This window comes from Nicotiana tomentosiformis, chromosome 10 (genome assembly GCF_000390325.3).
Source record: "Nicotiana tomentosiformis chromosome 10, ASM39032v3, whole genome shotgun sequence".
Classification (NCBI taxonomy): Eukaryota; Viridiplantae; Streptophyta; class Magnoliopsida; order Solanales; family Solanaceae; genus Nicotiana; species Nicotiana tomentosiformis.
This window is the reverse complement of record NC_090821.1, coordinates 37,042,386-37,114,474: the sequence shown is the minus strand read 5'-3', so window position 1 is coordinate 37,114,474 and position 72,089 is coordinate 37,042,386. Positions and strand designations below refer to the sequence as shown.

General features: G+C 38.2%; 5 protein-coding genes across 5 annotated transcripts; 1 reads left to right on the top strand and 4 right to left on the bottom strand.

The window, feature by feature from the left end:
• Positions 1 to 1,159: 1,159 nt before the first annotated feature.
• Positions 1,160 to 1,902, bottom strand: LOC104088313 (cold and drought-regulated protein CORA-like). Its single transcript, XM_009592968.4, has one exon. It carries the CDS (start codon positions 1,822 to 1,824, stop codon positions 1,357 to 1,359), a length of 468 nt encoding a protein of 155 aa, XP_009591263.1. The 5' UTR covers positions 1,825 to 1,902; the 3' UTR covers positions 1,160 to 1,356.
• A 22,155-nt stretch (positions 1,903 to 24,057) lies between these two features.
• On the bottom strand, positions 24,058 to 33,334 carry LOC138900021 (uncharacterized). The gene is made up of 2 exons (XM_070186721.1): positions 33,194 to 33,334; positions 24,058 to 24,531 (listed from the first exon to the last, which is right to left on the bottom strand). The coding sequence occupies exons 1-2, from the start codon at positions 33,332 to 33,334 to the stop codon at positions 24,058 to 24,060; spliced, it is 615 nt and encodes a 204-aa protein (XP_070042822.1).
• Positions 33,335 to 41,885: 8,551 nt separating this feature from the next.
• On the bottom strand, positions 41,886 to 43,067 carry LOC138900020 (uncharacterized). The gene is made up of 2 exons (XM_070186719.1): positions 42,974 to 43,067; positions 41,886 to 42,196 (listed from the first exon to the last, which is right to left on the bottom strand). Exons 1-2 carry the CDS (start codon positions 43,065 to 43,067, stop codon positions 41,886 to 41,888), a joined length of 405 nt encoding a protein of 134 aa, XP_070042820.1.
• A 507-nt stretch (positions 43,068 to 43,574) lies between these two features.
• Positions 43,575 to 44,337, bottom strand: LOC138900019 (uncharacterized). Its single transcript, XM_070186718.1, has 2 exons — positions 44,140 to 44,337; positions 43,575 to 43,913 (listed from the first exon to the last, which is right to left on the bottom strand). Exons 1-2 carry the CDS (start codon positions 44,335 to 44,337, stop codon positions 43,575 to 43,577), a joined length of 537 nt encoding a protein of 178 aa, XP_070042819.1.
• A 20,926-nt stretch (positions 44,338 to 65,263) lies between these two features.
• On the top strand, positions 65,264 to 65,677 carry LOC138900018 (uncharacterized). The gene has a single exon (XM_070186717.1). It carries the CDS (start codon positions 65,264 to 65,266, stop codon positions 65,675 to 65,677), a length of 414 nt encoding a protein of 137 aa, XP_070042818.1.
• The last annotated feature ends 6,412 nt before the right edge of the window (positions 65,678 to 72,089 follow it).

The window sequence follows — 72,089 nt, the reverse complement described above, 5'->3', positions numbered from 1 at the left end:
TCGTTACCTAAAAGGCACGATCGACTTTGGGTTATTTTATTCTTCTTCTAATGAATTTAACCTTATGAGATTTTGTGATAGTGATTATGCAGGAGATATTGATGATAGAAAAAGCACAACTGGCTTTGTGTTTTTCTTGGGTGATTCTGTTATTTCTTGGAGTTCAAAGAAACAGTCCATAGTTATTCTCTCGACTTATGAAGCCGAATATATTACAGCAACATCATGTACTTGTCATGATATTTTGCTAAGAAGATTATTGAAGGAGCTCAATTTGCCACAAATTGAAGCTACAATGATTTGTATTGATAACAAATCTGCACAGGCACTCGCCAAGAATCCGGTATCTCATGATCGAAGCAAGCATATAGATACAAGATATCACTTCATCAGAGAGTGCATTGCCAAGAAGGAAGTCAAGCTCAAATATGTGAAGTCTCATGATCAGGCTGCAGATATCTTTACAAAACCTCTTAAGTTTGACGATTTTCAGAGATTGAGATCAAGTCTTGGAATGAAAAAAAAAAAATCAAAATTAAGGGAGAGATTTGTGTGGCTCATATTAAAGAAAAACAAAGAAGAAAATGGTACGTGCCTAATTTTGTTGACAACTTTATTGAAGAAAATGGGAGGTGCCTAACTTTGTTGACAACTTTGTTGAAGAAAATGGGAGGTGCCTAACTTTGTTGAAAAATTATACGACTAAATCAATAATAAGACATCTTCTTTGTAGTAGTTGAATGACATCTCTTACTATAAATAGAGGCCTCCATTCTTCATTTCAATCACACCAAAATAAGAGAGAAGCAATAGAAGTTAGAGAGAGTAATCCATAGATTGTAGTCTGTGAGATAAATAGTCAGTGTGCGTAATATTGTAGTGAAGTATTTTAAATAAAGAGTATTATTTCTTTCAAGATTGTAGTAGTCTCTTGACTACTAAGTTGTAATATTATAGTGGTTATATTGCTCTGCTCGGGTATTGTATTTTACCCATTAAAAGAGTTGGTGTCGTTGTTACTCTCTTATGTTATTATTATTTATCGTGGATATTAATCCTGGGCGGGATTATTATTTTTCCCAACAATATATACACACGCTAAAAAGCTAGTACTCATGGTGTATTTTCACTCATGAAATGTCGATTCTTTTAAGTAAAATCACACAAAATCATTTTGTAATTATTCATCATTTTAGTAATGATAAAGCAGATACATAGATAATCAAGCAAAGCAGCAGACTGTTTAGGACATTACTTATTTAGGTAGTAGTCTTTACGCTATATATATAGCCAAAGCCACTACCAAAACACACACATACTTTCACCATACATGATAGCATCAAATTTATCGTAAATTTATTCCTCCAAATCCTTAAGAGCCCAGTTGAACTTCTGGCTCTGGCTGTAGTGACTAGGGTGGCTGCCACCATAACCATGACCATGGTAATTCGTCGACCCCATGCCCATGGCCGAAGACATATGGGCAGATTGCTGCATTCCACTACCATAGCCACCATCACTATGGACCATACTGGTGCTACTTGAAAAGTTGGTGGAGTCATGGGGCATATGTGCCCCATGATGTCCATGACTACCATAGTATCCGCCATGGCCATGGTCATGACCGCCATAGTGTCCGCCATGGTGTTGGCCACCATGACCCATCATCATGTGATTGTGAGTGGACTGACCATATGGCATGGTGGAATAGCCCGAAGGCCTTGTCATTTGCATAGAGCCGCCATGGCTACTATCGGAATAGTAGTTTTGCTCGTGAGCGTAGGATTGGTGCTTGTTTAGCCCAAGTTGAGTTTGGAGAACCATCTTGAATATTGATGCTACTCCTAAAGATGTGAAGTTTTGAGTTTTTGCTCGGTGAGAATGTAATCTTCACTGAGCTATATTTATAGAGTTTTGGGCATATCATGACTAGAGGAATGTATATTATATGCAGAGTCGAAACTAGAATTTAAAACTTGTGGGTTCGAGATTCTAATTCGTTTATAATAGTCGGTTCTAAATTAACAATTTATACATATTCAATAAAACTTTAATATATGGTTTGGACCAAAGTTATTAAGTTTGGCCGAAACTGCAAGCTCTATGCTAGCTCTTTATTATATGGAGTAATAGACTAGAGGATTCTAATAAGATAAGGAAGGCATCTCATTCCCATTTCTGAAATAGAAAGTTATAAAATGGAGCATTTTTCAGGGTCGTCGTCTTTTGTTCTTATGCATTAAAACAAGCACCAAGCTTTATTCCCCAATACCAACTTGACATGCATGGAATCTCTCTTTTGCTACGTACTCATCATTGGTAAATCCCAGGAGTCAGGAATAGCAAAATACTTTGCGTGGTGCATTTTAAGCGAGTTGTTACGAAGTGAAGCAAAATCACTACGCTTAATGGAGGACTTTCCAATCTTACTGTTAATGTGATTTGACTTAGTGGCATCAAGACGATGGAGTTTATTTCTCGTAAGGTTACTGATCTACTGGAAATCGGATAGGAAAGTCCTTTTACTTTATTTTGTAACTAAAAGGTCCTCAATATTTTCTTTCTAACTGAAAAGTCACTCTATGCTTTTAGGGGATACTAATCTAGTGTACGTGCGATGCACATGTATTTTGCGTTTATTATTAAAAAGTCCTACATAATATAAAATAAGAATGAATTATGTGAAATAACAATTGATGTTGAGATATATGCAATAATATTTTGAATAAAAAATAAATACTTTACGTTAAGACAAGATGAATTCAAAGTAATTGAATGTTTTCTAAATCTTCACGTACGAAAGGTGTCACGACCCGAAATTCCCTCATTCGGACCGTGATGGCGCCTAACATTTCACTTACTAGGCAAGCCAACGTTACAATAATATTAACCAATTTTTAAATAATTTTTAAATTATTAATAATCAAGGAAACAAAAGCGGAAGCAAAGTTTGAAATATAGTGAAATAATTCATAAAAATAATGGTGTCTAAAAACCATCCCAGAATTTGGTGTCACAAGTGTACGAGCTTCTAGAATAAATACAAATAAAGGTCTGAATAAAATAAAGCTGTCTGAAAATAAACACACAGCTAAAGTAAAATAGACGGGGACTTCAGAACTGCGGACGCCATGCAGTTATACCTCAAGTCTCCTCTGGTAGCTGAAATCCGAGCAAGTCTACGGTACGCCGCTGGGACCTACTCCGAAATCTGTACAAGAAGTGCAGAGTGTAGTATCAGTATAACCAACCCCATGTACTGGTAAGTGCTGGGCCTAACCTCGACGAAGTAGTGACGAGGCTAAGGCGGGTCACTTACATTACCTGTACGCAATATTAGTAACAACAACAATAATAGAAATAAATGAGGTAACTCATTTATAATAATTGAAGCCAACTCAACAGTCATAACCAATTATCATTTCCATCAATTTTGTTGCAGCGTGCAACCCGCTCTCACAGTATATTCACATTCAATTTTATTGCAGCGTGCAACCCGCTCTCACAATATATTCACATTCAGTTCTGTTGCGGCGTGCAACCCGCTCCTCCAATATATTTATTTTAATCAAGTCTGTTATATATTTATTTCAATCAAGTATATATAGACTTTTTAATAAGTCGGTTGCGGCGTGCAATCCAATCCCCAAATATTGACTTTTAATAAGTCTGTTGCGGCGTGCAACCCGATCCTCTAATATGGACTTTTTAATAAGTTTGTTGCGGCGTGCAACCCGATCCTCCAATATGGACTTTTTAATCGGTTTGTTGCGGCGTACAACCCGATCCACCAATATGGACTTTTTAATAAATCTGTTACGGCGTGCAACCCGATCTTTCAATATGTCCATTTACCAATTCTTATAAAAGAAATTCCCCCAATAAATGCAACAATTAATATAAAATTATAAGACAACAAGCATACAATAAATATGATTTAATTATGAAACAAACAATGACAAATAGCAAATTATTATGGAAATCAGAAAGAAAATAGGCAGTTTAATATTTAATATGCTAAATGTCAAATAACAATTAAAACACATAATTCAAATAGCATGTAACCATTAATGAAGGAATTCAAGAATTAATATTTGACAAAGAGTAGGAGAGAAATAATTATTATAATAATTAATTTATGATTTAAAATAATTTATGATTTTTCAAGTAAGCAGGCAAACAATTAATTTGACGACGTATAGACACTCGTCACCTCCCTTATACGTCGTTCACATGCATTTCACATAATAAATAATTTAAGGGTTCTATTCCCTCAAGTCAAGGTTAACCACGACACTTACCTCGCTTTGTAAATTCCAATCAATTATTCAACTACAGCTTTTTCTTTTAAATTTGCCTCCGAAAGCTTCAAATCTATTCACAAACAATTCGATATATTCAATATTAATCATAGGAATTAATTCCAAATGAATATACAAATTTTTCGGATAAAAATCCGAAATTTATTTAAATATTCGACAATGGGACCCACATCTCAAATTCCGATAAAACTCACGAAATTTGAATACCCGTTCCGATACGAGCTCAACCATACAAAAATTGTCCAATTCCGATATCAAATGGACCTTCAAATCTAAATTTCTCATTTTTGGAAGATTTTAGAAAAAAATCTGATTTTTCTTCCATATATTTACGGATTTATGATATAAACGAGTATGGAATCATGAAATATAATCAATATAGGATAAGGAACACTTGCCCCAATGTTTTCCGTGAAAATCGCCCAAACATTCGCCTTAACCGAGCTCAAAATGACCAAAATGAGTAAAAATATCGGACTCTTCAATATATACACTGCCCAGGCATTTCTGCACCTGCGGTACCTGGGCTCGCACATACGAGCTCGCATCTACGAGAAAAATTTCGCATCTGCGAAATGGGGCTGCCAGGCGAGGCCTGCGGAGGAAAAATGCGCACCTGAGCTGCTTTCGCTTCTGCAATTATTTGGCTCGATTCTGCGGACGCGTGGGTGCGTGCAGGTTTTCGCACCTGCGGACTTTTGCCCAACCACGCCCGGGCGCATCTGCGATCGAAGCCTCGCTTCTGCGAGCTCGCACCTGCGAGAAAAATCCGCAGGTGCGATTACAGTAGAAGGAAAAATATAGATTTTTGCTTAAGTCTAGTTCTTGATCCGATTTCAATCCGTATCACTCTCGGGGTACTCGGGACCCCGTACGAATATACCAACAAGTCCAATAACTTAATACGGACTTACTCGTGATCTCGTATCACGCCAAACAACGCTGAAATTACAATTCACACACCGATTCAAACTTTGAGTTTTAAACTTTCAATTTGCAAATCTCGTACCAAAACATATTAAATGAATCCGGAATGACTTCAAATTTGGCACATAAGTCATAAATGACATAACGGAGTTGTTCAAATTTTAAGAATCGGATTCCGACTCCGATATCAAAAAGTCAACCCCTTGGTCAAACTTGAAAATCTTTAGCCTTTAAATTGCTAGTTCTGTTAAATGGTCATAACTTGAGTTAGGGACCTCCAAATTAAATTCTGGGCATATGCCCAAGTCCCAAATCACGATACGGAGCTACCGGAACTGTCAAAATACTGATTCGGATCTGTATGCTAAAAATGTTGACCAAAGTCAACTCACTTGAGTTTTAAAGCTCTATTTCACATTTTAATTCATTTTTCACATGAGAACTTTTCGAAAAATTTTACGGACTACGCACGCAAGTCGAGGAATAATAAATGGTATTTTTTGAGGTCTTAGAACACATAATTACTTATTAAATTTAAAGATGACATTTTGGGTCATCACAAAATGAGTTAGTTATTTAGTAGTAATTATAATTATACATATTTTATTGTATAGAATAACGATATGTTATGTTGTTGCTTCTGGCCTAATTTATTATATTTAAGTTTTAATTTTCTTGAAGCATGGGCAAATATTTGCCACAATTATCTTGTTACTTTATTTGGCTATTCCTTTTTTGGAGGAAAATGTTTGTGTGCTATTTTTTTTAGTGAATTGCTCATATATAGGTCAGGTGACTAAATCATATTATTTTATCTCTTTTTATATATTTTTCCTTTCTTATATAATTTATTATTATTTAAAGTTTGCTCTTTGAGCTTCCATATAATACATTGTTATTTCAATTTTAACAAATTAAAGTTAATGAATTTCTTAATGACCACAAAGTTTGGACTCCTCAATAGCTTTGGTATTCATTCTAAACTAAACCTAGACAAATTATAAAATAAATTATAGATTAAATAAGAAAAAGCTAAACAAATTACTGTAAAACAAATCAAAAATAAACATACACGTATAAACAAATCAAAAATACAAAGAAAACTAATTGTAATGACAATTTAATCTTATTTGCCCACTGACATTAGATTTGGTCTAAACCAAATATAAATAAATTATTTAAAAAGTCAATATAGAAACACATTGACTGAACAATCCTCACCTAGACTTTTACAAAGAAACATGCAAGTAACAAGTTTTAAATTTGTTTCTTCTAATTTTTTGTCAATTCTATCTGCCATCCCCAAAAGAGAGTAAACTTATGGCATTGAGATTCTAATTTCACCTTTCCAAATGAGAAGAAAATTACTCTTCAAACTAATGTCAAGTTAAAATCAGAACATAAGTAGAATAAGTTCACTCCTTTTAGGAATACAAAAAGACAAATGAAAATTTAAAAAAATTACCCGTGAGTATAACATACAAACTGATTTTGATGGTCATATCTTTTGCTACCAAAATCAAATTTTTATGGCACTTGATTGTGCATTCTTTCATAGCAAAAACTATCTTTTTGTGACCTTGAATAAATATGTACAAAATAACGGACAAATACTGACAGTAATCTATAAAATAACATATAGTTTTTAATTTTCATGAATTAAGAAATATGATAAACTAAAGAAGAACAACAATAATTTAATCAAAACAATGGATGCTCAAAATCATATTTAAAGTAAGTGGTATATAATTTTAAAAACTATATATATTATTTTAGTCCTAAACTTCTACATGTTTTACTATTGTTATTTGCAATGGGAAGATATTGCTTTACCGATATTAGAGAACCAATTTAACCTTATTTAAATTAAATAAGAGATACTTTAATCTTCATAAATTGTTAGAATTTTATAGTTAATTAAAGAAACTATATTCACTTTTGTCGTTATTTATGTTGCAGTAAATTAGAATTGTTCAATTTTCCATGTTTGCCTAATTAACGTTGGGTAATTTTTTAAGTTTTCTATTTCTCTTTTTGTTAGAATAAGAATATCTTTTAATTGATTTTAAAAGCCTAATTTAAATAAGGAAAAATTTAATAAACTAAATTTTATTTGATTTTAATGTCCTAAATATTTGGAGAAGCGCTAAATGACAAGATTATCCGATGTAAAATCATGTTTTAAAGGGTAAAAAAGGCGAACGATATTTCGCTAAGGGCCTTCGTGCTTTTAATATAGTACTAGTTTTAGAGTACGCCTGTTGCGCGTGAACCTCGTCTGAAAAAACAATAGTTTTAACAAAATCTCATAAGCATTATCTTAAAGTTTTGAGTTATATAATAAAAGATAACAAAAAAATAATATAAAATCATGAGAATGATGATTGTCGATTTTATTTAACTATCTCAATAAAGGAAGAAGCTCTGTCCCTATAGAAGCTCTGTCAAAACATAATTATTAATTATAATTATGATTTTATCTTACATGAATTTATTATGAATTAGCAAGTTTTATGCTAGATGGCTACCTACCGTAATTGTCCTCCTTTATGCTAGCTTGGGACAGCCAATGTAAGCGATCTCACAGAGGAGGAGTTAGGAATGAGACATAATTGTTGTTGTTGTTGACATAAAATGCATTTATATATATATATATATATATTATATCAAATTCTTTTAATGCAAATGTATGATCCATAAATCACATTCCAGCAAAATTATGGTAGAATTTAATTTGTTTAATAGATCTAAATATTAGGAAAAAAAATTAAGTATTAATTTAAATTTTTAACATAGATTTATTTGTTGAAGGAATAATTTAGTTTTTTAAATGTATAAAATTGGATATGTCAACCAATTTCAACTCTATGGGCAATGAACTTCACATAATTACTCCATAAAGTTTTATGTTGTTAGGTACTTTAAATATTATTACTTTTTATTAGATTTATTCTAAAACGTTAATAGTATTTCTCTACTTTCAGAATATATATTTATTTTAAAAATTGACACATAGTAGATAACCAAATCAATAGTTTTCAAAAGTAATTCCACGTGCCCAAAAGACAAATAAAATACCCGTCGATTTTCAATAAATAAAATTGTTGGCATTATTTCTATTTTTAATTTTATAAATGTCGAGTTGTGTCTTGAGATAGAAACATAGTCATATTTATAAAATAAATTATATGTCTATAATTTTACGTGAGGGGATTAAATTTTAAAAAGTTAAAGATCACTTTTTCTATATGGAAGAAACATATTGATAACAGTAATGGTATGCTAATAGTTAGTTCTCCTAAATTGAAATAAGTAAGGTATTTATATAAGTTAAATCACTTTTTCTTATGGAAGAAACATATTGATAACGGTAATGACACGCTAATAGTTAGTTCTCCTAAATTGAAAGAAGTAATGTATTTATATAAGTTAAATTTTTCTTGACTTGAAATTCCTAAATATTAGGAGCTTTTATATAGTCCAAATATGGAATGATATAATATCCAAAAATTTATCTAATTTTATGTCCTAAATATTAGGAAAATGAGTAAATGATAATTTTGTCTAATGTAAAATTAAAATTTAAAAGATAAAAAAGACGAACGACATTTCGCTAAGAGCGTTCGTGCTTTTAATATAATATAGATATAGATAGATAGATTTGGTAATTGTCTTTTTCACACAACTATTTAAAAAATTAAAAGCACCCACTAAAACCATTTACTGACCCGCTCCATGACCCAACCAGCTAGACCTTTCATTTTAAAAAAAAAAAAAAACATAACAGAAATCACACTTCATAAAACAAATAACCGAATGAACACTGCAGAAATATTCCTTTAACATAAGTCAAATTGGACAATATATAAATATTTCACATAACTATACTATATATTGCTAGAGATATTATATATTTTTTAGCACAAAAACTAATATATCAGAATTAGCGGAAAAAGAAAGCTTACCTTCTATAACATATCCATAAGAAACGTAACCCCGTCAAAATAAATCTCTCTTTTTTATCAACTACATCCGTTTCACTTGAGATGAGTTAGTTTGTGTAACGATCCGATCGATCGTTTTGAGTATTACAACCTCGTTTTTCCATTTACTGCTCAAATTGTTATTTACGATTGTTATTTGACTTGCCGGGGTAATTGGTTCGGGTCCGGTGAGGTTTTGGAATGATTTGGAACACTTAGTTCCAAGGTTTTGAATTTAAGTTGAAAGGTTGACTTATGTGTAACGACCCCGGAGAATTTTTGCTAAGGAAATTAAGGTTTTGTGGTGCCGAGGTAGATCAATTAGTACAAAGATTATAAAAATTTCTCGTAGCGAGCTTGCGAGCCGCGGCTCGCACCTTTTGGGTTGAACAATGCACTGAGGAGTTAAATTATCTGTTGATATCCGTACATTCTCTACGTGTTAGGGAAAAATCGAGCTGCGACTCGTATTAAAAATCATGCTTCGACATATGTTGTTGTTATTGGTACCCACTGGGGTCATTTCTATGGTTGAATTATATGTTTAAATTGTAATTTCACACTCAGTCATGTTTATTCATTTCATATCATATCTCAGTCTCTGTTGCTATTTATTAAAACATCATATTATAAATTTTGGGCTGATTATCATGATTTCTGAGAGCCCGGCAGATTGGAGAGGTTGAGGACTGAGTGAGGCCGAGGGCCTAATTGTGAGGATATTTATGCATCGGGCTGCACGCCGCAACATATTTTTATTGATTTATGCCATGATTGGCGTGATATAGCGCTTGGGCTGAAGGAGCCCTTCCGGAGTCTGTACACACCCCAATGAGTGTAGGTACCTACTGAGTGCGAGTGCCGAGTGCCGAGTGCTGAGTGACTGTGAGGAAAGAGTGACTGTGATGAATGAGTGATTGTAAGGAAAGAGTGACTGTGAGGTTGGAGTGAATGTGATGACTGAGTGACTATTACTCTGAGAGGATGCATTGATTTCATTATTTCCTGTATTTCAGCTGTCATATATCACTATTTTTAAAAATTTCGGAAAAATATTATTTTCTCTTTCAGTCAAATTTGATATGAAATTACTATGAATTTCTAAATGTTGAACTTGAGAGCATGCCTACCCTTTTATGTAGAAAAGTAATGTATTTGGACTTAGATGTGAAGCTCGTCACTACCTTCAGTTCTTATTTATTATTGTTACTTACTGAGTTGGTTGTACTCATACTACACCCTGTACTTCGTGTGTATATCCAGGTAATTCCGGATTCGGTGGGTGTTGATTCTTTCGCACAGTTAATTTTTTGGAGATTCAGAGGTAGCTGCCGTATTTCGCAGACCTTGTCTCTCCTTCCCTATCTCCTTATTTACTGTATTTGGTCTTAAACTATTATAGATCGTGTTTTTCCTAGACTTGTAATGTATAGATGATCATGTACTCAATGACACCGGGTTTTGGGAGTAAATTTTAATCAGTATTAGTGGAATTTTTTCCCCTTAAATTAATTATTATGTTTTCAATATTTAAAAGAAATTATGGGTTTTTGATGTAGTCGGCTTATCTAGTATCGGGATAGGCGCCATCACGACAGGTGTGATTTTTGGGTCGTGAGAAGTTTGACTCGACACAGATTTAAGAAAAAAAAGAAGAAGATTTTTGAAACTTGTGGTCTTAAAAGTTTAAGTGGTAAAAACTTTGTGGGGCCATGACATTTGTGTGGTTATAAAAGCTTCTCATTAAAGGTAAAATGAGAAAAATAAATAGTTTAAAGTTAAATTATTTCCAAATTTAGAAATGCGTCATTTATTTTGGAACAGACTAAAAAGGAAAGTCGTCTAATTTGAAACGGATGGAGTAGTTTCCTTGAAAACGGCACCGTAACGGTTGGAAAGAATCATTTACCGTTGGAAAGAATCATTTACTTTCCTTTAGACTTACTTTCTTATTTTATTTTATATTGGAAAAATTCTATTTTGTCCTATTCTTTTCTAGTGTCTTTATTTCTTATATTCTTTTCATATTGTCAAAATTCTTCTTTTCTCTTTCCTTTTTAGAATTCAAGTTTGGCTATTCATATATTATTTTAACATGTTATAGATTTGGTTGGTGATGATTATGTATTTTTAAATAATGGTTTTGCGATAAACCATATACCATATATTAGTGGTATATATCAAATATATTACATTTATATAAAGTTATAAACTTTATGTATGATATATTTTCTTTACATGTATTATACTATATATATTTGGTCTAGTATATGTAAGAACAGTAAATATAATAGAATATTTATATTATGCAAAACTGACACAATATAATATGTTGGTAATGTTAAAGGTATATTTAGTATTTTTGGCTACGCGATATAGAATAAAATGACACGGTATAAACAAAATAAAAAAAGAGAAAGGTCTAGCGTGTCGAGTCATACAGCAGATCGGTAAATAATTTTAGTTGGCGCTTTTAATTTTTTAAATAGTTGGGTTGAAAAAAAAAAAGAGAAATATTCTCTAAAAGCATAGAATGATTTTTCGTTTATAAAGGGCAAAATTGAGTGATATTTTAGTTACAAAACTAAGTAAAGTGATTTCATAACCCATTTTCATTAGCTCAGTCATCTTCCGAGAAATTAACACCAAGATGATGTTGAGAAAATGACTCTCTATGGCCATGAAAATTTTATTAGCTCATATTTTTCTCCTTGAACCTGAAATAGACTTTAGACCCAATTTATTGACAAATTATAGTCACTATTCCCAATGCACTTCTCCCCTTTTCAGTCGCCTACTCCTCCCTCTCTCTCTTTCTTTTCTCATTTTCTATCTACTAGTGACTTCCATCTTTCCTTCTCTTCTTATCTTTTCCCTTCACTCCCTCTTTTTTTTTCTTTTTTCTTTTCTTCTCCTATAGCGACACCAACATACATCTTTTTTAAACTTCTCTTTTTTTTCTTTGAGATCTCCTCCACCTTTACTTAGATGCAAAAATATCTACTTTCTTTGAGTAATTTCCGGCAAAAGCCTGGCGGTGGTTGTCGCTTTCTGTCCACTTTCAGATATAATATTGCACGATATTTTTTTGGATGAATTTTGCAAGAAGATGAAAAATGGAGAAAATAAAATAGCCACAGCCGGGGAAAAGCTTTTTTCCGGCCAAGTTCACTGTACTCCATTACCGTCAGTGCTCTTTTATTTATACATTGTGTAATTAGTGTATAATAATAGTATAATATGGTGTATAATCAGTGTGTATACATTTTACACTAACGATACATTTATTATACATATATTATACACGTATTTTACAAAACTGGGCGTGACAAATTACAATGGCTACATTGAGTGTTGACAATATTGTATATAATGTGTATATTATGTATACACATTTATATGAAAGGTGTATCTATACTTATATAATACATATACACTTTTTATACAAATTCAATGTTGATATAATTTTGTATATATTTTATATATAAAGTATATAATAGTATATATACATTTATTATATATGTATTATAGAAAATTGAGCGTGAAAGATTACAGTGACTACATTGAGTGTTGAGAATATTGTATATAATGTGTATATATTATGTATGCACATTTATATGAAAGGTGTATCTACACTTATATAATAAATATACATTTTTTATACAAATTCAATGTTCATATAATTTTGTATAATAAATATATAATATATATATGCAGTGCACATAGAATTTATAATTATATATAAAGTAAATAATTAATATATCTTCCGTATATAAAGCGTATAATTTTTCTCTCATAAATAATCAATCTTTCTTTCTTTTTCTCTTTTAGATCTTATTTCTTTAAGTCCAATTTGTCTGTTTATACTGCCTTTTATTTTTTCTTCTTCTTACTCTTTTGCCCCCTCTCTTTTAGTCCTTAATTCTTTAGGTTTGGTGGTAGAATTGGGTGGATGAGGCTGGTCCAAGAGTGCGTGAGTCTGCTTTTTTGATGATCTATCATTTTTGGGATGTGGGTAGGGCGGTACGGTGGCAGCAGTGTATGGAGGTGGTAGCGGTGCCATGACGGTAGCGGCGGCAGTGCAATAGCGGCAAGGCAATAATGGAGCTTTTTTGTGTGGATGTCTGATAGATGGTGGAAAAGAAAAGGTAGATGTGGTGGGGTTGGTGAAATTTGGGCTGGCCATTCTAATATCTTTTAGGCTACTAAATGTATCTGAAAATTTATGGCTACCAAATGATATAAGTTTGCAGCGAGTAGCTACAAATGAATTTTGCTCGATGATGTTAGAGTGCCCCACTTATGTGTCCACCTTTTCTAACAATGGATATGGGCTCTACACTGATGTCTTCACTTTGAGTTTTATATGTATATATTTCTAAAAGTTTTTTAAAATGAAAAAGTTATAAGTACGCTTAAATTTGCCTATCTACACACATTATTTTGCGAGGGTGCAACTACTCCTTGAAATATTTAGAACTGGAATAAATCCATTTTTTAAAATATTATTGGAGTGGTGAAATACACACACCTAAATTAACGTATATTTCCCACTTAAATCATTTCTGCTTGTTTCCCCTTCTTATTCTTTCTGTCTTTGTCCGTCCTTCCTCCACCATCTTCTTCAAACCCCAACTTAAAATATTCGGTCAAACCATCATAGCTCAATGACATAACCGACCATCTCCAATTTTTTTCGACAATTGTTTAAAAAAAATTAAATTTTGCAAACTGATCTCTTAAATTCCTCGGCATTTATACGCTTTCTTCAACAGTTTCAGACCCCCATTTGTGTTGTCGTGTAATGACCCGGGCCGGTCGTTTTGAGAATTTAAGTCCCGTTCGGTGGCATAAGGCCCTGAGAAGCTTCGTATTATGTGCATTGACTTGCGTGCGTAGTTAAATTCAGTTACCGGATGATTCGGAGTAATTTGGGACACTTAGTCCCTAAAACGGAAGCTTAAATCTTAGAATTCTGATCGTAGTTGGAACCATATGAAGACGACTCAGGAATGGAGTTCTGGCGATTCCGTTAGCTCCATTGGGTGATTTTGGACTTAGGGGCATGTCCGGACGGTGAATTTGAGGTCTGTAGCTGATTTAGGCTTGAAATGGCGAAAGTCGAATTTTCGAAAATTTTGACCGAAAGTGGACTTTTTAATATCGGGGCCGGATTCCGATTCCGAAAGTTAGAGTAGGTCCGTAAGATTGAATATGACTTGTGTGCAAAATTTAGGGTTAATCGGATGTGATTTAGTAGGTTTCGGGATTAGTTGTAGAAATTAGAAGTTTCAAGTTCATCAAGTTTGAATCGGAGGGTGAATTGTCTTTTTAGCATTGTTTGGTGTGATTCGAGGACTCAACTAAGTTTGTATAGTTTTTTAGGACTGGTTGATATGTTTGGTTGAGGTACCGGGGGCCTCGGGTGTGTTCGGGTGCATAGTGGAGGAAATATTGGACATATGCAATTGCTGAAGCTTTGCTGGTTTCTGGTGCTTCGCACCTGCGGTGGGGAAACCGCAGGTGCGGGATCGTACATGCGGAGTGAAGGGCGCATGTGCGCTTTTGGTCAAGAAGGTCTGTGAGCGCAGATGCGAGAAGGGAGCCACATCTGCGTATCCGCAGATGCAGAGTGATGGTCGCAGGAGCGCTATGGGCGGGCTGGGGGGGAGGCTCGCAGATGCAGACAAGAATCCGCAGGCGCGCACTCGTAGGTGCGGCCTTGTGCTCACAGAAGCGGACCAGAGGACTTAAGTCATTTCCGCACATGTGATGGAATTTCCGCAGGTGCGGCGTCACAGGTACGACTGGAAGTCCGCAGGTGCGAGACCACTGGGCAGAAAAGGGGAAATTCCGAGGGTTTGATCTCATTTCACTTTGGGGCTTTGAGAGCTCGGTTTTGGGAGCTTCCTTGTGGGGTTTTCAAGCAAATCGATTGGTTAAGTGTTCTTCGCCTAGAATTTATTATATATCAGGATTTTATCCTTATTTTTATTATTTAATTTGTATTTTGAGTTGAGGGAAATGGAGGTTTTTAAAGAAAAAATTCCAAAATGAAATATCATGATTTGAGGGACGAAATGGTATCGGAATTTGATAATTTTAGTATAGTTGAACTCGTATCGAAATGAGTGTTCGGGTTTTGTAAAATTTGTCGGGTTTCGAGGTACGGGCCCGGGGGTCAATTTTTAAATTTTGATAAAGATTGAGGCTTTATGATCCGGAATAGTTTCTTATGAGTTTTATTTGTGCTTTGAAGTTATTTTGGTTAGATTTGAGCCGCCCGGAGGTCATTTCACCCGAGAAGTTCATTTTAGAGTATTGGTCTGTCTTCTTTGAGGTAAGTATCTTGCCTAACTTCGTGTCGGGGAACTACCCTTTAGGATTTGAGTCTTCTATGCTAATTGTAGTCCGTGTACGCGAGGTGACGAGTACGTGCCCGGACTTATTTGTGGAAAAATTAGCCTTTTAGGGATTCTTAGGTCCTTGTATTCATTATATATGCAGTTGTTCTCGTTATGATTACGTTTCTCAATTTCCACTTTCACTTTTACCTGCTTTAATTGGAATTAATTGCTTCATGATCCACTCTTGTTGTTCATTTGATTCACATGTGCCTTAACTGAAATTGTTATCTCTTCTATTGCCATGTTGTCTTTTCCCTAACTGCTTATCTTTATTTGAAGTTATAATTATCTATTTTGTAATTGTTCATCCTTAATTGAGACAATGATTATCCGTATACTACTTATCCTTAATTGAAGTCGTCGTATCTCTTTCTTAATTGCCCAACATTAAAAGGAGTTCGATATCCTATATTTTAGTTGACTTCTCCTTATTTGGAATTATTCGCCTTGTGTTAGCTCCCTCATTGTCAAACTGTACATCATGGACCGTTGTTACATAAATTTTCTTTTCTTATTGAGCTGTTCTTATTATGACTAGCATTCTCTATTGTGGCTACTCCTTGTGGATTAGTTCCTCCGTTTCTTTGAGTTCTGAAATTTCTGAGTTGACTTATTTGTCGTACCCTTATATTATTGTCATTGTTGCTGTTGTACTTATTGCGGCGATGCACGAGGTTTCTGCCGTGCGGTTGTTGTTATTGTGATGCACAAGGTTTCCACCGTGCGATTATTGTTATGGGGTTGCACGAGGTTTCTGTCGTACTATTGTTACTATTGATATTTGCACATGCGATATGACAAGGTGAGATATATATATGTGTGGGTTGCGCATGTGGCGAGACAAGGTGTGAACATTATTATGCACGTGTGGCGAGACAAAACGGGCATTTATTTTACTATTGCACACGTGGCGAGACAAGGTGGGTTGTGTCAGGGATTGATTTGTGATGACTTGTGATGGACTGGGGGCATTCTTGTTGTTGATGTTTATGTAGTGGTACCCTTACCTGTGTAAGCTGTATCTTGTGGAAAGTTGTGTGAAAACATTCTACGTGCTATCCATTTCTATTCCTGTACTTACTAGCTGGCATGAACTATGTTAGGACACTTGCACAAGCATACACGTAGTTGAGCACTCTTATCGGTTAAGAAGTTTTCTTGATATTGTTGAGTATAGATAGGCACCATTGTTTACTTGCCTTCTATGTGAGAATGGCTCTATTTGGCACGTGAGTCGTCAGTGCGGTTATGAAGTGTAATGAGGGCACAAGATGCCAAGTGTTAGGGTTCAAGTATTGGAACCCGTGAGTTGTGAATAGTATGAGGTTCGGTACCTCGTGGGGTTTATTGACTAAAACCCGGTGTGAAAGTTGTCGTGTTGTTGAGTTGTTACTTGTCCTTTCTTTATTTGTGATTATCGGACTTAGGCTGTATTTCCGTTCATTCTTCTATGTCATTATTATGGTGTTCCGCTGGTAGTTGTTATTTTCCTTCCTTATTGAAATTACCGTATTAATTGCCATTTCGTGTAGTCTTTATGTAGATATCATACTCTGTTGTTTCTATACTTATACTTGTTCAGGTTATTTAGTCCAGTAGGTGTCTTGACTGTTCCTCGTCACTAATCCACTGAGGTTAGTCTTGATACTTGCTGGGTACCGCTGTGGTATACTCATACTACACTTCTACATATATTTTATGCAGATCCAGGTATTTCGCAGTAAGTTGATCATTAGCTAACTGTGCAGACTGTTGCTGTGGAGACTCAAGGTAAGCCTGTTGCTGCGTTCGCAGGCTTTGGAGTCACCTTCTGATTTGTATTCATACTGTTACTTTATTTCAAACAGTTGTATTTAGAAAATTAAAGCAAACTTTGTAGAACTTATGACTTGTACTACCGGTTTTGGGAATTGTAAATTTTATAGAGATTTCCATTTAAAAAATTGTTAGATGTTATTTAATTATTGTTGTTATTCAGTAAATGTTAGGCTTACCTAGTCCCTAAGACTAGGTGCCATCACGATGCCCAACAGAGGAAAAATTAGGTCGTGACAAGTTCGTATCAAAGCTCTAGGTTTATAGGTGCTACGAGTCATAAGAGAGTTTAGTAGAGTCTTACGGATCAGTACGGAGACGTATGTACTTATCTTCGAGAGTCTACAGAACTATTTGGACAATTTCACTTCCTTTATTCCTATCGTGCGAGTTCATTGATCTCGAAGTTTGAACATTTTTCGTTCCATTCTCTCACAGATGGTGAGGACGCGAGCTGCAGTTCCTGATGATGTTACCCCCGGAGTAGATGTCGCTAAGGGAAGAGGCAGTGGCTAACGAGGAGCACGTGCCGCAGCTAGGACACCTACCAGAGCAGCAGTTGAGGAGCCGCCAGCAGTTCCGGTTAGGTGGAAGGTACCGGAGGCGCCTGCTATTACCCCCAGACTTCAGGAGACCTTAGCACAGTTCTTGGACATGTTTGGTACATTGGCTTAGGCGGGGTTGATTCCGGTGCACCAGCTACCTTACAGACCGGGGGAGGAACCCAGACTCCCGCTGCCCACACTCTAGAGCAGCGAGTTAATGTTGGTCAAGTTCCAGGTGTCATGGTGACACAGCCTGTGGTTCCAGTTCAGCCCGTGGTTAGGGAAGCAGCATCTGAGGAAGAACAACTTAGACTTGAGAGGTGCAAGAAGTACCACCCTCCTACCTTCAGTGGGTTGGCGACAGATGATGCCCAGGGTTTTCTGGAGGAGTGTCACCGCATTATTCGTACTATGGGTATTGTGGATATGAGCGGGATTGCTTTAACTACGTTCCAGCTCAAGGGAGCGGCTTATCAGTGGTGGTGGGCATATGAGTTTGGTAGCCCGGCCTAGTCAATATCACTTACATGGGTTCAGCTTTCAGAGATGTTCCTGAGAGAGTTTGTACCTCAGTCCCTTCGAGATGCATGGCGCGCGAATTTTGAGTAGCTATGCCAGGGCACTATGATAGTGTCAGAGTATGCCATTAGATTTAGTGATTTGGCCAGACATGCACCTGCTTTGGTCGCTACAGTTAGATAGCGTGTCTGTAGATTCATTGAGGGGCTCAGGCATGATATTCGGTTCAGCGTGGCTAGGGAGTTGGAGTCGAATGTTTCGTTTCAGCAGGTGGTAGGGATCGCTCGCCGAGTGGAGGGCATGTGGGATCAGGAGAGAGAGGACAGGCGGGGCCATGAGAGAGAGGACAAGCGAGGTCAGGAGAGAGAGGACAGGGAGGCGAGAAGGCCTCGTAGACTAGAGAGATCTACTGGTCCTTATTTTGGAGGCAGGGTACGACATGGTAGATGTTTTATGGGTCAGCCAATTCAGTTTGCACTTCAGGATTCGCACAGTGTTTCAGGTGCTCATGGGTCTTAGAGTACCCGTACCGTATAGTTCCTACAACCACGTAAGCAGAGAGGTCACTTCGAGTGTGGAGATACCAGCCACAGGGTGAGAGATTATCCTAGACTCCGGACAAATATGTCATATCGGAGTATTCAGGCGAGTAGAGGGCTCCCAAAAGGGGAAGGCCCGACCCGTTGATGTGTTTCATATTGTAGGCTTGAGGCCACTGTGCCAACTGATGTCATACAAGTATGCTTTTGATTTGTTACAGAGGGGCACCATTCGTATTTTGATTCGGTTCTGCTTATCGGGGCGAGTTCCCCTATTTGTTGTCCCACCTATGGGTGAGTTCATGACCTAGTATTATGTTTATGTGTTTGCCCCTGTTGGGAGATTTTATGAGTGATAGTTGTGTCTATCGTTGTTTTAATTCATTATTGAAAGTTATGAGACTAGAAGTGAATTCATGTTGTCTATTATGGTAGGTTTGATGTGATTCCTGAGTAATTTGGTTACGATTTGTGATTTGATATTCTACCCGGGTGAGAGTTCAGTAAGTGTTGTGATTTTATTGGCAGAATTGAGTTAGTGAAAGATTTCAATTGGTATGATGTGTATTCGGCTTGTGATTCAGAGTTGAGGGTGAGACCCTCGTGATTCCATGTGATTTGATATGTTTGAGCCGGGCTGCGTGCCGCGGTGGAGGTTATATCAGGATGAGATCATTGTGATTTGTTCATATACTTTTATTTTTCCTTTTAAATTGATTCGTAGGATGGTACTGATAGAGAGTTGTGCCTGTCGGGCTTGTTTAATATTTCTCTTATATGTTTCTCTTTACATATTCAGTCATTTTCGTCTTGTGCTTATTTGAGTTTTAGTTTACGGGGTGTGTATCCGGTGGCGTTAGATGTGACTTGTTGATTCGGGTATATAGTTATGAGGTCTTCGTATTTCTTGCATCATTGTCAGCGTTGTGGATCTTTGAAATGGGCCGCTAACAGATATGAGGCTAATTGCCAGTACTGGTTTTGATTACGGGCAGCTATTGTGATCATAAATGTTATTATGGACCTATGTGTGGTGTGTCATGTTGGGTGGTCGTACCTTGTGGGTGTAGGCATGAGTTGTTACAGCTGGTTGAGACTGATACCGGGTATGGATTTAGAATTGGGTCTTTTGGAGATGAATGAAAGGTGAGAATTTGGACTCTAAAGCTTATCAGTGTTGGTAGAAGGGGTGAATTACAGTTGAGATGGTGTCGTCAGGTTTATGTGGATTGGGGCGACATGGGGTCACCCGCAGGTGTATGTTGGACATGTGCTTTTAGTGATTTGAAGACTTCGAGGCGATTCTTGTCACGTTCGAGGACGAACGTGTTACACCTCATATTTTCGTACGCGAAAGTACGCCATAAGTAAATTGATGAATGCTCGGAAATGAGATGTTATATCTCGCATTTTCGTATGTTAAAGTTTCGTCGTAAGTTAATCGATGTAAGCTCGAGAATGAGATTATTTTGAGATTATAAGTATTACGCTATTTCAAACAAGTGATAAGTAAATTCGTGAAGGTGAGAGGGTAAGCGAATCGAAGGACGTGAGTTTCGTCGAAGTTTGTCAATTTGGGATAAAATACGGTCTGAGCTATAATACCCGGTATTTATGGACTAGTGCCATACAAGGTACCACATGACCATGATAGTAAGGTGTATAAGGTGTATTAAAAGTGAGTAGTATTTTAAGTAATTTGAGATAATTTTTAATTATATGGGTAAATGGTTAATTATTGATTTAAGTGGATAAGTGTAAAAGTTATTTTATCCACGTGGGACCAAGACAATTAAACTAAAGTATGACTAATGTTGTTTGAAGGAGGTGGTGTCACATTTTGGGAATAATCATGCTTGCTAAGCATTAAAGTGTATTTAGATGGCAAGTATGCAATATTTGGCAAAATTACAAAAGGAGATGAAACATTGAGAAAGCTTGAGAAGTTACCTACTAGACGTGAAGGGATCTTTGTAACGCCAAAATAACGCATCACAATTCAATCAACATATTATTATGACACCAAAATGGTAACTTGTGAAGAAGAGAGGTCGTTGCTAAAAAGAAGACTTTCTGCAGCTGTTGTTGAAATAGAAAGACAGAGGATGAAATGCTTTCCTTGATCAGGTGGAAAACAAGACATCAGTTCCAGCGACATTCTTATAAGGTTAATGAAGAAGGCAAAAGATGGAACGACATTCATGGACTCCTTTCTTGTACTACAACAAATTCATACGAGACATCTTAAGGTAGTAGCAACGGGAATTTCGATTCTAAGAGAGCACGGTACAGTCTTTCTCAAGAATATCATACAGATTTTCCCTCCTTCGATCCGCCTTTATGTGAATTGCCGCAATTGACGTGTGTTAGAGGGATTGTCAAGAGAATCGGCTCAGGTATGTTAAGGCTAAGCCCTTCCTTCATCAGCAGCTAAGAATATCTCCAGATCATCTTTGACTCCCAGTTACTTTTAGTTATTATATTATCAGTTCAGTTTCAGTTTTTAGTTATTCTGTTGCCTTACATACTCGGTACATTATTTTGTACTGACGTCCCTTTTGCCGGGGATGCTGTATTTCATGCCTACAGGTCCTTATTGACAGTTGGACAGACCCTCCCAGTAGACAGAGCCAAACATTAGCTTGGTTGGTAAGCTCCACTTCCTCGGAGTTACCAGCTCTAGACCTTGGAGTCCATTTTATATATACAGATTTGATGGGTAGGTCGAGGCAATATCCCGACCATGGTACAGTTCAGTTATCTCAAAAGGCTTGTAGACGAGTCCTGTATATTTTGTATATCAGTAGATGTTCATGGCGGCTTCGTCGGCCTGTGTCTATATATATATATATATATATATATATATATATATATATATATATATATATATATATATATATATATATATCAGCTTTTGGGTATGTTTACCCCACGGATGAGAGAGGCGTTATTTTTAGACGATTCAAAATATGGCCTTATCGGCCTAAGTGAGGGTTACCCCTCCAGAGTTCACAGTTACAGAGTGGTATGCTCGGGCCAAGTATGGCACCGGGTGCCGGCCATGCCTCTCCTAGTTTGGGGCGTGAAAAACTTGGTATCAGTGCAGTTTTGTCCTAGGGAATCTACAAGCCGTGTCTAGTAGAGCCTTGTTTATAGATGTGTTGTGCACCACATTATATAAACAGGAAGCTACAAGGCATTTAGGAGTATGTTACCCTTCTTTCAAATCCACATCGTGCGATAGAGATGAGTTATAAGAGTTCGAGCTAAGACTTATGTTTGCTAAGTATAGAGATGCTTGCAATTTGAAAAATTACAGCTAGCCATAGGGCTAGTACAGCAGCAGGTAAGGACACTAGTAGAGAGAGAATTCTTGACAATGTGGCCCAGTTTGAGGCCCTATCAGATCGTGCATACCAGATGTGCGGATTTCCTACTTAAGACCCTAAGATGGGGATATCTAATATACCCCGCAAATAGCATGCCATGGGAGTATTAGAAGGTTAAAGTATAAGTTTCAACAGATAACAGAAGCAAGGTAAAGAAGGGTACGAGTTTACTCTTTTTGATCTATGTTGGACTAAAGAACGAATTTTTGGGACCATGGGGCAAATGATGTTTTGGCAAAAGCTGAGTAAGGGTTTATGAGGGTAATTCGGTAGAGGATACTTTTTGTTCATTGGGTAGGATATCTACTTCATATAGGTAATCATATTTTTTGGAGAAGGTTTTATATAGAGTAGGGGATATATTAATCTTTGCAAGGAAGTTCTTCTCATAGGGCTCCAACTGGCACGACACGTAGGCAATCACCCTACCATCCTGCATCAACACACACACCAACCTATGAAGCATCATAATAAACCGTGTATGACCCCGATCTCGAAGGTAAAACCAATACTGGAGTTGTATTCAAGGCTATCTTAAGCGTCTGAAAGCTCTCTTCACAATCATCCGACCGCCTGAACATACCGCCCTTTTGAATCAACTTAGTTAATGAGGCTGCAATAGATGAAAATTCCTCTATGAAGCGACGATAATAACCAGCCAAACCCAAGAAACTCCTGATCTCTGTAGTGGTAGAAGGTCTGGACCAACACTGAACTACCTCAATCTTCTTTGGGTCCACCTTGATCCCAACACTAGATACCACATGACCCAAGAATGCCACCGAGTCCAACAAAAATTCGCACTTGGAGAATTTAGCATATAGCTTTTTCTCTCTTAATGTCTGGAGCACGATCCTCAAATGCTGCTCATATTTGTCCCTACTACGGGAATACACCAACATATAATCACTGAACACAATAGCAAACGTATCTAAATAAGGCTGAAACACACTATTCATAAAGTGTACGAAAGTTGTTGGGGCTTTAGTCCACCTAAATGACATCACCAAAAACTAATAATGCCTATAATGAGTCCGGAAAGAAGTCTTAGGAATGTCCGAGGCCCTGATCTTCAACTGGTGATACCCAAACCTCAATTCAATCTTCGAGAACACTTTGGAACCTTGAAGCTGATCAAACAGATTATCAATGTGTGACAGTGGATACTTGTTCTTGACGGTCACCTTGTTCAACTGCTGATTGTCAATACACATCCTCATAGACCCATCCTTCTTCTTAATAAAGAACACTGGTGCACCCCAAGGTGAAACATTAGGTCTGATGAACCCTTTATCTAACAAATCTTGCAACTTTTCCTTCAATTCCTTCAACTTCGCTGGGCCATGCGATACGGTAAAATAGAAATAGGATGAGTGCCCAACACTAAATCAATCCAAAATCAATATCCCTGTCGGGTGGAATGCCTGGTAGGTTTGTAGGAATCACATCCGGAAACTACCTCACTACTGGAGCTGACTTAACAGTAGGGGTATCGACCCTAACATCTCTAACAAAATCAAGATACGCCAAGTATCCCTTCTCAACCATCTATTGAGCCTTAAAGAATAAAATCACTCTACTCGGAGTGCAACTAAGAGAACCCTTCCACTCCTACTTCGGCAACCCCGACATTGCCAATGTCACGGTCCTAGCATGATAATCAAGAATAATATGGTACGGAGATAGCCAATCCACACCCAAGATCACATCAAAATCTACCATATCTAACAATAGGAAGTCCTCCCTCATATCAAAACCATAAATAGCGACCACACATGACTGATAAACTCGATCCACCATAATAAAATCACCAACATGTGTAGAAACATGCATAGGTGCATCAACAAAACCACGAGGCATATCCAAACAAGAAGCAAAGTATGATGAAACATACGAATAAGTAGAACAAAGATCAAACAATGCTGAAGCATCTTTGTGGCACACAGAAATAATACATGTAACCACTGCATCAGAAGTAACAACCTCGGTCCTCCTTGGGAAAGCATAGTATCTGGCTTGACCTCCACTATATTGAGCTCCCCCTCTAGAACGACCATGTCCTGAATGACCTCCACCCTGAGCTGGCTAAGCGGGTGGTATAGCAACTGGTGCAGAAATCATAGTCTGGCCTCCTAGATGCACTGGACCTCTAGGAAGAGAGGGGCAGTATTTCCTGAAATGCCCCAACTCTCCACACTCGTTGCAACCTCTGAGTGGAAATGATTGTGGGGCCTGAGTTGGACCCCATGAACCAAAATAACCACTAGAAAAATTGGGTACCGACGAACCCTAAATAGATAGAGCGCGGTAAGTGCTTTGAGCTGGGAGTGCACTAAATGAAGACTTCACCAAAGCTCCTCGACAGGGTGCCGGTGAATGGTAAACTGGACTACTAGAGTTGCCTCTCCCAAATAGACCTCAGCCTCCAGACGAGGCACCACCAAAGCTACCTTATTGTCGGGACCTCTTGTCCCTACCCTGCATAATTTCCCTAACCTCACTGCGGATGCGCTCAACACGATTTTATATCTCCACAATAACCTAGTGAAATGTACTCCCGGTCTCGATCTCTCTAGCCATAGCAAGGCGAATACTGTAGTGAAGACCCTCAACGAATCTCCTCAGTCTCTCCTCCTCAGTGGAAATTAAAGTAGTAGCATGATGAGACAACTTTGTAAACCTCATCTCATACTCAGTAACTGACATCTGACCCTGCTATAGGTACTCAAACTGCCTCCTCAGCTCCTTTCTCCTGGTGCATGGCAAAAACTGCTCTAAGAAGACTCTGGAGAACTGAGCCCATGTAAGAGGAGATGATCCTACTGGTCAAACCATCTCATAAACGTCCTACCAACTCTTGGTCGGTCTCATGACAATGATCCAATAATCCCTGGGAATCCTCTAAAGGTATACCACTTAAGTGAGGAAGATGCAACTTGGTGAACTTATTTAACCTCTTTTGCTCATCAACTAACATCGCGGGCCTTTCCTCAGGCTGCGCGATAATAGTAGGCTTAGCTCTCCCAACTAGAAACACTGCAGGGGTCTGATAACCATAGGCCACTTGCTCTGGGGTACATTAGTTGGAGTCTGCGTTCCGCCCCCTGCCTGGGAAGTAGCTGGTATAATAGGAAATGCCCGGTCCAGAGACAAACTCTCGAACAAACCAATCATGCAGATCAAAGCATCCCGAACAACTGGCGAAATAAATAAGCCATGGGGTACCTGGGTTGGTACCTCCGGCTCTACATACTCATGCACCTGCTCCTCAATAGGAGCTTCTGGTAGCTCCATAGCAGCTACACGAATAGGGGCTCTAGCTGCGGCACGTGCTCTGCCCCTATCTCTACCTCGACCTCGGTCTCTCACGGCCCTAACCTGGGGTATCGGCGCCTGCTCAGCTGCACCCGACAATCGTGTCCTCATCATATACGAGAGAATAGAAAAACAAAGATTCAAACTTAGGAATAAACAAATCCACACGACAGAGAATTAATGTAAGTGAAGTTTCCTAACAACCATGTATCCTATCTAAGATAAGTACAGACGTCTCCGTACCGATCAACAAGACTCTACTAGACTTGCTCATGACTCGTGAGACCTAAGCAACTTAGTGTTCTGATATCAACTTATCATAACTCCAAACCTACCAAAGTCATGACGACGCTTAACACTGCTTACTAGGCAAGCCAATATTCAATAAGCAGGAACAAACTCAAATAACAAAAATGAATAATCTCAACAATGGAATAATCATAAACAACTAAAGTAAATATCAATAACATAACTAAAGCCATCCCAAGATCTAGTGTCAACAAGTACATAAGCATTAAGAATTTTAAATACAGAGTCTGATCCCAAAAAATAGAACCGTCTGGAAGATAGAATAGTAATAACATAAATTGAGAAAATGGACTTCAAGGCCTATGAATGGAACAGTAGTTACCTCAAAATCTCCCAAACCTGTTATTGGTGACACACCCTAGCAGTCACCCCTCTCAATAGCATCTGGATCTGCAAAAAAGTATAGAGTGTAATATGAGTACAACTGACCCCATGTACTGAATAAGTAACAAGCCTAACCTCGGACTGAAAGCAGTGACAAGCTCGGCAAATTCCACTACCAATTCCAATAGTTAATAACAACAATAATAATATAAAAATGGCTAAGGAGAGATATCTCAAATAATATCAAGTTCGGTTTTTTTCAAAGAAAAGGAGTAAGCATACTTTTCAAGAATAACAATTAAGGCATAAGTTAATCCACAGATATCCCTTAAACATGGTTTTATCAAATTTTAAATGCATTTCCAAGTTCAAGACATCAAATAGAGACATCAATTGCTAATAAACATAATGGAGAAAACACAACCCTATACCTGCATGACAAGTGGGCACATCCGAATAACACTATCGCAGTTACGTCATCAAATATATCAATTCTCAACACATGTGTAGTGCATGGCATGATTTCCCCAACATCACTCACAACAACAACACCTAGTGTTGTATGAGTGTCTGACACAAGTCCCTCTCCAAGCACATATATGATCCGTATGCATGCGCCCCTGGTTATTACCTGACTCCGGAGGGGAGGGTCCTTGCCCAAGCGTTGCACGGATCTATGTCAATGATCAATATCACTTAGCCCAATATGGGCCTGGTGCACACGTTACCTCACAATCAATTCCACTAATCCCAATATGGTGCTTGCTGTACGCGTCACCCTCATAATCAATACAAAAGTGGTTGTATGGCCCAAGCTCAGTCATCAACCGCTCAAGTCTCAAGTATTCATATCTCACTGTACTCAGCTCAAACTATGTCACACATATAAGAGCATCAACAGCATGTGAGATAATATATATGGAATACATAGAGACAAAGATATAATACGCGGATGTAACATCATGGTTGAAAATATGACTACTATTAAGGCAAACAACTCTATATACCAAGAATAGCACTATCATGTCTCAAACAGATAAGCACATAGCCTAGACATGATTTCTAGTACGAATAATAGCTCAAGTAGTCATACAAGTAGAGAAAACATAGATATAATGGGGCCTGATAGCAAATCAAGGCACATAATAGCCTAAGGTCTATCCGAATCATGAATAACTCTGGTATGCGCATATACGCCTGTCACCTAGCACATGCGTCACCCCCAACATATCTTAAATATCATAGTCAATGTAAAAATTACTCTCAAACTAAGTTTAGACAAGTTACTTACCTCAAAGCACGTGAATCAATACTCCAAAAAGTACTTCCCACGCCAATGGACCTCCAAACGACTCGAATCTAGTAAAAAAAAATAACTCAATAACATCAAACACGACTATAGAAATTGATCTCAAGTAATAAAACTCCAACCTTTATCAAATTGCAAAAAGTCAATCAAAAAGTCAACACGGGCTCACTTCCTGGAACCCATCAAAAGTCACAAATTTCGACTACACATTCAAATATGAGTGAAAATGTACAAGTTTTATCCAAATCCGACTTCGAATCGGGGTTCAAATCTCCATTTTTCACTCTCCAAAACCATAGTCAATATCCCCAAATATAGCACATAAGTCCCAAATGACATGACCGAAATGTTCCAAGCTCCGGAACCACAATTCGACCCCAATAGCCTAAAAGACAACTCCCGGTCAAATCTATGAACCTTCTAAACCTTCAAACTTTCCAACTTTTACCAATTAGAGCTAAAACACCTAGGAACGTCCAATTCCAAATTCGAACATACGCCTAACTCCAAAATTATCATACGGACCTATTGGAACCATCAAATTACCAGTTTGAGATCGTTTACACAAAAGTCAAACCTCGGTCAACTCTTATAACTTAAGCTTCCAACCTTGAAACTAAGTATTTCAATTAACTCCAAAACCTTACCGAAATCAAACCAATCATACTCTCAAATCATCTAACAAAAAATACACATACAAGGCATATTAAATAGGGGAACATAGCTTAAATATACAAAATAACAGGCCATCGTTACAATAGCTAGCTTTCTGAAGGGACCCAAAGAGACATATGAGGGGCCTCCTATGTATGCGTCAAAGAAAGAATTTCAGAAATATCTTGATCACCAGAAGAAGCAGAGGGGACCACCTAAAAAATTGGAGAAAGAAAATACTGATTTGGCCACGGCGCATGAAATTTTGAATACTTCCCACACCAACCTTACAAATTCACACACCAAGATGTGAAAGAGAGATAAATTCTTCACTCAAATGAGGAAGGGTGTGAGGGCTATAGAAGGTTCTAAAACCTCAAGAGTTACTACTGTCAACCAAGCCATAAGTTGCTGATGATGTTGTGATTTAGTGGTCCGAAGAAGAGGATAAGGCTGAGACCGAGGATGTTGAGTCTAAGAGCAACAAGAGAACTTGATGCAGTATTCAGGGAGTACTTTTCACCATTTTATTCTATTCTGTTGAGTTGCATTAGGAAAATTACAACATTTGTAGTTGGGGTAGCTTCTTATATAACTATCGATATGGGTAGATTGTTATTTTATTGATATCGTTTCTTGTGTTTGTGATATTTTATATTAGTATGTTTATTAGCTTCTTAAATTTTTATTAGTAGCTTAGTGGCAGTATTCTTTATGCCACAGTTTTTTTCTAAAGATGCCAATTATTTTTTGAACCGGATATTTTTAGGTAGATTTTTGTGTCGATTTTGCCCGATGATAGTTTGCTGGGTGACTCTCTAAAGGGAAATAATCTTGTAGGATAGACGTAAGTTCTCTTTCAAGAGAAAATGTGGAAACTTTTGACTTACGTGGTACTAATAGGGTTAGTCTTTTTCATTTGAAGTATTAAGCACACCCCTCCAAAATATTTTGTGAAAGCCACATGCATGTGAAAGAAGGATTTTTGTGACAATTTGTTGGCTCATTTTGTGACTCGTTGCCTACTAGTTTGTCTTATTTTGTATTATAATATATGGCTTAATTTAATCTTGTTTAGGAAGTGAAATTGATTCGTCTTTACTAGTTCATATGCCATGTGTAGTGAGTTTTATTAAATAATTCTTGTGCTTACTTATATCATCTAGAACTTGTCCGGTAGTCGTTCAATGCTAATCTTAGTTATGTTTGGTTGGAGGAATGACCTTAGGTATCCTTTGTGATCTTTGAAAAAGCTTCAGTAGCCTTTCGAGCCTACAATTACATAACTATTATCATTAGTTAACCCCATTTGAGCCTTTAACCTTTTTTGGCTATCACATTACAAGTCTTTACCCCTTTAGTAAAATAATTCTCTCTTTTGAACCCGCCCCTCACTGAATATTAAGAATGAGGCTAAAAGCCTAAGTTGGGAGTGTTGGTGCTAATTAGGAAATGATGAAGATGCATATCGTGTGTAGAAGTAAATCCTTCGAGGTTGTATCATGTGAAGCGTATGGCTAAGTTAGAGCCGACATACTTGCAACAAAAAGCTTCACATTATCCTACGCTACAAAACACTCAATCTCCAAACCAAAAGCAAAAGCAAAAAGAAAAAGAAAAGTTAAAGAAAAAATGGAGTCTTGAGCAAATTCAAGGGGAAGCATAACTAGAGGGTAGTTTTGAAATTCAAGGTGGTTCAATGTTGGTAACAAGAGGTTAATAGGGGCTATGTGGTTTAAAAAGATGCAAACTGCGAAAAGAAAAATTAGTATGAGTAGTGTTCAAGGAGGGCATAGTCACTTGTATCCTAAATGCTTATCCTATCCTTTCCGAAACCTACATTATAAGCTTAAAAAGTCCTTATGTGATTTTCAACCAAATGTTCTTGAGATAGTGGCGAATAAATATAAGGACAAGCCTATGGCATGATATTTGTTAGTACTTGAACTTCTTTGTTGAGTGTGAGTGATTTTATGCATATGTCCCTTGTGTTGTTCTTGTAAATATAGTATTTTTGGGACTTTTTTTTCTAGTGAAGACATATGAATTATGATAGATTGGTGATGTTGATAAATTCTAAATTGAGTTAAATGAGCATATCTAGTAGGTTCGTGGTTTGAGTCACTTCTTGAGGCTTGTTTGTTGTCACTTAATTATTTGGATACTCCATCACCTCCTTGAAATTGTGTTTTGAATGAGGAAGTTATTTGGATAAAGTTCACATGCTTCTAGCCTAATCGAGTCTCTTTGCTTTGGTTTTTGTATCCTTTATTTATAAAATGAGGCTATTTATGGTATGCATCGCTATTATTTTAGGTACAATGGGCCATGAAGAGAATAAAGATCAAACGAAGTGAAATTGAGCAAAAAAGAGTTCAAAGGAAGAAATCTGAAAAGCAGGTCTCAGATGTCGCAAATGTGAATAGAAGCTTGCAAATGCGAAGTCAACCATACCAATCAATGTTCGCAAATGTGAACTCCTTGATCGCAATTGCAAAATATGGAGATAAAGGCAGAGGTCGCAAATGTGAATAGGGGATCGCTAATGCGAACTCCTTCATGAAATTGCGAATGGTAGTGAAGAAGACAGAGGTCGCAAATATGAACCTCTGGATCACAATTGTGATTGTCAACAGCAAAGTCATGGTTCGCAAATGCGAACCTTTCTTTGCAAATGCAAACCACGGGTTTTTGATCTGGACAGAACAGACAGTTCACATTTTCTTGATCTCAAACCCACATAAAACTCGGTCTGACTTCTTGAAAACATATCTTTGGCAGAAAATACAAGTCTTAGAGCTAGGGTTCTTGCACCACACTTGCAGATTGACGAGTTAAAAATTTTGAATGGGAAATTTCTTATTCGTTTACTCATTTATTTAATTTCTTACCTTGTATTGAATATCTAAGTATGTAGTATTTTATTCCATTACATGAATCTTTTTATGAGAATATTCATCATTAAAGTTTGGATTAAAACTTATGTTATGCTTATATATTGAATGATTTTTATTAATTATAAGTGAGTTGAATGTTTATTCAATTATTCTTGTTCTTTAATGTTTCCAAAAGGATTAGCTAACCCTAGGACTCATCCATAAATTTTGATTTAAATATTGAAAAAGGCAAACTCGGGGTTGGGAAAGATTAACTTACAAGAACTTGAGGCGTTAACCCTCATTTTATAGATTCTACCTAGGGATAGGATTGAGCTACTTGTAGGCACATTCTAGTGCACTAAATTCTCTTAATTATTTTAGAGATAATTCAATTAGGAAGTCTTGTTAGTTTCCGAAAGAAGCTAATATAGAATTATTATCTGAGGCTAATTAACATAGACTCAATCATATTTGTAAAATCGTGAAATGCATTAGATCGTTACTTGAATTTAATTCCCCTTGTATTCATGCTAGTAGCCATTGATCATTTTACTTGCTTTCTAATTTAGTTTACATTTCCGCATTAGTCAAAATATTTTCTTAAAACTTTTATTAGTGTTTGATTTAGTATAAAAGCGATAATTCTCTTACTTTTTTAATCACCTACATATTGTTCCCTATAGTATTCAACCCCAACTCATAGTTGGGTAAATTATATTACATGCAACCGTATACACTTATACTTTGAGGAGTGGATTTGGATGTTATCATGTGGGTGTTGTAACTTGGCCATGCAGCCTGAGCCCTCTCTTCTCTTCTTTCTCTTTACACTAAAGCCAGCGACATAGCCTGCGTGTGCCTCGCATCTTTGCCACATAGGGCTTCAGTAATTTTTCTAATCTTCTTTGCTCAATTTTCTAAAATCATATCCTTACACACTTAATTGAGGGACCCGAGCCCTCATGACCTTCATATTCGAGTATTCCAATGAACTTTTTCTACTCGTGCCGCTCGAGTTTTATTGAAATTATATTCTTTAAGCTTGAAATTAATAGAGTCACTTGTAGAGATTTACGAGGCTTTGAAGAAGAAGAAGAAGAAGATTGCTAAAAACAGGGGAAACATCGAGCTTTCGCGAGGAAGGAGAAGGGAAAACAGGTCTTATTTTGGAGAAATGATTTGAAAGCCCCTTTTATAAATTTAAAAAGAGCTGTTGAGATTTATTTTTGACCGTTAATTTAAATCATAAAATATGTACCAATACTTTTCATGCGCTTGTATCTTGGTGTTTTATACGTGCTATCCTGGGCAAAGAATGTGTGTATTAGACACACTCTTAAAAGATTGAGCGTGTAAGATAATTTTTGTCTTTAGAAAGTTTATAACAGGAATTTGGTTCATAGTTTAGATTGTAAATTATATATTTTGCCTTTATGCTTTGGATTATTGCATTAGGATAAAGGTTTTTGAAGTTTTTCCTTTTTTATTACATTTTTTGCTAAGTAGACTTTCTGGTTAATTAATAGATCATAATATTGTCCACTAGATGACCTCATTGAGCAGACCTATGCCTACATGTTGAAAGGTTTTACCCATAAATTTATACTTAAATCTTACTTAGGCCTCATGGTATTGAGTGTTGATTTACTTCTTGAGGTTGAAAGCTTGAATTGCTCTCCACAATGTAATTTATTTTTCATGATGATTTGAGTTCCTTTTGTCACCGCATTTGTGTGAGTGGTTAAGACATGCAAATTAATATTTAATTTCATAGTTGTCTTGCTGATTTCTGTATCAAATGTTGAAAATGTAGTAGCAATTATTATGCAAATTAATAAACCGAAATCGTACCAAAATTATATCGAACCGAACAAGAAATACTAAAGTGTACCAAATTACTTCGATACGATATTTAATATGTGCAATTGATAAACTGAATATTGAAGTGCTTAAATACCGTATCGAAGTACTGAACACCAACCCCTGCTAAAATCCCATCCTTTCTCCCATCTTTCAACGTACACTTTTTTTCTATCTTTCTATGTCTTCTCCCTTCTTCAACCCACTCAGCTTCTCCCTTCTCATCTTCCTTCTTCATTCCCTCCTCTTGTAATTTTTGTGTTTCTCCTCTTCAACTCCAATAATTATCAACACACCGCCTTTTTTCTTTTCTCTTTTTTTCTTTACGATCTCCTCTTCCTTTTTAATCAGATGCAAAAATATTTATCTTCTCTGAATGATTTTTGATCAAAGTCTGGCGATGGTTGCCACCTTCTGCACTTGCTATCCATTTTCAAGTCTGAAATTTTATGGTACTTTTTTGGATGGATTTTAAGAGAAGATAAGAGATGGAAAAAAAGGGTCATTGCTAGAGGAAAAAATATTTCGGCCAAAACGTTCATCAGTCCTCCTTTACTATCGATGCTCCTTTATTATTCAGTGTATAATAATTGTATAATATGTGTATTATCAATATAAATACTTTATACAGTGATTATACATTTATTATATGCGTATTATATAGAAAAATAAAAGTGAATGATTATGGTGCCTACAGTGGGTATTGACAAAAGTATATATAATATGTATATACTATTTACACATATTATTATTATATGTTCTTCTATTTTCTCTTATTACATTATTGTTGCTATTGTTTGTTACTTTATTTTCATTGTTTCTTGAGCCGAGGGTCTATCAGAAATAACCTATCTATCTTGACAAGGTAGGGGTAAGGTTTGTGTACACATTACCTTCCCCAGATCCCACCTGTGGGATTACACTGTGTTTGTTATTGTTGTTGTTGTTGTTGTTATACTATTTATGCATATTAATATATGTCAGGACGCAAATCCCACCAAAGGGGTCATGATGGTACCTGGCTTTCAAGGCTAGACAAGTCAATCACTTAACAACATTAAATCATCAAAACATGATATAATATGTTTGAATTAACATAAACAATAGAAATAGTGATAACATAAGCCAAAAATTATAATACACAATACAACTCCCCAAAATCAGGTAGTACAGAGTCATGAGCTCTAATCCAGATACATAAAGAAGTCTCAAAAATAATATTGTTAATAACAATATCAACATAAAGGATGGGACTACAAGGGACTGCGACGATCATGCAACACTACCTTGAATCCTCGTGAATAGCATATGCACTCACTCTTGAACTCCGCTGCCTCTAACACCCGGATATGCACAAAATATACAGAAGTATAGTATGAGTGCGAGATAACATGTGCTTAGTAAGTATCAAGACTAACCTCGGTGAAGCAGTGACGAGGTTCAAGTCATATGATACTCACTAATCAAAGAACATGTATAATATATATATATATATATATATATATATATATATATATATATATATATATAACAGAATACAATACCAACAATCTCGTTAAAACATGTGATAATAACTCAACATGGGAAAATCCTTTTTTTTTGACAAATCATCAAATAGAAACAATGGCATATGATAGCATGTTAAATACAACTTAAAAACTTTTGAAATACATGATGAAGTTTAATGAATGCATGTACATGATTAAGTATGTCACTCTCGTACCGCCACATGAACATCATCGAGAATGTCACCCTTATTCTCCACATTTCATCAATAGGAATATCACCCTTATGCTCTACATTTTATCAACGAGAATGCCACCCTTATTCTACGTACACTATCATATTAAGCATATCCTCCCTTGTGCTCCACACCCTGTTACAATAATAATATCTACCCTTATGATCCACACCCCGTCATAATAACAACATCCGCCCCCATATGTCCATAAGTACCAAATCATAAGAATGCAATGTGCCAAATTATCATCGAAAGACATATGCTCATAATTTAACAATAAGGTATACAAGGATATGACAATAATGACATACAAATAGGTGATTAACATATAAATCATGACTATGGATAATCAATTATAGAAATCAAGTTCATGTAGTCACAGAATGATTGAACATGTTTCATATAAAGCGCATCATCAAAATAAGGCATATTAGAAGCCTAAGGTCTGATTCGGTCATAAACCATACATAGCCACCGTGTACATGCTCGTCACCTTGCGTACACGTCGCTTTACACATAACACAATTTGAAAAATAAGGCCAAATCCTAAGACGTATTCTCTCACACAAGGTTAAATAAGTTACTTGCATCAATTAGCCCAAATTAATCCTCCGAAATAGCCTTTTGTATAAAAATCACCTCCGCGCGGCTCAAATCTAGCCAAAAATAACTCAATAATATTAAACAATGTTATAAGAATCAATTTCGAATAATAAAGTTTCAATCTCTACCTAATTTCTAAACAATTAACAAAAGTTAACCTCGGGCCCACACGGTCAAACCCCGTGTCAAGGGGTAGATCCCGACTATCCATAATTTTACGAGTCAAAATATGTGATTAGATTCTAAAACCGAGTCCAAATCAACTCTCAAATTTCTAATTTTTATGTTTCATAACATAGTCAAAAAACCCCAAAATTCTCTTCCAAATTCTATAATCTAGGTGTAATAATCCATGGGGAAACAAGATATAATATCAAAATCAAGTAAAAATCACTTACCCTCTTGCCCTGTGTGAAAACCCTCTTCAAAAATTGCCCTTCTTCATGTCTAGAGTTTAAAATATGAGATGCTGGGTTTAATAATGAAATTCCCCCAATATAGTCAGCTGTAAAAATTACAATTGCGACAAGGGGTTCACAATTGTGAGCCTCACAAATGCAAGAAGTGGCTCGCAAAAGAGGACAGGCTCCTTCAGCTTCAGACATCCCAATTACGACCAAAAAGCACACAAATGCAACCAAGTGTCGCAAGTGCGGACTCCCCTTTGCAGTTGCGGAAGTCGCCATTGGGATACCAGCTTCGCAAATGCAAACCTGGACTTCTTAGGAACCCATCAAAAATGCGATCAAGGCATCGCAAATGCGGACCTTCGCAATTGCGAGCGGACCATCGCAATTGCGAGGTCTGAAGTACCAACAAAAACTGAACCTTCTCAAAATCAATCTAAAACTCACTTGAGCCCCTCGGCCCCCACACCAAACATCTATACAAGTATATAAATCTCATATGAACTCGTTCGCAAGATCGAAACATCAAAATATTGTCCATAACTACGAATCAAACACCAAAACTTATTATGTAAATATTCAAACTCAAGAACTTTAATATTCACAACCAAGCATCCGATTCTTACCAAATACAACAAAGTAATAGAAGAGAGTTAGTACTCATTTAATTGACCTCCTTTTTGAAGTTAATTAATTTCTTTCTTTTGCTTTTATTTTGTTCAAGTTGCTTCAGTGAATGAAAATGCTGAATAAAGCGGGTAGGTCTTACTAGCCCTTACACTCGTCAAACTTATTTACTCATTCTGCACAGTAATGGATTTACTTTAATTCTTTCCCAAACATCTGGTAATTATGGATGCCTTTCCACTCCTCACTTTGGTTTCCACCAAGCCAATCAAATCTTCCTCTTGTGCTCTTATATAATCTTTGGCCTCTCTCTCCTTCTCGATTTTACCGATCTTTTTGACATTCCATATAATGACCTTCATGTGGAACTATTGTTATTTTTACATTTCCCTCGCACCTTAGTGATACCTCTGGTTTTTCATCTTGTGCATCCCTTATTTGTCTTTTGTTATTTGGACTTTACTTTCCCCCTCCCCCCTCTTTCTTAGAATGCAACATTTATGATATATTTTGCATCTTGTTCGCCAACTCGGAACGAAACCAAACTTTGCACATAAGTTTCAAATAACAAAAGGAACTTATTCCAAGTCCTGGAATAACAATACGAACCCGATAGCATTTAAGTCAACTCATGATTAAACTTATAAAATTTTTAAACCTTCAAATTGCCAACTATCAGCAAAAAAATCAAATCATCCTAGGAACCTCTAAATTTAAATTCAGACATACGACTAAGTCTAAAATTACCATATTAACCTATTGGAACCATCAAAACACGAATCTAAGGTTGTTTTAAAAAAAATCAAACCTTGGCAACCCTTATAACTCGAGCTTTCAAAAATGGAACTAAGTATTCCTATACACTCCGAAACCTTCCTGGGGCCAAACCAACTATCACTGCAAGTTACAAAGCAACAAATAAGTACATGGGAAGCATCAAATGGGGAAACGGGGATCAAATACAAAAAACAACCGGCCGGGTCATTACCTTCTCCCCTTTTAAATAAATATTTATCCTCGAACGAGTTTAGAGTCATACCTGAAGTGCCAAAATGATAAGGATATTATAATGACCCAGCCAGTTATTTTGAGTATTTTAGCCTTATTTTCCCTATTTGATGCTTTACATATACGTAATTATGGTTATGTGATTTGTCGGGGTGGTTGGTTTGGTTTCGGAGAAGTTTGGAGTAAATTGAGACACTTAACCCTAAGGTTGGAAGCTTAAGTTGTAATAGTTGACCGGAGTTTGACTTTTATGTAGACGGATCCAGAATAAAGTTTTGATGGTTCTGGTAGCTTCATATGGTAATTTTGGACTTAGACGTATATCCAGATGTGGATTTAGAGGTCCGTAGGTTGATTTGGTGCTTTTTGGCGGAAGTTGGAAAATTGATGGTTTGGAAGGTTTAAAAGTTTGACCGAGAGTTGACTTTGATTATATCGGGTTCGAATTTTGATTTCATGAGTTGGAATAGGTCCGTTATGTCATTTGAAACTAGCTTGCAAAAGTTGAGGTCATTCCGAGTTGTCTAGGATTGTTCGGCATAAGTTTTGAATTTGGAAAATTGAATTAGTTTCTTAGGCTTGAGTTGAGGTGTGATTCCTGATTTTGATATTATTTTGTGTGATTCAAGGCCTCGAGTAAGTCCGTATTTTATTTTCGGATTGGTTTGTGTGATTAGACGAGGTCCGAGGGAGCTCGAGTGTGTGTCGGGTGGGTTTCAGACCATTTCTCCATATTTTGGAACTGTTAATTCTCAGTTCTGGTTCCCTTCTTCGCGATCGTGAGAGGGTTGTCGTGTTCGTGGAGGGTATTTTTTATTGCAGGCAAGTTTGTTCTTCGCATTCGCGGAGAGGTGATCGCGTTCGTGAAGCTTGGGGAGGTAGTGGCTTTCGCGATCGCGTTCGCATAGAAAGGGAGACCATCTGGGGGCGTCAAGCTATTAACCTTTGCGATCGCGGGAGGAGGACCGTGTTCGCATAGGCTTAGGAGTGTTTTGCATCGCATTTGCGACCCGGGTCTTGCGTTCACATAGAGTTTTCTGGAGGCAGTGTTTGGATGTGCTTCGCGATCGCGAAGTGTATACCCGGGTAGACCATATGTACTCTATTTTCTAGGGTTTTGGTCATTTTAACAAATTTTGAGTTGTAGAGTTTGGATTTGGGCTATTTGGATTGGAGTAAATAATTTTTGACTCGGATTTGTTCATTGTTCATGATTCCAACCTTGATTTTAGCATTTAATTGGTGAATTTAAGTGAAGAAATTAGGTATTTTAGTAAAAACTTTTCTAAAGTATAAATTGATGATTTGAGGTTCCATTTGAGGTCGGATTTGGATGAAACACATATATTTGGAATAGTGTAGGAATGGGTCTTCGGAATTTATGAGTTTGGTCGGGTTCTGAGCTGTGGGCCCGGGGTTGACTTTTTTATTTTGGTTAAAGATCTTAGCTATATCATTTGAAATCGTTTCCTTTGGCTTTTATTGATGATATTACGTTATTTTGGCTAGATGCGAGCCGTCCGGAGGTTGATTCACACGGGAAGGGCCTATTAGAGGATTGATTTAGCTTGCTTGAGGTAAGTATATTACCTAAACTTGGTTGAGGCACTAGTTGCCTAAGTTATTTGTGATAGCTACGTGCTATGGGTGGCACACATGCGTGGATTTGAACCCATCTGCATGCACCGGGATATCTATTCATGCTCGGGTAGTTCTTAGGCTATGATATGCCGTGAGTTGATTGCTAAGTTTCATGATATGATGTTTCTCCTATTTGTACCCCTTTTTGTAAGCTATTTGTACCATGTTTGAGGTTGAATAGAGGTTAATCTCCTGATTTAACTTGATAAATTGTTACTTTCGTGATGTAATCTCCTGATTGATCTGTGATAGCGTACTTTGTACATGCATACATCTTTGTATGTCACTTATACCAGCCCATGAGTGTGAAATTTGATGTTCATTAGCATGCACATGTATTCTTGTATATCTTCTTTCTGTGTGATATGGATTGGACTAGTAGATTGTAACCACGCCAGGCATATTGTGATATTAAGCCTGTGACCGCGTTGGGCGAATTGTAATATTGAGCCTGTGACCACCCTGGACGGATTATGATATTAAGCATGTGACCACACCGGGCGGATTGTGATATTGGTATTATTGGAACATGAGTTGTCCGTGAGTTGTCCGTGTGGATCCGAGATATTGATATTATTGGAACATGAGTTGTCCGTGTAGCACATAAGTTATTTGCGGTTGATATTATTAGCACGTGAGTTGTCCGTGCAGTACGTGAGTTATCCGTGCAGCATGTGGATATGGATCCATTACCCTAGAGTCACCATCTCATGTTCCATATTGATCGTGTACACGCAGTTTAAGAAACAATTATCAGTGGATTGGTACGGTTATGGAGATTCTGAGGTAAAGCTGGCCAGTGTTTGATTTGGTTATTGCGTTTCATATTTACTTGCAATTTCCTTGGTTGTTTACCTTATTTATTTGTATGTCTTCTTTAAATGTTGGATCATTGACTGAATTGAGTACGTTAAGTAATTGCATGCACCAATGTGGTTCTTTCTGTGATTTATCACTTGATCATATCATTGTTCTGTACTTGTTGGATTTATGAACTCTACAGGTTATAACGAGTATCATTTATAATTTTTTCTTTTATTTTCTCGCTAAGGCTAATTATACTACTTGATGTGTACATGGAGTCAGTTGTACTCATACTACGCTCTGCACTTAATTGTGAGGTGTTGGACCGAGCCATCAGTAGCTGAGACTTATTACTGAGCTTGTCATCTGAGAGACGAGGTAGAGCTGCATCCCGAACACAGTTTTGGCGTCTCTTTTCATTTTGTACTGTTGTCTTTCATTTAGACAGTATTGATATTTAGTATTTTAGACTTCTATCTCCGTAGTAGAGCTCATGACTCTATATTTACCAGTTCAAGGGAATTTGTTATGTATCCATGTTGTTGTTTATGTTAATTTGCCTTAGACTTGTACTAGTTCTGTTAATTCAGCATTTATCTTCGTATTGTTATGCTTATCTTGCCTAGCAAGTGAGATAGACGCCATCATGGCCGGTTGGTAGTTTTGGGTCGTAACAGATATCTGCTACATATATCAAGTTCAGTCTCCTAAGTCGCCTCCTTAGCTGGTTGACCTCTCCACTACACCTTTACCGATGCAATATCTTTAGACCAAAGCTGCTGAACCTGCCGATCCAAAATGGCCACCAGCACCTCCTCATAAGCCATATTTCCATCTAACTACACTATGCTTAAATCCAAAACATGGGACTTATCTTCATGATACTTCTAAAGCATAGAAATATGGAACACCGGATGGACTCCCGAAAGACTAGGAGGCAAAAAAGGTCTATAAGCAACCTCACCCACTCTCTCCAACACCTAAAAAGGATCGATAAACCTCGAGCTCTACTTTCCCTTCTTCCCAAAACTCATCACACCCTTCATGGGTGAAACTCTAAGAAGAACCTTCTTGCCCTCCTTGAAATCTACATCATGAACCTTTCGGTCCGCATAACTCTTTTGCCTACACTGAGCAGTGTGAAGCCTCTCCTGAATCAACTTCACCTTCTCCAAAGCATCACGAACCAAGTCTGTGTCCAATAAACTAGCCTCATCGGTCTCGAACCAACCAACCAGAGAATGACATTGCCTCCTATATAAGGCCTCATACGAAGCTATCTAGATACTGGACTGGTAGTTGTTATTGTAGGCAAACCTATCTAGAGGTAGAAAATGATCCCACCGACCTCCGAAATCTATAGTGCATGCCCTTAACATATCCCCCAAGATCTGAATGGTCCGCTCAGACTGCCCGTCTGTTTGAGGGTTAAATGCAGCACTCAACTCAACCTGTATGCCCAACTCATGTTGAACCGCCCTCCAAAATTGCAAACTAAATTAAGTGTCCCGGTTTAAGATGATAGAAATAGGTACAGCATGCAGGCGAATGATCTTCCTAATGTAGATCCTATCTAACTGCTCCGAAGTGTAGGAAGTCATGACTGAAATGAAATGCGCCGATTTGCTCAACCGATCCATGATGACCCAAATGGCATCAAAATTCCTCAAGGTTCGCGGCAATCTTACCAAAAAGTCTTTACTAATGCGCTCCCACTTCCACTCCGATATATCAATCTTCTTAAGCAAACCACCTAGTTTTTGATGCTCATACTTGACCTATTGGCAATTCAAACACCTAGAAACATGTCCAACAATGTCATTCTTCATCCTCATCCATCAATAATGGTGCTTCAAGTCACGATACATCTTCGTAGTACCTGGATGAATAGAATACTATGAGCTATGATCCTCTTCAAGAATCAACTTCCTCAAGCTGTCGGAATTAGGAACACAAACTCAACCTTGCAGTGACAATACCCCATCATCACCAATATTCACTTCTTTAGCATCACCACGCTGCATTATGTCCTCAAGGACAGGCAAATGGGGATCATCATACTGACGAGACGTAATACACTCAAGCAAGGACGACCGAGACACAACATAAGTAAGGACTCTATTCAGCTCCAAAATATCCAATCTCACCAACCAATTGGCCAACTCCTGAATATCCATAGCTAAAGGCCTCTCCCCAACTGGAATGAATGTTAAACTCCCAATGCTCTCTACCTTCCTACTTAAGGCGTCTACCACTATATTGACCTTCCCTTGATGATAGAAAATAGTGATATAATAATCCTTCAATAGCTCCAACCACCTCAACGGCCTCAAATTTAAATCTTTCTATTTAAATAGATGATGGAGACTCTAATGGTCGGTATACACCTCACAAGACATGCCATATAAGTAATTTCTCCAAATCTTGAGTGCGTGCACAATAGCTACTAACTCCAAATCATACATCGGATAGTTCTTCTCATGGGGCTTTAGTTGAATCGAAACATATGCAATTACCCTACCATCCTACATCAACACACACCTAAGACAAATATGTGAAGCATCATAATAAACTGAATAGGACCCTGATCCTGAAGGTAATACCAATACTGGAGCTCTAGTCAAGGCAGTTTTGAGCTTCTGAAAGCTCTCCTCACACTTTTCTGACTACCTAAATGGAGCATCCTTCGAAGTCAACTTAGTCAGTAGGGTTGCAATGGATGAAAACCTATCCACAAAGCGGCGATAATACCCAACAAAATCTAGGAAACACCTTATCTCTATACTGGTAGAAGGTCTGAGCCACCTATCTGCCTCAATCTTCTTTAGATCCACTTTTATCCCCTCACTAGACATCACAGGGCCCAAGAATGCCACCGAATCCAACCAAAACTCAAACTTAGAGAACTTAGCATACAACTTCTTCTCCCTCATAATCTGAAGTACCCCCCTTAAATGTTTCTCGTCCTCTTCTCTACTACGAGATTATACGAAGATGTCATCAATGAACACAATGACAAAGGAATCCAACAAAAGCTGGAACATACTATTCTTCAAATGCATAAAGGCTGATGGTGCATTAGTCAGACCAGAAGACATCACCAAGAACTCATAATGCCCATAAAGGGTCCTAAAAGTCATCTAAGGTATATCCGAAGACCTAATCTTCAGCTGATGGTACCCCGATCTCAAGTAAATCTTGGACAACACCATAGTACCCTAAAGTTGATCAAATAAATAATCAATGCGAGGTAGTGGGTACTTATTCTTGAAGGTAACCTTGTTCAATTGCCTGTAGTTAATGAACATCCTCATGGAACCATCATTCTTCTTCACAAATAGAACTAGATCACCCCAAGGTGACGCACTCGGCCTAATGAAACATTTATCCAACAATTCTTGCAGCTGTTCCTTCAGCTCTTTCAACTCTACTGGAGCCATGCAATTCGGTGGAATAGATTTAGGCTGAGTGCCCAGTGCCAAGTCAATACCACAATTAATATCCCTATCGGGTGGCATGCCCAATAGGTCTGCAAGAAGCACATCTGGAAGCTCTCTCACTATGGGGACTAAATCAACTGTAGGAGTATTAGCACTGACATCCCTAATAAAGGCTAAGTATGCCAAACACCTCTTCTCAACCATCCATTAAGCCTTCAGAAAGAAAATCACTCCACTAGGAATATGACCCAAGGAACCTCTCCATTCCACCCTTGGCAACCCTGGTATAGCCAACTTCATAGTCTTAGTGTGATAATCAAGAATATCATGGTATGGAGATAACCAATCCATACACAAAATCATATCAAAATCCACCATATTAAGCATGAAAAGATCAACCCTAGTCTCATATCCCCAAATAGAAACCACATAACAACGGTATACATAATCCACTACAATAGAATTCCTAATGGGTGTAGACACATAAACAGAAGAATCCAATAAATCACAAGACATATCCCAATATGAAGCAAAGTAGGACGACACCTACGAATAAGTAGAACCCGAATCAAATAACACTAAAGCATCTCGATAACAAGCTGGAACAATACTTGTAATGACTGCATCTGATGTGACTGCCTTAGTACTACTAGTAAATGCATAACAACATGCCTTGCCTCCCCCTCTAAGATGACCCTACCCGCTTGTCCTTCACCTCTAGTTGGCTATGCAGGTGGAGTAGCATCTGGAGTGGTAGCCATAGCCTGAATACCATGATGAGGTACAACCATCTTAAACCTGGGACAATCTTTGACAATGCGCCTAGTATCACCACACTCAAAAGAACCTCTTTACTGACATGGCTGCTAGAACTGGATCTGCCCCAGACGACTAGAATAATCACTGTAGGAACCCCGTGTAGAAGGCGTACAGAAGGATAACTATATGGTATGAGTACCCTGAAATCCATGGCTAGTTGGAGCACTACATGAAACCTGAAGTGTGAACTGAACTGGTCGCCTGAAATGACCTTAACTATGTCTAGCCTAGGTCGTAGAGTAGAATCCACTAAATCCTCCAGAACCATGAGGCATCTTAGCCTTTTCATCCTCTTTCTCCTACATGCGAATATGCTCTAACTACCTAGAAATCTCCACAACCTGATGAAATGCAGTCTCCATCTCCCATGTCATCCTAAATCAAAGGTTGTAGGTGAGTCCCTCAAAATATCTACAAACTCTCTCCCTCTTAGTAGAAACCGAAAGAGTTGCATAGCCGAATAACTCTGTGAACCTCATAGCATGCTGAGTCACAGTTATATCCTCCTAGCACAAATTCTTAAACTCACTGAGCAACTCGTCCCTACGAGTCTGTGGGATAAACTTCCCCCCAACAAAGGATTTGATTACTGGGACCATGTTAGTGGTATTGTGCCCGCTGGTCTACTCGCCTCACAAGGCTGCCATCACCTGTATGCCGACCCCGTCAACTGAAAGGTGGTAAAGTAGACCCTGTTTGACTCCACCCATCCCAAAGTATGGAAAATATGATGGCATTGATCTAAGAAACCTCCTGCATCCTTAGAAGCCCCACCACTGAACTGGGGAGGACAAAGTCTCAGAAACCTCTAAAAACCTATTCTGCTCCTCACTAGACATGTCTGGCCCTACCTCGGGTAGAACTGCAATGACTGGATGCACCGGTAGAACACCCGGTGTCTCGTAAACATGATCACTCTGCTCTGGTATGTGTGAGGGGGTACTCTAAGCACCTCCCCTACCCTGTGAAGTAGCTGGTACAACCAGAATTAACCCTGCCTCGGCCAAACTCTCAAACATATAGTAAGTCGGACTCTCCTGAAGTCCTGGCATAGCGATAAGACCCTTAGGTGCATGCTCAACATATCAAGGCTCATACTCTTCAGCAGGAGCTACTGGTGACTCCACAACTACTACTTTAGCAGGGGATCCAGTTGCGGAGCATACCTCGCCCTGATCTCTCGCAGCTCTAACATGGGGCACTAGTGCCTGCTCAGCCGAACCCGCAGAAAGTATCCTCACAATCTATGAGAGAATAGATGAGTAAAGGTTCAAAATTCGGGAATAACAAATATGCATGACTCGGTAAAGTTTTCCTAATAGTTCGGTAGCCTCTCGAAGATAAGTACAGACGTCTTCATACCGTTCCGCAAGACTCTACTAAACTTTCTCGTGACTCGTAGAACCTATTAATCTAGGGCTATGATACTAACTTGTCACGACCCAAATCCCACCAAAGGGATCGTGATGGCACCTATCCTTCAAGGGTAGGTAAGCCAATCACATTAACAACATTGAATTATCAAAACATGATTTAATAAATTTGAATTAACATGAACAACGAAAATAGTGATAACATAAGCCAAAAATAGCAATACACAATACAACTCCCAAAACCATGTATTATAGAGTCGTGAGCTCTAAACCGGATACATAAAGAAGTCTCAAACACAATATTGTTTGAAATTGTGAAAATAATAGTATCAACATAAAGGATGGGACTCCAAGGGGTTGTGATGATCATGCAACACTCACTACCTTGAATCCTCGCAAACAACATATGCACTTACTCTCGAAGTCCGCTGCCTCCAACACCCAGATTTGCCTAAAATATGCACAAGTGTAGTATGAGTACAGGATAATGTGTACTTAGTAAGTATGAAGAATAACCTTGGTGAAGTAGTAACGAGGTTCAAGTCATGTGATATTCACTAACAAAATAAAATATGCATATATATATATATATATATATATATATATATATATAATGACTTGCAATAAGAATATATAACAGAACACAATACCAACAATCTCGTTCAAACATGTGATAATAACTCAACATGGGAAATTTCTTTTTTTTTTTGACAAACAAATCATCAAATAGAAATAGATGCATATGATAGTATGTTAAATACGACTTAAAAACTAGCTGAAATACATGGCGAAGTTTAAAGAATGCATATAAATGATCAAGTATGTCACCCTCATACCTCCACATGAACATCATCGAGAATGCCACCCTTATGCTCCATATTTCATCAATATGAATGCCACCCCTATGATCCACATTTCATCAACAAGAATGCCACCTTTATGCTTTATACCCCGTCAATATAATAATATCATCCCTTATGCTCCACACCCCGTTACAATAATAATATCCACCCTTATACACCACAACCCATCACAATAACAACATCCACCACAACATGTCCATATGTGCCATAATCATAAACAATGCAATATACCAAATTATCATCGAAAGAAATATGCTCATAAGTTACCAACAATGTACACAAGTACATGACAATAATCAACTGCGGATAGGTGATCATATAGTTATAGATTGATTGACCGTATTTCATATAAAGCACATCATCAAAATAAGGCATATTAGAAGCCTAAGGTTCAATTTGATCATAAACCACACATAGCACCTGTGTACATGCTCAGCACCTCTCGTACACGTCGCTTTACATATAACACAATTAGTAAATAAGGCCAAATCTTAAGGGCTATTCACTCACACAAGGTTAGGCAACTATCTATAACCCCACGAGTCCGAATATATGATTTGATTCCAAAATCGAGTCCAAATCGACTCTCAAATTCCCAGTTTTTAGTTTTTTAAACATAGTAAAAATCCAAAATTCTCTTCCAAATTCCAAAATTTAGGTGTAATAATCCAGGGGAAACAAGATATAATATAAAAATCAAGTGAAAATTGTATACCCTCTTGTCTTGTTTGAAAACCCTCTTTAAAAATCACCCCTCTCTAAGTCTAGGGTTCAAAATATGAGATAATGGGTCTAAATCCCGAAATTCCCCCAATATAGTCAGCTACTGTCACGACCCCAATTTTTCGCCTTAGGATGTCGTGATGGCACCTAGTCCCTAGGACCAGGTACGCCTAACACTTACTGAATTAATAGCAGATTTTAACCAATCAACTATTAAACATGAACCAGAAATTTCTATACAAAGCCAACAATCCAAAGTAGATAAATAACATCCCAAAACCAGTAATACAAGTCATAAGATTTCCTGAGTTTACTACTAAATCTCTAAATACAACTACTCCGGAATAGAAATAAATAGTAGAAAGTAAAACTTCAGAAGGTGACTCTGAGGCCTGCGAACGCGACGGCAAGTAAACCTTGAATCTCCACAGCAATACTCGATCAACTATCTAATAACCAACACGCTGCGAGATACCTGAATTTGCACAAAAATATGCAGCAAGTGTAGCATGAGTACACCACAAAGGTACCCAGTAAGTATCAAGACTAACCTCGGTGGAGTAGTGACGAGGAACAGTCAAGACACCTACTAGACATAATAACCTGTACAAGTATGAATATAAAACTAATAGGGAACAATATAAATATAAAGCTAAACATGGTAAGAATAACAATACAATACTTGCAATGGAAACTAGTAGCAACAATTAGCAACAAGGAGCAAACAGGTAATAACATCGTAAAGTGACCAGATTACAGTTTAAGTCCAGTGAAACCAAGTAAGGAAGAACAAGTAACAAGCCAATAATCAACCGCTCTCACACAACGTTTATACAAGAATTTTCCCGAGGTACCACACCTCATAATCACAAATCACGGCTCCCAAATCACGAACCCTTATCACTTGGCATCTTGTGCCCACATTACTAATCACAACCGCATGGACAACTCACGTGTCGCACGGATGACTCACGTGCCAATACCATTAATACCTCATATATGCACGGACAACTCACGTGCTAATAGTAACAATACCTCATATCCGCACGGACAACTCACGTGTCAATAGTAACAATATCTCATATGCGCACTGACAACTCACTTGCCAATAGCACAACTCATGCACAGAAGGCATATGTACAAGAATACTTGTAAATGATCAACAAACATCCATGTTCATATTCTCAGACTGATATAAGTGATAGATTACAGTGTATACTTGTGCAAATGTACTATCACAGCTCGAGTGAACTAGTAAGATCAGAGACAATGTATGGCACACTGGAAACAACACAACAAAACCCGTGATATGCATGACTAACACAAGATAGGCCCACCACCACACAAATATCATCAATAACAATGCCCCCAGGACATCACCAATCATTCCCGACATAGCCCCCTTGTCTTGCCATGTGTGAAACAATAAAGTAAATGCCCGTCTTGTCTCGCCACACGCGCACAACAATTATCCCACCTTGTCTCGCCATATGCGCTAACCTAACATATATATCCCACCTTGTCACACCGCATGTGCAAATATCAATAATAATAATAGCACAGACAACTCACGTGCGAACACCCCGACAATCCTCTTAACAATACCATATGTTCCAAAAATATAACAACATAACATAACAGCACACACCACATGTACCTATATACCACAACATTTCCACAACAACAATTTCAATATCACAACCACACATAGCCCACGGCTCAACAACACCGAGTCCAATAAGAACAATAATAACACGAGGTACGACAAGTAAATCAACACAAGGATGACAACAATGCAATGAAACGGAAGAATAAGCTCAACGATGGAAGACATACAAGTAATAATTACTTCAAGTAAGAGTAGTTCAACAACAAGAGAAATAACATGTCACATCGACTTCAATAAGGATAATCAATTATGGAAGAGATGACATGTAACAATAACTTTAATTAAGGATAATCAACTATGGAAGAGATAACAAGTAACAATAAAAAGGCAACAATTACAATTAAAGCATGTATGAGTATATTTGGCAACAAAATATAGGACATGAACCAATCAAATAAGGCATATAAGAGTGAATTTAACAATGGAGGACATAACATGATAGAGCAACTTCAATTTAGTGTGCATAAGGACCCTAAGAGTCTAAACCGGACAAATTTCCACTTATAAATCATATACACACTCGTCAGCTCGAGTACACGTCTTTCACGTAGTTCAAATAGTGCAAACAAACCAATCCCTATGGGGTAGGTCCCCCATACAAAGTTAGGCAAGATACTTACCTCAAAATCCCTCAATCAATACTCTAAAATAGCTTTTCTTTTACAATTCACCTCCGCTAGACTCAAATCAAACCAAAATCGACTTAATAACATCAAATAATGCAAGAGAAATCAATTCCAGTAAATAAAGCTATGACCTTTGCATAATTCCTCAAAACTCAACAAAAGTTAACCCCGTGCCCGCCCGGTCAAAACTCGGGTCCAAGGGTATATTCCGACTACTCATAACCTCACGAGTCCATATATGTGTTTTGTTTCAAAATTTGAGTCCAAATCGACTCTCAAAACTCAAATTCTAATTTGTTTCAAAACATAGACAAAATTTCTCAAAATTTCACTTTCATTCTCACAAATTTGATGTTAAACCTCATATATAATCATGTAAAATAGTTGAAAATTGATCAAAATCACTTACCCAATGATTGTTGATGAAACTCCCTCTTCAAAGTCGCCTCTTACCGAGCCTAGGGTTCAAAGATATGAAAATCAGACTAAAATCCCGTCCCACAGCTCTTATGTCCAGTCGCAAATGCGACTTGGGGTTCACAAGTGCGAGCCCCGCAAATGCGAGGAAATGATCGCAAAAGCCAAGACCCTCACACCCCTGTTGTCGTCGCAAATGCGAACACTGGACATTTTGCAAAAGCGACCACTTGGTCCCAAAAGAGATCCCTCCCCCAGCGCAGGCCATTATCGCAAATATGATTAGCCAAAGAGTACATCACAAAAGCGAAGAAGAACTCTCAAATGCGACATATTTCTCGCAAATACGAGATCAGAACACCAGCGAAAGCTGAATCTTCTACGAACTCTCTGAAACGCATTGGAAACTCACCCGAGCCCTTGGGGCTCCAAACCAAACATCAATACCAGTCTAAGAACATAACATGAACTTGCTCGCGCGATCAAATCATAAAAATAACATTCGAAACCATGAATTGGACCTCCAACACACAAGAAATCAACATGAAACTCAAGAACTTCTAAAAACACAATCGCGCGTCCGATTCCTATCAAATCAACTCGTAATGATGCCAAACTTTGCGGACAAGTTCCAAATGACTAAACGAAACTATTCCATGTCCCGAATAGAAATTCAAATACGATAGCTATGAACCCAACCTACGGTCAAACTTATCAAAATTCTAAGCGTTTAAATTGCCAGCTTGTGGCAAAACAACACAAATCAACCTGCTGACCTCCGAATTCGATTCCGGACATACGCCCAAATCATAAATCATTATACAAACCTATCGCAGCCATCAAAATGCCGTTGTGGGGCCATTTTTACAAAAGTCAAACATCGGTCAACATTTCCAACTTAAGCTTCTAAAATGAGAATCACTCACCAAGATAGATCCCGAATCACCCGAAATTCGGATTCGACCATGCACACAAGTCACAATACACAATATGATGCCACTCAAGACCTCAGACCATTGAATGGAATGCTAAAGCTCAAAACGACCGATCGGGTCATTATATTCTCCCTCTCTTAAATAAACGTCCGTCCTCAAACGTGATAAGAGTCTTTCCAAAGCCATCAATTCACTGCATAAACTCACCAAACGCGTAACCACGGGTGATCTTACGATAATCCAATCCACATAGGCCGACAACCTCATCCCAACCGAAGATTATTCCTTCTACTCATGCCAATAAGCCTTAGAATCAAATTTTCACATCCGCCAAAACCCCTATCATCATGCAAACACTCTGTAAAATCCTCAACTAGCTGTATCGGCTCATGCATACATACCTAAGATACTACCACACGATGTAACACATCACCCATATGCCCGTAGCAACATTTCTGACCATAATAGCTGCCAAACACCAAGCCCGGTATTGACAAATAGCCTCATATTGACTAGAACATTGTTCTAAACCTTCAAAACACTGAAAATGATGCAAGAAACATATGGAGCTCATAACTACTCAGAGAGCAACCAGCCACATCAACGCTACCCAGCACATATATCACAATTAAATCCCCAACAAGCTTGACCTGAATATATAACTAAACATGGAAAAAGAGAAACATATAATAGAACTATAAAGCACGCCCAACAAGTCAACTTCCCCATCGACACCATAATACGGATCTAATCCACAAGGAAGAAAGAAGACACACGCAACAACCATAATGAATCTTACCCTAACCTAACCTCACTGCGGCATATAGCCCGATACAGACATGCCCATCCACAAAGAACACTAGGCTCTATCCTCCACCCGGAATCACAAGTAAGATAATATCTCAACATCTAAAATACTTTACTAATTCAATCCCGTAGAACCAAAACCACAACACGTAACAACTTCACATACCTGTAGAGCACCCAAAACATAAGTCAAGCCAAACCATCCAGAGATCACATCAAGACCGATCGTATTTAACTAATAGAAAGTCCATCCAAGCCTCATGACCCTCAAAAGCAATCAAACCAGAACGATAGACACGAGATATCACAATAGAATTCCTCAACTGGCGTGAACACATGAACGTAGTATAAGAATCACAAAACACAACCATATCTGAAGCAAGGTCGGATGAATCGTACCAATCAATGGGACTGGAATGAAATAACATAAATACATCTTTATAATCAACCAAAACCATACCTATAGTGACATCATCTGGTGCATCAGCCTCCGCCTAACCAGGAAGAGTATAACATGGGCCCAGCCTCCCCCTCTAGGATGACCTCTACCCGCCTAACCTCTACCCCTAGTTGGCGGTGCAGGTATAGCAACAATTGGAACAGAACTCATAGCCTGAATGCCTCACTGTGACACATCTGTCCAGAGTCTGGGAAAAACTTTCACCATGTGGCTGGTATCCCCACACTCAAAGCAACCTCTTTGCTGACGGGGTTGTGAAAGCTGTCCGGTATGGGTACTCTAGGACCCATAGATATCTGAAGCACCACATGAAGCCTGAAGTGCAAACTAAATTGGCTGACCCACAAAACCACTACCATGACGCATCTTACCTTCAAAATAGGGATCGGTTGATCATCCCAGTCCACGAGGCCTTATAGCCTCTCTGTCTTCTCTCTCTCCTAGACCCACATACCCTCTAATCTGCGAGCGATCTCTACCACCCGTTGAAACGAAACATCCATCTCCAACTCCCGAGCCATGTTGAACCAGATACCATAACTGATCCCCTCAATGAACTTGTAGACTCGCTCTCTAACTGTAGAGATTAAAGTAGGTGCAGCTGCTTAAACTATGTGCGCCACGCATCCCAGAGGGTCTGGGAAACAAACTCCCTTAAAAACATCTCTGAAAACTGAGCCCAAGTGAGTGGAGTTGCATCCGCTGGCGACGGGAGTTTGAGCCCCTCCCCCAGTCTGTGAAGTAACTGGTGCAGCTGGAATCAATCTCGCCTGAGTCAATGTACCAAACTTGCTCAAGAACTACGCTAACGTCTCCTGAAGTCTAGGGGTAACAACAGGCGCCTTCGGTGACTGTCCCCTAACCGGAGCTACTGGTGGCTCCTCAGTTGCTGCTTTGATAGGTTCTCTATCTGTAGCACGTGATCCTCCTCGGCCTCTGCCTCTGCCCCGGCCCCTAGCAACACTAGCTCTGGGGCAACGTCACCAGTAACTGCAGCTCGTGTCCTCACCATCTCTGAGAGAATAGCATGACAAAGGCTCAAACTCAAAAAGCAAAAACTCACACGATAGGAATGAAAAAAGTGATGTTTCCTAATAGTTCTGTAGCCCCGCGAACATAAGTACAGACGTCTCTGTACCGATCCGCAAGACTCTACTAAACTTGCTTATAACTCATAGCACATATGAACCTAGGGCTCTGATACAAACTTGTCACGATCCCAATTTTCTGCCTTAGAATGTCGTGATGGCACCTAGTCCCTGGGACTAGGTAAGCCTAACACTTACTGAATTAAAAACAAATTTTAACCAATCAACTATTAAACATGAACCAGAAATTTCTATACAAAGCCAACAATCCAAAGTAGATATATAACATCCCAAAACCGGTAGTACAAGTCATAAGCTCTACTGAGTTCACTAAAAAATCTATAAATACAACTACTCTGGAATAGAAATAAACAGTACAAAGTAAAACTTCAGAAGGTGACTCCGAGGCCTGCAAACACGATGGTAGGTATACCTTGAAGTCTACACAGCAATACTCGATGAGCTATCTAATGACCAACAAGCTCTGAGGTACCTGGATTTGTACAAAAATATGTAACAAACGTAGCATGAGTACACCACAGCGATACCCAGTAAGTATCAAGACTAACCTCAGTGGAGTAGTGACGAGGAACAGTCAAGACACCTACTTGACGTAATAACCTGTACAAGTATAAATATAAAACTAACAGGGAAAAATATAAATATAAAGCTAAAAATGGTAAGAATAACAGTACAATACTTACAATGGAAACTAGAAGCAACAATTAGCAACAAGGAGCAAATAGGTAATAACATTGTAAAGTAAGAAGATTACAGTTTGAGTCTAGTGAAACCAAGTAAGGAAGAACAAGTAACAATCAAATAATCAACCACTCTCACACAAGGTTTATACAAGAATTTTCCCGAGGTACCACACCTCATAATCACAAATCACGGGTCCCAAATCACGAACCCTAATCACTTGGCATCTTGTGCCCACATTACTAATCACAACTGCACGAACAACTCACGTGCTGCACGGACGACTCACGTGCCAATACCATTAATACCTCATATCTGCACGGACAACTCACCCGCTAACAGTAATAATACCACATGTGCCAAAAACATAACAACATAACATAACGACCCACACCACAATAGATCCCGAATCATCCAAAAATCGAATCCGACCATGCACGTAAGTCATAATGCACAATATGATGCCACTCAAGACCTCAAACCACTGAACGGAATGCTAAATCTCAAAATGACAGGTCGGGTCATTACAACTACAGAAGTTGCATTTGCGACTACGAGCCTCGCAAATACTAGAAGTGGCTTGCAAAAGCGGACAAGCTCTCTCTACTTCGGACATCGCAATTGTGATCAGGAAGCTCGCAAATACATCCAAGTGTCACCAATGCGTTACGGAAGTCGCAATTGCAACACCAGCTTCGTAAATACGAAGTTGGCCTTCTTAGGAACCCATTACAAATGCGATCAAGGCACCACGAATATAGACCATCATAATTATAAGCAAAGCATCGCAATTGTGAGGTCTGCAGCACCAACAAAAATGTAACCTTCCCAAAATCAATCAGAAACCAATCTGAAACTCATCCGAGACCCCCGGGCCCCACACCAAACAACCACACAAGTATACAAACCTCATATTAACTTGCTCGCATGCTTGAAACATCAAAATAACATCCATAATCACGAATCAAATATCAAAACTCATCCTGCAAACCTTCAAATTCAAGAACTTCAATATTCACTAGCAAGCGTCCAATTCATATCAAATCAACTCGGAACGAAACTAAACTTTGCACACAAGTTTCAATTGATAAAACAGACTTATTCCAAGTTTTGAAACAATAAGATGAACCAATAGCCTCAAAGTCAACTCATGGTCAAACTTATAAAATTTTAAAACCTTCAAATTAACAACTTTCGGCAAAAGAGATAAATCATCTTAGGAACCTCCAAATTAAAATTCAGGCATACGCCTATATCCAAAATCACCATACAAACCTATTGAAATTATCAAAACACAAATCCGAGGTTATTTACATAAAATTCAAATATTTATTAACTCTTATAACTTAAACTTTCAAAAGTAGATCTAATTATTCCAATACACTCCGAAACCTTTCCGGGACCACACCAACCATCCCTACAAGTCACAAAATAAAAATCAAGTACACGAAAAGTATCAAATGGGAAACGGGACTGAAATACACAAAACGACTAGCTGGATCGTTACAATATAAAAGGCGTATAAATTATCTATAAATATTCAGCGTTCATATAATTTTTGCATAAATTATATATATAAAATGTATATAGTACATGTATAACTTATAACATGTTTATAAAGTGAATAATTAATATATCTTGTGTATATATAGAGTGTATAATATTCCTCTCACAAACAAACACACTCTCTCTATTTCTTTCTTTTTCTTTATTGTATCTTAATGCTTTAGGTTTAAATAGTAAAACCTTTTTTTCTTGCTAAAGGGAGGTTCAGTATCTGTGCTCGGAATTTCTTTTTGTGACAACTTTTTGTATATATTCTCAGTACTCTTTTTTTTCTTTTTATTCCTCTTTAGTTCTTAATTCTTTAGGTTTGGTATGGAGTTTGGGGTTGGATGAGGCTAATCTAGGAGTGAGTGAATTTGATTTTTAATTTATTTTTTGGGGTGTGGGTATAGCAGTATGGTGGTGCGATAGTGCGGTGATGGGTTTATATATGGCAAAAATGTCTTAACAAATAGTGAAAGAAGAAATATGGATGTGATGGGGGTATTGTTACCGTGCTTTTGGCCGAGTCGTCTACTTTCAGACATTCTTTTAAAAAAAGATGGCTAATATATAGTAATGGGGCTGAACCGGGTAATAAACGAGCCATTTGGGCATATTTTTCTAAAACTAGATGGCCGACCGATTTAGGCCCATAATGATCCCTAGCAAATATTCCTTTAGGAGAGTAACCAACAAGCTAGCCATGGACTGCTTAAGGTCGGGCTAGCAATTTGAAAGCCCTTTATATGACAGGTTGGGTTAATAAAACTTATACGCTCACGGGTTTGGTAGATCAGTCTGGACCCAACCCATTTTGGCGGCTTCAAATGTTCGGTATTCGAGTCTTAATCAATACCTTTCTTGTAAATGTTGAATGATAATAGCTTCTTTATTAGTTTAATCTCTTTTTCTCTAATTTTTAGTATCCAAGATTGTGCAAAGTGAAGCTGAATTTGGGAAAAACTCGTATCTTATCTCCTATACTTCATTGGACATATGCACTAGCAATTTGATAGACAAAAGAAAAATGTAGTTAAACTATGATATTGAGCATGTTCAATATCATAATGTACTATAAAAATTATTAGTCTAAAGCTACCCCTTCATTTTCAGATCCTTGTACTTTCTCCGTCACGAATTTGTAGCTTGAGTCAAGTATCTAACAGTTTTCTATCATAAAATTATTTGTTTGACCAATGATTCAGGGTTAAAAAAAAGGAAGAAGAAAGAAGCAAAAGAGAATGTATTAAGTATATTTGACAAATGAATCTTTGGCCTCAGACGGTTTTGGTTAGTATGGACAGTTCATCAATCAATGGAAGTTCATGTGTCCCTGCCACGTCTTATTGTATAAAATAATGATAATTTTTCAAATTATTAAGACCTGTAAAGGTATATTTGTCTTTATTGATATATCAAACCAGTACAATCTATATATACAAAAGTGATCCCTGAACAATAAGACCCCTACACAGACACACATTAAGAGTCTTACTGTAACACAAAGTCAATGCATCCTAGACTCCTATATGCACAACAACTAAGTATATCATACTAATATATTTTCATCCTTTACTCTCTCCCTCAAGTTGAGCAGGGTGTGGAACCACTACCAACTTGCTCCGTAAAGTTTGAAAGTGTGCCTTACTTAGTGCCTTAGTCAGGATATTGACGGCTTTATCCAGAACTCTATCACGAACGAAATGAGAGTTTAGCTCCATATGCTTAGTACATGAATCAAAAATGGGGTTTTCTTTCAAATACGTTGCACTCAAATTGTCACTCGAAAGAAGTAAGACAACATAATCAAAACAATTAATTTCACAAAGTAATTGCTCCAACCAAGTTAGTACCAACGTTGGAGCTGCAATATCATAATAATCAGCCTCAGTGCTCTAGCGAGAAACAATCATTTATTTCCTAGAAATTTGTAATAATCCGGCCAGTTGTTTTGTGCATTTGGGCCATGTTTTCCTATTTGACACTTTCTGTATGCTTGTTTGTTGTTTTGTGACTTAAGGTGAAGGTTGGTTTGGTCTCGAGAAGGTATAGGAGTGAATTAGAATACTTAGTTCCATTGTTAAAAGGTTAAGTTATAAGAGTTGACCAAGGTTTGACTTTTATATAAACGACCTTAGATTGGTGATTTGATGAGTCCAATGGGTTTGTACGATGATTTTGGACTTAGGCATATGTTTGGATTTGGATTCAGAGGTTCCTAGGATGTTTTGACTCTATTTGACAAAAGTTGGCAATTTAAAGGTTTGGAGAGCTCCTAAGTTTGGCGGGGAGTTAGTTTTGATGATATAGGGTTCAGATTGTTATTTTGGAACTTGGAATAGGTTCGTTTTATCATTTGAAACTTGTGTGAAACGTTTGGATATAATCCGGATTGGTTAAGCTTGAATCAGACACTTGGTTGGATATTTGGAAGTTCTTGAACTTAAGTGAAGTTCAATTTGTGGTTTGATCTTCAATTCATAGATGTGATGATCTCATAAGTGTTTGGGAATTTTGGATAGGTCTGGGTAGTATCTATGGACTTGTTGGTATGATTAGGCGGGATCTCGGGTGGCTCGGGTAAGGTATGGACCATCCGGAGCATTTTTGATATTACAAATTTTGCTGGTGTATGGTGTGCTTCACAATCGCAGAGCAGGTCTCGCAATCGCGGAGAAGGATTTTGGAGCAGACTGGTTTTGTTCTTTGCACTCACGAGCCAGTGTTCGCGTTCACGGTGGGTTGTGGAAGTTGGTCTTAGCTTTCGTGCCTTGGGGGTCGCATTCGGGTAGCAGTGAGGCAGGCTGGAAGTTAGCTGGAGGTTAGCCTTCGCGGCCGTGAGAGGGGGCGTGCATTTGTGTAGACCTAGGGTGTCTGTGCATCATGTTCGCAAAGGTAATGTCGCATACGAAGGGTTATTTTGAGTCTATCACTGTTTGTGCTTCGCGAGCGGGATGCAGTGACCGTGTTCGCGAAGGATAATGTCGGCATCACACTTAAGTGTTATATTTTGGGATTGTAGCCCACTCTTTCATGTTTTAAATCCTAAACTTGGAGAGGGGTGATTTTTGAAGGGGATGTTCGCACAAGGAAAGACGGTAAGTGTAATGACCTGATCGGTCATTTTACTTTCTAGATCCATGTTCCCCTAATTAAAACTCCTCGTATGTGCTTTTACTATTTTATGATTTGCGGGGATGGTTGGTTTAGGTTTGGAAGTGTTCGGGTTGAAATCGGAACACTTAGTTCCTTAATAGTGGCCTAGGATGGCCAAGTTTGACTTGAGTCAACATTTTGAGTAAACGACTTCAGAACTGGGATTTGATGGTTCTAATAGGTTCGGATGATAATTTTGGACTTAGGAACGTGTTCGAATCGAGTTTCGGGTGATCCGAGAATATTGAAAGTTGGCGCATTAAAGGTTTTCTAGTTCTTTAAATTTGGTTTAAAATAGACTTTTGTGTAATCGAGATCCGTTTGGGATTCTGAGCTTAGGAATAGGTCCATATTGTGACTTATGACTTGTATGCAAAATTTGGCGTCATTCTGAGTTATCTATGTATGATTCGATGCGTTCGGAGCTAGTTATAGAAGTTTGAAGTTCATAAGTTGATCAATTTGGGGTCGGGATGCGATTCTTAGTTTTAATTTTGTTTTACATATTTCGAGGGTTCAAACATGTCCATATTATATTTATGGATTTGTTGGTGCAGTTGGATGGGGTCCCAGGTGGCTCGGGTGAATTTCAGACCACCCGGAGCTAAGTTTGGAATTGTTGATATGTTGGTTGTAGTTTCCTTCTTCACGAACGTGGAGGTGGTATCATGTTCGCAAAGACGTAATTGGGGGACTAGGCAAGTTACTCTTCGCGTTCGCGGATAACGGGTTGCGTTCGCTAAGGTCTATGACCTGTGGCCTTTGTGTTCGCATGGGCAGGTCTGCGTTCGCATAGAAGAAAGGGGCCTGGGAGGGTCAACTGCCATTACTCTTCGCATTCGTGAAGGTTTGATCGTGTTCGCGAAGCTCAGGCTGGGCAAGCCTTCGCGATCGCGGGTCTGTCCTCATGTTCGCGATGAAGAGTTCCTGTTCTGGGCAAGCTTTGTCTTCGCGAGGTTATGAGTAACATTTATTTACAAATATTTTCGGAATCCGGGCACGTGGGCCTGGGGGTAATTTTATAAAATCTTTCAAATTGGGTTGGGTAACTACTCTAATAGTTAAATTATAAACTTTTGAGCATATATTGATTAGTCTGTACGACCTTTGGCTAGTTTCGGATTGCTTGACACTGATTTGAGGCTTTTAGTGTGAATGGTGGACCGGGAAGAGGACTTGAAAATGAGGCAAATCTCTTGCCTAACCTTGTAAGAAAAAATTATCCCCGTAGTTATTTTAAATAGTTATTTGCTAATAATTGTGGGTGCTACATATGCACGATGTGACGAAAGTCTGTACGTAGCTAAAATCATGCTTATATCAGGGTAGATTTAGGACTTTACCATGTATTACTTGTATTATTTGCACCCAACTTATAAGTTTAATTACTAAATTTATAATTGAAATTGGATAAAGGATTGTAAAAGACCGAGCTTCATTACTTTGAGTTTTGGAGGAATACTTGATTGTTAGCGGAATTTATGCCTTCTTTGAGTATTATTCCTATGTAGTAGTCGTTGATCGGAGAATGTAGAGTTTTCTCTATTTCTGTAGATTGGGCCGAACGCCTCGGCATTATATTGGATACATCTATGGTTTGCGCCGGTCGACCCTCGGCAGTGTACACACTGCCGTACGACCTCGGCATAAATTGTGTGTGATAGTGCTCGGAGTCCGATTATACTTGATATTTCTTTCTTGATCTGAGACTTGAAAATTACTTGGTGGCTCTTATATATTAAATACTTGGCTTATGATAGTTGGAGACTTTAAATTGATATTATGTTTAAGAATTATTAATTACTATTTCTTATTTCATTATTATTGTTGTATTTCATTCCTACTTATGATTTCTACACTTTATTTATTGACCTCTAGTAAGTGTCGATGTCGACCCCTCATCACTACTTCTTCGAGGTTAGACTAGATACTTACTGGGTACATGTTATTTTATGTACTTACGCTACACTTCTGTACTAATCGTGCAGGATCTGAGGCATATGCGTCTGGTGGCCAGTCAAGCGCGTACCCCCGCTACCCGGAGACTTAGTGTGAGCTGCTTCCTATGCTCCGTTCTGCAGCACCCGGAGTCTCTTCCTTGTTGTATTTATTTTTCTGTCTATCTTACTTCAGACAGTAGTAAATGAGGTTTTGTATATTCTACTAGTTTTCTCGTGCACTTGTGACACCGAATTTTGAGAAATTCGAGTAGATATTCATGGTTTTTGATTATTAAATCTACTTCACTCTTATGTTTATCTTATGCTTTATACTACTTTGGTCACCTACTATTTATTTCTTTATTAAATAAAATCAATGACTTTAACAATATTAAAAATGAACACATAAATGGATAGTTCATCGTTGACTTGCCTAGCAGCGACATTGGGCACCATCAAGGCCTATAGTGGGAATTGGGTCGTGACAGTAAGTGATTTCTACTTGATTTTGATAGTATATCTTGTTTTCCCATGGATTATTATACATATATTATGGGATTTGAAAGAGAAATTTGGGGGTTTTGACTACAACTTTGGAGAGTGTAAATTGGAGATCTGGGAGTCGATTTAGACTCGATTTTGGAATCTAATCACATATTTGGACTTGTGGCGTTATGGGTAGTCGAAATCTACCCCTTGGCTCAAATTTTGGCCATGTGGGCCAGAGTTGATTTTTGTTCACTTTCGGGGATTTGAATAAAGATTGGAACTTTGTTCTTTGGAATTGATTCATATAACTTTGTTTAACATTAATGAGTTGTATTTGACTAGATTCGACTCGTTAGGAGGTTGATTTGGGAGGGAAAGCTATTTCAGAAGGTTGAAGATTACCGGTGGAGGTAAATCTCTTGTCTATCCTTGTAAGAGGAAAATTCTCCCCATAGGTGACCTATTTTTTATTTATTGCTCGGTTAGGAGTCACGTATATGTGAGGTGACAAGCATATATGTGTATTTAGAATATGACCATATCCGATAAATATTTGGCTTATGTTTATGCATTGTTTTAACTATATGAGATTATTATTCATGTTTCATCGATTCTATGACTACGTGATGGCTCGTATTTGTGGCTTAGAAGCATGTGTAGAGTTATGACTTGTTGAAATTGGGCATAACTGATAACTTGCCATATTGAGCTTCTTTGTTGAGCCGTGGTCACATACTTGTCTTATCACTTTATGCTTCGATAGTTAAATGGCTTATTTCATTCATATTAAATATTATGATAAAACTCTTGAACGATGAAATTGCTTATTAGATTGTTGAGATGAATTGAATTACATGATTTGCCATAGCCATATTTTAGTGATTTGTGCTTCTATCCACATTTCTGTTATTATGATTTGGTGCCTTGATTATGCTTCCTTATATGCATACATCTATTAGTTGGAGATTTGAATGTTGTGAAAAGATAGAGTTTTGGCACCGCGAATATTATGAGCGGATATTGATTATTGATGAGATTGTTGTGGATCAGGTTGCACGCTGCATCGGGTATATATGTAGATCAGGTGGCACGCTGCCATGGCCATATGTTTGGATCAGGTGGCATGCCACTACGGGAATATTTATGGATCGGTTTGCACGCTGTAACATCATATTATTTATTAATAAATCGGGTTGCATGCTACAATGGTGCTTGGATTTGGTACCGTCCCTCCAGAGTCAGGTGATTACCCATGTTACCTTGGGCCCTGTGAGCGCAAGATATTCAGATTGGTATTAATTTGGACACTCGATTTGTGTCGTTATATGGACTCGTGCAGTGGGTTTGTATATGCTGTGAGCTTGCATTGGTAGCTTAGACTCATGCAGTGTCTCTTATGATTATGACTGTTGTTTGCTTCATATCCTAATTGTGAAAGATCTGAGATACCTAATATTGTGTGCAATCTCTTATTTGAAAAGCATGCTTACATATCAGAGTTATTGTGTTGTTGTTGATAGATAGGATTGATGATATCATTCTTTATTTCATACTCCCGCCATTTCGATTTATGTGAAATAATTTGATTAGGGATGGAGTTTAACAAAAAAATAAGACTTTTGAACTTGTGGTATAAAATGAGACACATATACTTTGTATGGCTATAAATTATTGCATAAAGGTAAATTATTTCCAAATATGGAAAGGGATCATTCTTTTTAGTACAGACTAAAAGAAAAACAAGTTCACATAAATTCAAAGGGAGTGAGTATATTTTTCATGCCTCTCATGATTATTGAGCTGATAGAAGGTCCGACTATGGACCTCTTATCACTACTTATTTGAGGCTAGACTTGATACTTACTGAGTACCACTATTTGTACTCATACTACGCTTCTGCTTATTTTTTTTTTGCAGGTTCTGAGGCTAGTTTTAGTGGCATACACCTAGCGGAGTAGGAGTGCAATTAGGAGACTCCATGGTGAGCTTCTTACTTGATTCTATCTGCAGTGCAAGGAGTCCTCCCTTCCCTTCTCTTTATATATGTCTTTGTATTAGTCATATCCGAACAGGCTTCGTATTCAGTTGAGATCTTGTACTCTTTTTAGATGCTTATGACTAGTTGTGACACCTGAGCATTGGGAAGAGTTTGTGAGACAGCGATTTATGCATATTTGATATATGAGTATGAATTATTGTGCTTATTCTGTTATTTTAATTAGTTAATGATTTAATAATTAAACATTGATGATGTTGTTGAGTACTGGCTTGCCTAGCAAGCGATTAGGTGCCATCACGACCTTTGGTGGTATTTTGGATTGTGATAAGTTAGTATCAGAGCTCTAGGTTCTAAGGGTCTCACAAGTCACGAGCAGGCCTAGTAGAGTTTTGTGGTCGATACAAAGACGCCAGTATCTATCTGCGAGAGGCTATACGACTTCAGGAAAACTCTCTTTTCTTGATTCTTTCTCGTGCGTTGATTATTTTTTAGCCTAAATTTTCTCTTCTACCTTATCACAAATGGTGAGAACTCGTGCATCATCCACTGTCGATGATACAAAGGCGGTACCTCCAGCTGTAGCCACGAGGTGTAGGGTTGGGTCACCCACCAGGGGCCGCACGATGGCTGTAGGGCAGAGCACCTGCTAGGGCCCACGAGCATGTTCGGGAAGTATTAGTTGATCTGTCTGTGGATCGTCTAGAGGATCAATTTGTTGATGATCAGATTGAGGCCCTAGCTCCCACACAACACCCAGGGGGCTTTGTCGTTGCACCAGTATTCCAGGTGTCCATGGCCATGATGGTCAGGTTTATCGATGCTTTGACTCAAGCTGGGGTGGTTCCAGTGGCCCCAGTCATGTCTCAAGCTGGAGGGAGAGTTCAGGCCCCTATCACTCGTACTCTGGAGCAACTTCTTGCAGCAGCTAGGCTTGAGATTTTGTCTGCCATGTCTGCCGATGAGCAAAAAAGATTAGAGAGGTCCAAGATGTTATTTTCTCCATACTTTAAGGGTGGTGTTTATGTCGATGCCTAAGACTTTCTAGACATATGTCACTAGATGATTCGCAATTTAGGCTTGGTAGAGTTAAATGGGGTGGACTTCACTACTTTTTAGTTTAAAGGAACCGCCCAGAGATGGTGGACTACTTATAAGCTGGGCATACTAATAGATTCATCGTTACTTACTAGGGCTCAGTTCTCGCAGTTATTCCTTGAGAGGTACATCCCAAATACTAGGAGGGATGAGCTGAGAGGAAAGTTTGAGTGGCTTCAGTGGGATCGCTTGACCGTGATCGAGTATGAGACAAGATTCATAGATTTGTCTTTGTCGTGCTGCTATATTAATCCCCATCGAGGCTAAGAGGGTGAGGCAATTCATTGAGGATTTGAACTATGATATCACAATTTCTATGGCTCGAGAGTCCGAGATTGGAACTACTTTCCATTAGGCTTTCAAGATAGCTCGGAGGATCGAGCGTATTCGTAGTCATGGACGAGAGGCTATAGAGAGAGAGAGACAGGAGGCATCATCATTCTTGTAGATTTTGTGGTACCTCATCTGGAGGTAGAGGTCAGTTAGCAGAGGATATATGGTATGCCAACTCATTCTACACCACATATGGCCCGTTGAGTAGTGTCTCGACCTTCTTTCAGTACTCATGCTTTATCATCTTTCAGTGCCCTCCTAGTGAGTTCATACCCATGCTCTATATATTCAGGCATCCAGTAGGTATTCAGGCCATCAGGGGATGATTCTGTGACAGCAGACTCAGTCAACTAGAGGTTATTATGAGTGTGGAGAGCTTGGCCACAAGAAGAGGCATTGCCTGAGATTTTTTAAGGGCGCAGCTCCATAGTTTTCTTAGTCAGCAGTTTCAACATTAGTTGCCCTATCTCTGCCCAGATAGCTAGAGGGGGAGGATGTGTAGCCAGAGGTCGCCCCAGAAAGGGACTCCATGTTGGAGGAGCTTCGACTAGTGGTGGTCAGGCTCGGCATTATGTTTTTTTAAGTAGACCCAAGGCGATGGCCTCACATGCAGTGATTACATGTATGGTTTCAGTCTGTCATAGAGATGCTTATGTGTTTTGTGATTTAAGGTCTACTTATTCTTATGGTCATCATACTTTGCTCCTTATTTGGATATGCCTCATGGTTCTCTTGATATATTTGTTCATATATCTACACATGTTGATGATTCTATTATGGTGGATCGTATGTATCGGACTTGTGTGGTTACTATTAGGGGTTAAGAGAATAGGGTCGATCTTCTATTGCTTAATATGGTAGACTTTGATGTAATCTTGGGTATGGATTGGCTATCTTTGTACCATGTTATTCTTAATTATCACGCTAAGACCACAATATTAGCTATGTTGCGGTTTCAAAGGTTGGAATGGATGGGTTCTCATGGTCACACTCCTAGCAGAGCGATCTCATTTTTGATGGCTCAATGGATGGTTGAGAAGGGGTGTTTGGAATATATAGCTTTTGTTAGAGATGTTAGTGTTGATACTCCTACTGTTGAGTCGGTTCCAGTAGTGAGGGAGTTTTCAGATGTGTTTCATGCAGACCAATCAGGAATGCCACCCAATAGGGATGTCGATTTTTATATTGATTTGGTACCGGATACTCCGCCCATATCTATTCTACCATATCTAATGGAGCCAGCTGAGTTGAAGGAATTGAAAGAGTAGCTATAGGAGCTGCTGGATAAAAGGTTCATCAGGCCGAGTGTTTCACCTTGGGGCGCATCGATGTTGTTTGTGAAGAAGAAAGATGGTTCCACGAGCATGTGTATTGATTACAGGTAATTGAAAAAGGTTAACATCAAGAACAAGTATCCACTGCCACACATTGATGATTTATTTAATTAGCTTCAGGGTGCTACGGTGTTCTCAAAGATTGACTTGAGATTGGGTTATCTCCAGTTAAGGATCGGGGCTCAGGACATTCTTAAGACAGCCTTCAAGATCCGTTATGGGACTTAAAAGTTCTTGGTGATGTTTTTTAGTTTGACCAATGTCCCAGCAGCTTTCATGCATTTGAAGAACATAGTGTTCTAGCCTTATTTAAGTTCTTTTGTCATTGTGTCCATTGATGATATATTTGTGTATTCTCGTAGTAGGAAGGAGCGTGAGTAGCATTTGAGGATTGTGCTTCAGATTTTAAGGAAGAAGAAGTTATATGCTAAGTTCTCCAACTGCGAGTTTTGGTTGGATTCGGTGGCATTCTTGGCCACATGGTGTCTAGTGATGGGATCAAGGTGGATCCGAAGATGATTGAAGAAGTTCAGAGTTGGCCCAGACCTTCTACCGCTACAAAGATCAGGAGTGTCTTACGTTTGACTGGTTACTATCATCGCTTTGTGGAAGGGTTTTCATTTACTGCAGCTCTATTGACCAAGTTGACTTAAAAGGGTGCTCCATTTAAATAATTTGGCGAGTGTGAGGAGAGTTTTTAGAAGCTCAAGATTTCCTTGACTACAACTCTAGTTTTAGTATTGCCCTTAGGATAGTGGATTTATATTATCTATTGTGATGTTTTGCGTGTTGGTCTTAGGTGTGTGTTGATGTAGGTCGGTAGGGTGATTACATATGCATCACAGTAGTTTAAGCCCCATGAGAAGAACTATTCAATACATGATTTGGAATTGGCAACTATTGTTCACACGCTCAAGATTGGAGGCACTACTTGTATGGCATGTATTGTGAGGTTTACACTGATCATCGGAGTCTTCAACATCTATTCAAGCAAAAAGAGTTGAATTTGAGGCAGCAGAGGTGGTTGGAGTTGTGAAGTTTTATGATATCACTATCTTGTATCATCCGAGCAAGGCAAATATGGTAGCGGTTGCTTTGAGTAGGAATGGGAGAGTATGGGGAGTTTGGTATTTGATCTAGCTGTTGAGAGACCTTTTTCTACGGATGTTCAGGCTTTGGCTAATAGGTTTTTGAGATTGGATATTTCTGAGCCTAATAGAGTTCTTGCTTGTGTTGTTGCACAGTTGTCCTTGTTTGAGCGCATTATGACTCGTCAGTATGATGATCCTCATTTGCTTGTCCTTAAAGGCACAGTGTTGCAGTATGGTGCTAAGGAGGTGGCTATTGGGGATTATGGTGTATTATGACTTCAAGGTCAAATTTTTGTTCCTAATGTAGATGGTTTAGGAGAGTTGATTCTTAAGGAGGCTCATAGTTTACGGTATTCTTATCATCCAGGTGATACAAAGATGTACCGTAATTTGAAGGAGCATTATTGGTTGTGGAGGAAGAATAAGAACATTATTGGGCATATGTCGTGGCCAGCAATTCAAATATGAGATCATAGACTGAGTGGTCTACTTCAGAGGTTAGAGATATCAGAGTGGAAGTGGGAGCACATAATAATGGAGTTTATGGTAGGACTGCTATGGACTCTAAGGAGAATTTGACACTATTTGGGTCATTCTGGATAGACTGACCAAGTTTGCGCATTTCAGTTCGGTCATGACTTCTTGCACTTCAGAGAAGTTGGCTCAGATCTACATTAAAGAGATTGTTCGCTTGCATGGTGCTCCTATATTTATCATCTCGGATTGGATCACTCATTTTACATTGCACTTTTGGAGAGCTTATCAGCATAAGTTGGGCACGCAGGTTGAGCACTGCATTTCACCCTTAGACGAACGGGCAGTCTGAGCGGACCATTGAGATTTTGCAGGATACATTGTAGTCATGTGTTATTGATTTCGTAGGCCAGTGGAATTAGTTTCTATAATTAACGGTGTTTGCATACAACAACAATTATCAATCTAGTATCTAGATGGTTCCATAAAAGGTCTTATATGGGAGGCGATGTCATTCTCCGATTAGTTGGTTTGAGTCTTGTGAGGCTAGGTTATTGGGCAAAGAATTGGTTTGTGATGCTTTGGAGAAGGTGAAATTGATTCAGGGACAGCTTCGTACAACACAATCCATGAAAAAGAGTTATGTTGATTGAAAGGTTTATGATGTGGCTTTCATGGAGGGTGGGAAGGTTCTTCTTTATGTTTCGCCTATGATGGGCATGATGAGATTTGGGAGGAAGGGCAAGTTGATCCCTCGGTATTATTGGTCCCTTTGAGGTGTTAGAGAGAGTTGGTGAGGTGGCCTACAGACTTGCCTTGCCACCCAACTTATCTGGAGTTCATCTTTTGTTTTATGTTTCCATTCTTAGAAAATATTATGAGGACCAGTCACATCTGTTGGATTTTAATTCAGTGTAGTTGGATGAGAATCTGGCTTATGAAGAAGAGTCGAAAGCCGTTTTAGATAGGCAGATTCAGAACTTGAGGTCTAAAGATAAGGTTCAGTAGAGAGGTCTACCAGTCAAGGAAGTGACTTGGGAGACCGGGCATGATATGTGGAGTAGATACCCTCATCTTATTTACATCACATATATGATTCTAAACCCATTAAAGGATGAATGTTTGTTTAAGAGGGGGAGAATGTGACAATCTTGCCGGTCGCTTGGTGTATTTGAGACTCATTTTCCAATTTGATGCTTTCCATGTGCTTGTTTGCTGTTTAGTGACTTGCGAGGATGGTTGGTTTGATTTCAGGAAGGTTTGGGAGTGAATTGGAACACTTAGTTCTATTGTTGAAGCTTAAGTTGTAAGAGTTAACCAAGGTTTGACTTTTGTGTAAGCGATCTCCGATTGGTGATTTGATGGGTCCAATGGGTTCTTATGGTAATTCTGGACTTAGGCATATATTTGTATTTGGATTCGGAGGTTCCTAGAATGTTTTGACTCTATTTGTCGAAAGTTGACAATTTAAAGGTTTGGAGAGTTCCTAAGTTTGATCGGGATCTAACTTTGATAATATCGTGTTTGGATTATTGTTTCGGAATATGGAATAGGTTTGTTTTGTCATTTTGAACTTGTGTGCAAAGTTTGGATGTAATCCGGATTGGTTAGGCTTGAATCAAATGCTCGGTGGGAAGTTTGGAAATTCTTGGACTTAAGAGAAGTTCAATTTGTGGTTTGATCTTCGATTCGTAGATGTGATGACCTCACATATGCTTGGGAAGAATAGTATTTATGGACTTGTTGGTATGGTTGGGCAGCGTCCCGGATGGCTCGGGTGAGTTTCGGACCACCCAGAGCATGTTTGATATTGCAGATTTTCCTAGTGTCTGGTGTGCTTGGCGATCGTAGAGTAGGTCACGTTATCGCGGAGAAGGATTTTGGAGTAGTCTGGTTTTGCTCTTCACGTTCGTGAGCTGGTAGTCGTGGTCACGATCGGTTGTGGCAGTTGATCTCTAAGTTTATGCCTTGAGGGTCGCATTTCGTTGCAGTGAGACAAACTTGGAGTTGACTGGAGGTTGGCCTTCGCAATCGTGAGGGGGGGCTCATGTTGGTGTAAGCTTGGGGCATCTCCATACCGCGTTCGTGAGGTTAATGTCGCGTTTACGAAGGGTTATTTTGAGGCTGTCACTGTTTGTGCTTCGCGAACACAATGTAGTGACCGCATTCATGAAGGATATCGGCTGGGCAGAACAATTAAATATTTTATTTCGGGATTTTAGCCCATTCTTTCATATTTTGAACCCTAAATTTGGAGAGGGGCAATTTTTAAGGGGATTTTCATACAAGGCAAGTGAGTAAGGGATTCCACTTGATTTTGATAATATATCTTGTTCCTCCACTAATTATTAAACATAGATTATGGAATTTGAAAGAGAAATTTGGGAGTTTTGACTACAATTTTGCAGAGTGTAAATTGGGAATTTGAGAGTCGATTTAGACTCGGTTTTGGAATCTAATCACATATTTGGACTCGTGGGGTTATGGGTAGTAGGGCTCTACCCCTTGACTCGAATTTCGACCATGTGAGCCTTTGTTGACTTTTGGATATTTGAATAAAGATTGAAACTTTATTGTTTGTATTAGATTCAAATGGTTTTGTTTGACGTTATTGAGTTGTATTTGACTAGATTCGACTCGTTTGGAGGTTGATTTGAGAGGAAAGCTATTTTTGAAGGTTGAAGATTAACTAGTATAGGTTAGTTTCTTATCTATCCTTAAAGGAAGGAAATTCTCCCCACAGGTGACCTATTTGCTATTTGTTGCTAGGTTTAGGAGCCACGTATATGCGAGGTGACGAGCGTATATGCGTAGCTAGATTATGACCATATCCAATAAATATTTGGCTTATATTTATGCCTTGTTTGGGGTATGTGAGATTATTATTCATGTTTCATTGATTATATGACTATGTGATGGATCGTATTTGTGGCTTCGAAGCATGTGTAAAGTTATGACTTGTTGAAATTGGGCATAAAAGATTGCTTTCCATATTGAGCTTCCTTGTCAAGCTATAGTCACATACTTGTTTTATTGCTTTATGCTTTGATGGTTAAATGAATTATTTCATTCATGTTAAATATTATGATAAAAATCTTGAACGATGAAATTACTTATTAGATTGTTGAGATGAATTGAATTACATGATTTGCCATAGCCATCTTTTAGTCAACTGTGCTTGTATCCGCATTTCTGTTATTATGATTTGGGGCCTTGATTATGTTGCCTCATATGCATACATCTATGAGTTGGAGAGTTTAATATTGTGAAATAATTGAGTTTTGGAACCACGAACATTATGAGAAGATATTGATTATTGATGAGATAATTATAGATCGGGTTGCATGCTGCAATGGATATATATGTTGATCGGGTGGCACGCCACTATAGGTATATGTGTGGATGGGGTGTCATGCCGCAACGAGAATATTTGTGGATCCGGCTGCACGCCACAATATTATATTACTTATTAGTGGTTCAGGTTGCACGCAGCAATGACGCTTGGATTCGGTATCGTCCCTCCGGAGTCAGGTGATTACCCATGTTACCTTGGGCCTTATGAGCGCAAGATATTCAGATATTTGAGCACTCGATCTATATCGGTTATATGGACTCGTGCAGAGGATTGGTATTATGTTATGAGCTTGTATTGGTAGCTTAAAATCATGCAATGTCTCTTATGATTATTGGCTATAGATTGCTTCATATCCTAATTGTGAAAGATTTGAGATACCTGATATTGTGTGCTATCTTATATTTGAAAGGCATGTTTACATATCGGCGTTATTGTGTTGTTGATGATAGACTGGATTGATGATATCATGCTTTATTTTAGATATTATTCATGCCTTCCATAATTACTGAGCTAATAGTAGGTCAGACTATTGACCTCTCGTCACTACAATATCTAACCTCACGAATTGATTGGCCAAAGCCTGAAAATCCATAGCAAGTGGCCTCTCACCAACTGGAATATATGCAAGGCTACCCATACTCACAGCCTTTCTACTCAAGGCATCGGCCACCACATTGGTCTTCCCGGGATGATACAAAATGGTGATATCATAGTGTTTCAACAGCTCCAACCACCTCATTTGCCTCAAGTTGAGATCCTTTTTCTTGAACAAATATTGTAGAATCTGATGATCTGTGGATACCTTGCACGACATGCCGTAAAGATAGTGCCTCCAAATCTTCAGCGCATGAACAATGGCTGCTAACTCTAAGTCACAAACATGGTAATTCTGCTCGTGAACCTTCAACTATCGTGACGCGTATGCAATCACTCTACCATCCTGCAACAATACTACACCGAGCCCAATACGAGATGTATCACAATACACCGTGTAGGATCCTGAACTTGTAGGCAACACCAACACTGGTGCAGTAGTCAAAGTTGTCTTGAGCTTTTGAAAGCACAACTCACAATCATTTGAGCATCTGAATGGGGCACCCTTCTGGGTTAATCTAGACAATGGGGATGCTATGGATGAAAACCCTTCCACGAACCGGCGATAGTAACCCCCCAAACCCAGGAAACTCCGGATCTCTGTAGCCAAAGTAGGTCTAGGCCAGTTCTGAACTACCTCAATTTTCTTAGGATCCACCTTTTTGCCCTCTTCCAATACATCAAGCCTCAAAAAGGCGACTGAGTCTAACCAAAACTCACACTTTAAAAACTTGGCATATAACTGGCTATCTCTTAGAGTCTGAAGTACAATCTAAAGATGTTGCTCATGCTCCTATCGACTGCGGGAGTAAATCAAGATATCATCAATGAA

Coding starts and splice junctions, on each gene's coding strand:
- LOC104088313 (XM_009592968.4), bottom strand. CDS start 1,824: ATGGTTCTCCAAACTCAACTTGGGCTAAACAAGCACCAATCCTACGCT.
- LOC138900021 (XM_070186721.1), bottom strand. CDS start 33,334: ATGAAGAAGGAAGATGAGAAGGGAGAAGCTGAGTGGGTTGAAGAAGGG. Junction 24,532..33,193: donor GTGTTCAGTACTTCGATACG/GTATTTAAGCAC, acceptor CCACCCGCTTAG/CCAGCTCAGGGTGGAGGTCA.
- LOC138900020 (XM_070186719.1), bottom strand. CDS start 43,067: ATGACTTTTAGGACCCTTTATGGGCATTATGAGTTCTTGGTGATGTCT. Junction 42,197..42,973: donor CTTTATGCATTTGAAGAATA/GTATGTTCCAGC, acceptor TCTATCATCAAG/GGAAGGTCAATATAGTGGTA.
- LOC138900019 (XM_070186718.1), bottom strand. CDS start 44,337: ATGGATTTCAGGGTACTCATACCATATAGTTATCCTTCTGTACGCCTT. Junction 43,914..44,139: donor GATGGTTGTACCTCATCATG/GTATTCAGGCTA, acceptor ACTTATTCGTAG/GTGTCGTCCTACTTTGCTTC.
- LOC138900018 (XM_070186717.1), top strand. CDS start 65,264: ATGGTAGACTTTGATGTAATCTTGGGTATGGATTGGCTATCTTTGTAC.